General features: G+C 44.0%; 2 protein-coding genes and 1 pseudogene across 2 annotated transcripts in view; 2 read left to right on the forward strand and 1 right to left on the reverse strand.

Moving 5' to 3' along the window:
* The first annotated feature begins 25,732 nt into the window (after nt 1–25,732).
* On the forward strand, nt 25,733–38,020 carry LOC134477555 (uncharacterized). Its single transcript, XM_063255656.1, has 6 exons — nt 25,733–25,840; nt 27,985–28,044; nt 29,826–29,966; nt 30,355–30,861; nt 32,753–32,863; nt 37,328–38,020. Exons 4-6 carry the CDS (start codon nt 30,367–30,369, stop codon nt 37,361–37,363), a joined length of 642 nt encoding a protein of 213 aa, XP_063111726.1. The 5' UTR covers nt 25,733–25,840; nt 27,985–28,044; nt 29,826–29,966; nt 30,355–30,366; the 3' UTR covers nt 37,364–38,020.
* A 2,858-nt stretch (nt 38,021–40,878) lies between these two features.
* LOC100719221 (B1 bradykinin receptor-like) lies at nt 40,879–48,640 on the reverse strand (annotated as a pseudogene).
* Nucleotides 48,641–69,799: 21,159 nt separating this feature from the next.
* LOC100719501 (lysine-specific demethylase 4D-like) overlaps nt 69,800–71,615 on the forward strand; it is a 1,827-nt gene continuing 11 nt past the window's right edge. Inside the window, exon 1 of the mRNA XM_003468554.3 lies at nt 69,800–71,615. This exon is cut by the window's right edge and continues 11 nt beyond it. Within this exon, the coding sequence (XP_003468602.3) occupies nt 69,800–71,615 (1,816 nt within the window).

Genomic DNA, 71,615 nt, shown 5'->3' on the forward strand with positions numbered 1-71,615 from the left:
ATAATTTTCTCCCTTTTATAAGCTTTGGCATTGACTTGCTCTTCTTTGCTTGAGGTACAACATTAGGTTCTTTATTTGCGCTCAATCTGCTCTCCTGATGTGAGAATTTATCCTTGCAAACTTCCATCTGAGGACTGTGTCATTGTGTTCCACAGGTTCTGGCATGGTGCCAGCATTCTCATTTGATTATACCTATTGTTTTAACTTCTTCTCTTGTTTTCTCTGTGACCCATTGGTTGTGCAGGAGAGTGTTACTTAATTTCCATTTGCTTATGGAGTTTTTGCAAATTCTTTTGACATTTATTTCCAATTTCATTGTACTATGATCAGGTAGAATGCATGGCATAATTTCAGTTTCTTTGCAATTTCTTAATCATTTTCTGTGGGGTATTGTTGTTGCTGTAGTTGTTTTAGTAGCAGGAATCATGCTCAGCACCTCATGCTTCCCAGGCCGTTCTGAGGTCCAGTGCATGGTCTATTTTAGAGAGCATTTCCTTTGCAGCAGAGATTGCGTATCCTGATGTTTGTGTGTGGGGAATACTCTGTAAAAATCTTCTAAGTTCATTTGTTCACACCTTTTGCTCTGTTCTGCTATTTCTTTGCTGAGTTTTGTCTAGTTGAGTTTTCTGTTTGTGACAATGGCATCCTGAGGCCCCCCCATTACAACTAGATTTTTCTATTCATGTTTTTCTCATACACTTGAGTGATTCCATATATGGGACATACATACTTATGATTGGTATTGCCTTCTCTTGAGGGTTTCCCTAAGCAGTATGCAGTGAGCTTCTTCATCTCTTTTGATGATTCATGACTTGAAGTTTACACAGTCTGCAACCAGAACAGCTACTCCTGCTTTTTTCTTGGTTCCTGTTGCATTGAGTATTGTTTTCGACTCTTAGACATTCAGTTTATGAGTTTCTTTTTGAGTTAAATATATTTCTTGTAAACAGCATAATATTTAATTTTGTTTCTTGATTCATTCTGCCGGGCTGATTTCTTTTAAATTGGTGAATTGAGGTCATTTATATTGATGTTATAATTGATATGTACTGGCTTGCCTTTGAAATGATATTTTCCTTCTGTTTCTTCCTGTCCTGTTATTGCTATGTTATTTTCTTACTGTTAGCTATTGTTGGGTTCTCTTGACTCTCAGTTTTAAGAGGATGCTGTCAAACATCTGCTCCTTCCAATGTGGGCTGTCACGGCAGAGGGGCTTCACAGAGGAGAAACAGCCCAAGGTGGGCAAAAGACAGCAAAGCATTGAAGCAGCAGCAGCCAGCGACAATACCAAGTCCTGTTTCTGTCCTGTAGAGTCTGTTCTGGCTTCATGCTGTAAGTGTACTTCTCACAACCTGTCTCACCCAGGATGGGGTGCACTCAATCCTGTCATCTCACCATGAATCATCACAGTGTCACATGATTCATCTCAGAATAACAAGTTCTATTATGTGCCATTTCTTAAAAGGCTTGCCTGTGAATTCATGAGGCTTTGGGGTTCATCTAGTTACAAACCATAACAATAAGACAGAGGTAGCGCAAGATCCAGGCCAGCACTTGTCTATCATGTTGGGTGCCTCGGTTCAAATCCAGTGTGCATGAACATCTATGTGGGGACACACACCTACACTCACAAGGAAAAGAGGAAATAAGAAAGCCAAATTTAAGATTTAGAGTATAAATGTGTCAGGTTAGGAGATTTTGGCTCCTTAAAACCATTTCATCAAGACAAATATAGCATAAAAGAAAACTAATGATGCTATTAAAATTTGGTCAATAGTTTCAAACTTCATATAAGCTGCAAAACCACAAAGCAAATGAAAAATTCTTTTCAATACAAGCAGAACACAAAACCTTATCAACACAAGATTACACAACAAATGCTAATTAAAATTTCATAAAATCAATAAACTGAGCACAGTGTTGAACAAAAGATCTCAATGAAAGAAAAATGGATATCAACAATGAAATACATTATCTAACAATATATACTTGAAAATCAATATCCAAAATTTTATAAAAATCTAGTGATTTTAACATTCCAGTCAAGTAGTTGTTTTTTCTAGTGAGTTTGTATTAATGGTATTTTCTGTGTTTTCTTTCACATTAATATTCCTGCATGAGGCAAATGATTCACTGAAGGAAGAATTCTTAGCATCAGATATTCAAAGAAGAATCTGCAGGCAGGGTGTGTTGGCACATGCCTGTAATCCAAGCACATAGGAGGTTGATGCAGAATGATCAGTGTGAGTATGAGGCCAGGCTGAGCTACAAAGTGAGTTCAAGCCCAACCTGACCTGGTTAATGAAACTCAATGAAAAAACGTTCATCATCATTGGTTATTAGGGAAATGCAAATTAAAACCACACTGAGATTCCATCTCACTCCTGAAAGAATGGCTAGGATCAAGAAAACCAACAACAACAAGTGCTGGAAAGGCTTTGGGGAACTCTCCTACACTGTTGGTGGGAGTGTAGACTGGTACAACCTTTGTGGAGGTCAGTCTGGAGATTTCTCAAAAAGCTGGGATTGGAAGTCCCATTTGTTCCAGCTATTCCACTTCTAGGCATATTCCCAGAAGAACTGAAAGCATCATACCACAGTGATATATGTGCACCTATGTTTATAGCAGCACAATTTGTAATTGCCAGATCTTGGACACAACTCAAATGTCCATCAACTGAGGAATGGATGAAAAAGCTGTGGTATTTCTGTACAATGGAGTACTACTCAGCTATAAAGAAGGATTACATTGATGTATTTATCAATAAATGGGTGCAGCTTGAAACCATACTCATAAGTGAACTAAATCAAACTCGCATCTGTGAACACCGAATAGTTTCCCTAGTGTAGGAAATGATTCAAATATATAAAAGTATGTGGTAACCATGATTCCCCATTATGTGGCCTTGAAGCCTTATAAAGTTTTCACTCACTAATTGGAGTGGCTTTATTTTGGGCCATTTGATATTATGGCCTGTGATGCAATGAACAGCTATTTTGAAGAAAACAAGACATCATAATAGCTAGTGCTGATTTAATACCATCTTGTCTTGAAGCTGCACCAAACTATGGCTGTTCTGTCTCCATTGATTTTATCATGTTGTAGCTTGCTGGATTTTATCGTATGTGGTAGTATAAAAAAATTGTTATAGGCAAAGAGACAATATAGAAACCATTGATCATTTTTTCTGTTAGCTGGTTCTAAATACTCTACAATGCTATCATCCACTTGAATAGTGTTACAAAGTCTTGATATGTTTGATACTATAGCATATGAAGTTGTATTCAAATATTTCAAGGAAAAAGACACTATGGTAACTACTATTAAGTCAGGTTATTTGGTGGTGAAGTACTAGGTTGCTGAAAGTGTCATGCTTTAACCTGTATTGTTATGTTGTTATGTCCCCTTTTATCTAAACCTCTCCCTTATTCATTAAAAAATTATTTAATTTTTTAAATTTCTTTTTTAAACTAAGGGGAAATAATAAAAAATCTAGCAGGAAATATTATAGTAACTTTTTTGATTTCCTATCACCTTGAAGTCCTGTAATACCCCCGTTATCTTGTTTTGACTGATTAGACTCTATTCTGCTCTGTAGGAAAGTATCAAGTATCAGAGTATGGGCAACTACTTTGAAGGCAATAAGATTCACTATGATGCCCATTCTGGTTGGACGATTATCCTCTTTTGAGGTTCTGTAAGATTTACAAAGTTTAGGTTTTATTGGTCTTGTTCTCTTCTGTTTTGTTTAACTTTATAATACCTAAAGAGACAGACAATTCTTCTTAAGGAAGCAAGGGGCATTATGGTAACCATTGTTGATGACCTTGTACTCTGTTTTTACATCATGTGCTATGTCTATTCTTGGTTTTGACTGACAGTTTTGTTTTATCATGCTTGATTTTATTCTCTTACAAAAAAGTTAATAAGATCTAAGGGAGCAATAAAACCCAAAATGTGTAAATTTTGTTGTAATAGAGAGAGAGAAAGAAAAGTGCCCTGAAGGATACAACAGCAAGGGTGTTTAGGTGTGTTACATAGAAGACCATGTTAATATTTTTGATTGGATTACTGAACACAACTGTTTGCAGTCTCACTGTTTGGATTTTCGCTTTGTGTGCTTTGATCCTGTGACCTGAAGCACCGTTTCTAAGATGATAGCAAGTAGTCTATTGACTGGTAATAGCTTACTGGTTTTTTTTTTTTTTTTGTAGTTCTGAATTACTTGTACCTTTACACTATTTTGTTTTGTTCTGCTTTTTTTCTCTTTTTCCTTTTAAATAAAAAAAAAGAAACTCAATGACCTCCTGGCACCCCAAAAGAATTGCCAACATAATTCCTTGTCAAGAGGGAAGGGGAAAGGGGAGGAGAAATAAAAGAAAGAACAAAGGTATGTGGCTTTGATATAAGAGATCTGGAGAGGCAAAACTGGCTGGGAAAGGAGTGGGACCTGTCAAGTATGAGATCAAAGAGCAAGGCCAGGACCCATATAGAATCCTCCTGAGCTCCCAGGAGATGTGCATGCATGGAAGAAGCCAGGCCATCACAGGAAGCGGCCATGCTGGTTCCCACACAGCTCTGACAAGGTTCTCAGTTACAGCCTGTACTTTAGCTTTGTTTTTAACCTCCTTTTTCTTTGTTTTTGCTGTTTGCTCGCAGAGCTGAGTTCTCTCATACCCACTCACCCCTAACTTTTCAAATAAACTTTTGGCACCATGATTTGGCTTGTTCCACCCAATTCTTGCTTCAAAGCAAGAAGGACCTGACTTTTTTTTTTTTTGAGACAGGGTTTCACTGTGTGGTGTAGTCTGGTCTTCAAGTCACTTATTTGCCTCAGGCTGGCCTCACACTCATAGCAAGCCTCCTTCCTTAGCCTCTCAAGTGCTGGGATTACAGGCATGGCCACCACACCCTGATGAACTACTTTTGTTGCTGATCCATTTCTTAAACAACTACCTGATGACAACTTCTGCATCAAACATGATACTTGAGCTGAAACTCACAAATCTGTGTCAACAGGATGGAGAGCAGTGTCTTTGTCCGTTTTGTATTGCTGCAGCAAAATTTTTTCAGCTGGGTCCTTCTTAAAGAAAAGATTTATTTAGTTCTGAAATCTGGAGGTTCAAGATCAGAGTTCTGGATATCAAAAGGGCCTCAAGGTGATGGAGCTGCATATTCAAGGGGAGGACAAGACAGGAAGAGGGGACCTGAAAGAAGCCCCTCTGTGTCTTTTCATAAAAATACATTCTACTGTACAACAATGCGTTCCCACCAAATGAGCCCCACTCCTGTGAATAGCAATAGTATCTTCATTAAGGTAGATCTATGTGATCTCATCTCTCCTAGTCATCCCCTTCTCAATGATCCTAATTATCTTTCCCTAATGAGTACCCGCACCACCTTCCAGGTCCTACAGCTCTACATCACCAGTGGGAAGAAGCTTCCAGCACAGAACAGTGTTGGGGACAAATGTTAGTACCTGAGCACAGTACAAGTGTGTGAGGGAACCTGCGTGGATCATGGTCGGCCACCAAATGTGTAGGGGAATGGACTCTCTAGGAGTGAGGTCAGCACTGGGGTGTGCAAGTTTGTGTTTATATTGCTTTATATTTGGGAAGCATAAAGACAACAGTCTTTCTCACACCACTCACATAAGTAAATATGTAAAAAGAATGACTTCAAGACTATTACAGAACACACTGAAGCATGTCTTTTTAAGAATGTGTAGAAAAAAGTCCTAAAACTTTAGAGTTGCCAGGTACTGTGAGTGAAATGTGAGGTGGAGAGAGTAAAAGATCACTTTTTATGAAGACAGCAGTCTCTGGTAAACGTTCTAACCAGTGAATATATGTAGAAAAAGTACAGTTAAACATTTGCTCTGTTAGCCAACAAAATAGAGCCCTTAGACTTAAGAAAAAAATTCAAGCTGTATGGAAAGCAGAGAGACCAGGCTCAACTGGATTCAGGCACTCAGGCACATGCACTGTCGCAGTGGAGCAGTCAGGGAAACCAGCAAGGTGGAGATGTCCCAGAAACCAAAGCCAGCAGTTGGGCTCTGGGGAGCTCCACACATAGAAGACCAGTCCCAGCCCTCATACCCAGAGGCCAGGTGGATTCTATACCCAGCAAAAATCCCATGGCAAACTTGGCTGTAGTACACAGCACATTTCTGGGATCTGGCTTGGCCACGACCAAAACCTGAACACCAGAGATATTTTATTACTTTTTTCACAACAAGCAGCTCTGCCTCTTCTAGGCCTTGTGCATGCAGACAACCCCAACCCAAAATAGCTCACTAAAGGCTTGTGGGCTTTACGTAGCATGAGAGCCATGCACCTTTGGAACAATGGCGACTCCAATTTTGGTGCTGGAAGATGAATGGAAATAAAGCTATTGTAGGAAATTAAACAATGTCCTCCAGGAAAGTCCACTTAGAATTTCAGGCTGTGATTTTACCTTGGATTAGATTTTTTGCAGTAGCATGTAGCTGGAAAAGATTTTTCTTTGTATTAAAATTGGTACTAAACCCAATGAATGATGTCCTTATAAGAAGAGGTTGCAGGGCATGGTGGCACACCCCTGTAATCCCAGCACTTGGGAGGCTGAGGCAGGATGGTCGCTGCAGGTTCAAGACCAGTTTGGGCTACAAAGTGAGCTCAAAGTGAGCCTGAACTGCATAGCTAGACCCTGTCTAAAAGAGACCACCCTTCGCCCCCCCCCCAAAAAAAAAAACAAGAAGGAGCAAAGGAGGACCACTGAGGCACCTGGGGAAGACACAAGGAGGAGGAGACAGACAGCATGATGCTCTGGGGGCCAAAGAAAGAAAAGGAAGCTTGGAGCCACCTGTAGCCATGTGAAGCAAGGGGTGGCACCTCCCTGGAACCTGGGACACCCCAACTCTGGATTTAGGCCTCCTGCATAGCTAGGGAGTGAAGGCTCACAAAAGAGCAGGATGCACCAGCCCTGAAGCAGAGGCTCCCAGGACTACCTCCAAGTCCCGCAGCACACAGGGCTCAGTGCAGACTCAGAGAGTAGACCATAACCCTGCAGAACCTGGAACTGTGTGCCCTGTATCTCTTCTAGGGCCAGCCAGGCTGACTCAGGGTGCCTCAGACCAGGTCAGACAGAGGCCAGGAGTTCAACTCGTGGCTCCCAGATGGCCCAAAGTGTTCTATCTCCCTGGTGGGAGGTTGTTAAGTGCCACCCCTGCAAAGTGGCTAAAGCTGGATTCAGAGCCTGTTGAGTCTCCTCCACAAGTCCCCCTAAGTCACCCTCCAGTCTGCGATTACATCATATCCTGGGTACACCCCTAAGTGGGTAGAGCACAGACACCATCCATCCAAGCATTATACAACGAACCATCACAAATGAACAATGCAAACTGATGAGGCCTGGGGGACACAGACATAAACCATGACACTACAGTACGTATTGCTATCTTTAAATCAGTGCTCACAGTTGAAGATACAGGTATGAAAACCTGATCAAACTGTGTTAGAATAAACTTTTTGAAAAAACAAACTAAGAAATTAGTAGTAGAACTATCTTAACTATCTTGTACATGTGTATAATTTTCTTTTCCCTTTCTTTTTTCTCCCTTTATCCAGTTTCTTTTTCCTTTTGAACAGTGTCCTCCCATTTCACAATATTTATCTTGTATTTTGGATGTTAGTCACACTTTCAGCACCTCACACTATGTAGACAACATGATGTTTGCACAGTGAGTCTGACTTATTTCACTTGTAAGCACACTTTCAAGTTTCCTATAAAAAGGATCAAGTTTACTCCTCTTTGGCTGATTAAACAGATCGCGATCTTTTTTTCTGGTTCTTCAAATTGATGGACATTTGTGTTTCCAAGATCTAGCTATTACAAATTTTGCTGCTATGAACATGTGTGCTCATATATTACAGTAGTATAATGTTTTCAGTTTTCCTGGGAAGAAACCTAGAAGGGGAATACCTGGGTAGAATAAGTCCTCTAATCCTAGCTGTTTGAGGAAACTCTACTCTGATTCCCACAGGGATTGCACCAGTCTGCACTCCCACCAACAGTGAAGAAGCCTTCCTTTTACCTAATACCACCAGCAACATTTGTAGCTGCTTGATTCTTTGAAGATAGTCATTCTTTCTGGAGTGAGATGGAATCTCAGTATTGTTTCAATTTGCATCTCTCCAGTGACCAATGATATTGAACATTCTTTCACATGTTTATTTAACATTCCTGTGCCTTCACCCAAAAATATGTATTTATCTCAGATATTCATTTTTAGATTGGAGTTTTGAATTTGGGGGTAATTTCGTTCAATTCTTTATAAGATTCATAAGTCCTTTTCTGTGGGACAGGTGGCTATAATTTTTCCCACACTGTGGGTTGTCTTTTCACTGTGTCAGTGGTTTTCATTGGTTGTACAAAAAATTTTTTAAGATGAGTTCCTATTTGTTTATTCTTTGTTATATTTTTCGTGAGGTCTGGTGTTGTTCAAAAAGCACCTGCCTCTTCCCATGACTTCAAGACTTCTACCTATTACCTCTTTCAGTAAGTTTAGTGTTTCACTTTTAATATTTAGACCTTAGATCCATTTTTACTTTAGTTTAGTGCATTTGATAGGCGTGGGCTTTGTTTTGGTCTTTGTTGTGTGGAAAACCAGTTTTTTTCAGCATCATTTATTAAAGAGTCTATCTTTCCTTCAGGGAATGTTTTGGGCTCCTTTGTAAAAGATAAGGTGATTAAGTGTGGTTGGGGTTCTTTCTACATCTTCTGTTTTGTTCCACTGTTTATCAGGTCTGTATTTGCCAACACCGTATTATTTTTTATCATAGTAGCTTAGTAGTATAATTTCAAGTCAGGAATTGCGATGTTCCCTGACTCACCGTAGTTAACCAGAATTGCTTTTGCTATTCTAGGACTTTTTTGGTTCCAAATGAATGTTAGGAATTTCTTCTCTACTTCTCAGGTATTTTAGTGGTGTTTTCATTGGGATTGCATGAAATCTGCATAGGGATTTTGGGTGTATATTCATGCTCACTCTGTTGGCTCTTCCTATCTATGAGCAAGGGATATCTTTCCATTTTCTGATATCCTCTTTGATCTCTTCGTTCCATTGATAGTAATTTTCAATGTACAAATCTTCTACTTGCTTTGGTAGATTGATTCTTATGTGTTCCCATGTTTTGGATGCTACTGTGAAAGCATCCAAAGTTGGCTTCTCTAATTTCTCTCTGTGTGCCTTTGGTGTTTGTGTAGAAGAATGCTATGGAGTTTTGAGTATTGGCTTTGTATCCAGCTGCATTACTAAATTTGATAATTAAATCTAGAAATTATTTTGTGGACCTTCATGGTCTTCTATTTAGAATATTATGTCATCTGCAAATAATAATTTAACTTCTTCCTTTCCTGATGAAGTTAAATTTAAGTTAAAAGTTTCCATTTATTTCTCTTTCTTGTCTAATTTCTGTCTAATGTTTCCAGAACCATATTGAATAGGAGTGATGATAGTGAACATCCTTGTCTTCCTCTTCTTGTTCCTCATTTTAGAGTGAATGTTTTCAGTTTGTGACCCCTTAGTGTGATGCTAGCTGTTGGTTTATCACAGATGGCTTTCATCAGACTGAGGTAAAGACCATCTATTCCAGTTTTTCTGTGGGGTTTTCTCTTGAATTGGTGTTATCCTTGGTCAAAAGTTTTTGATTCATCTATTGAGATGACTATGTAATTTTTGTGTCTGGCTCTGTGCATATGATACATTTTATTCTTGGTTTGTGTATGTTGAAACATCTCTGCATCCCTGGATGAATCCTAGTTGGTCATGGTGTATAATCTTCAAAAATTTGCAAAACTCTGTTTGTTAAGAATTTTTGCATGTATGTTCTTTAGGGAGAGTAGCTTGTAGTTTTCTTTGCTGGTTAGGTCTTTGTCCAGTTCAGGTATCTGAATGTTGCTTACTTCCAGGAATCATTTTGTCAGTATTGTTTCCCTTTCAATTTCTTGATAGAACGGGAGATAACAGGGTCTTTTTCTGTTCTAAGCAAATTGGGGTGGGGGGGCAACCCCCTATACAAAGCCTGCATGCTGCCTCAGGCTGGTTCCATGGCATGGGCTGAGTACAAAGACAGAGGCAGAGCGTGTGCTAGGGCCAGGCCAGCGTTGCCCACATGATCCCTCAAACCTCTGCAGGTTGAGGCCAGGGAGCACCAGGACTCCAGAGCTGTTCTTTCCTGTGAGGAAGAGGCACCAGGTAGCCTTACTGCAGTGCTTACTCTGAGGGCCCACTGTGTGCTGTGAGCTGCAGTTAGTCCATTCATCCTCCCTGGCTCTACCCAGAAGAGTGGCCAATACATGCCTTCCCATGTCCAGGTCCTGACTATGCCAAGAAGGACAATTTGCCTCAGTTTCCCTGCGGCAAGAGGGATACTGAGCCAGATGAGAGGGGACACATCATCCCTCCAGCAGCCTAACAGGAGACCTGTGGAGCAGGACTCACTGACCAGGATATGAAGCGCAAGGAGCCTTGGTTGGTCACAGAGCACTGAGTTTCCCTTCCACTCTTTCTTACCTTCTGAACTCACAGGCCACAGGGACACTCAGTTCCTGTGTGATCAGGGACCATCTGTGTGGGAGGGAGGCCAGGGCACCCTGGGTGGAATCTGTGCGATGCCCAAGGCCCTTGTTGTTCTGCCCTGACCTGGCTCTTCGGACAGGTCACCTGTGGATAGCTGGTGCTGGGCCACCTGGAGGGTGGTAATGAGGGACCCCTGGGCCACTGCAGGCTCACCTAGAAGAGCTGCTGGGAGAAGGCAATGAGGAGACCAGCGCTGTCCCTGCCCCATAGTGGCCAGTAAAATTGTCACCTGCCTGCATCAGAAACCTGTTTCTGCCATAAGCCTGCCCTGGGAAGTCTCCTGCCAGGAGCTGCAGAGGATGGCACTGGGTGTCTGGAGCCAGTTTGCACTGATATAGAAGCGAGACACCCGGCATCGGTGTCAGTGACACCTACTAAGTACTTGATCTTCTGGAGAAGGATTAGTAATCCACAGTCCAGGAGGAAGGAACTTTCCTGAAACATGAGCAGAGCCCTGAGCCCTCATCCTTACCACCATCTACACCGTTCCTTTTGCTCAGCCTACATTGCATACTCAGAGGCTCTCAAGAATAATGAGTTAATCTGGGAATGTGTGGGGCTTTGCAGTGGGGAGCCTGTGTTTCCTACAGCCTCGAGCACTGTCTAGGTGTCAGTGAGGGAAGCTGAGGGCTAGAAAGGAGAAATCTGCATCAGCATCTCCCGAACCTCACTGGGGAGGATGACCTTAGTCCCTGGTGGCCAGGGTGTCAGGTGAGCAGCTGCCTCCTGAAAGGGGTTGCTGTTTGTGATCATTCCTCATCATATTTCTTTTCTCCAGGCAGAGCGCCCAAGAGCCCTCCCGACTCGCCCTCCTCAATCTACTTTGTCAGGCTTGTCACAAGGGACTCCTTTATGATCCTAGCCATTTTCCCACTTATGAGACACTCACACATGTACATACACACTTACAGGCACCCAGGCACAGCTTCACAGCTATACAAATACACATACACACATATATAAGTAGTAATGTAGACCCAGAAAACAGGTGATCAATATACATGATGACTGTTTAAATTTTTTTTATTTTAATGGGAAAAGCAATAAATGATACAAATTTTCAAAATAAGATAATAAGAAAGTAATGATGGCTAGTACTTTTTTTAAAGGTAATAATATACAACAGAACAAGACAGAATAAAGCCAACGGAGACCTTGTAGTGAAATTCATACGGAAGTTCACAGCAGGTTACTGGGCTAACAGTAATAGGTATCACAGTATATTTCATTATCTTTACAGTAGTTGTTCTTTCAATCATGTATATCAACATAGAATGAAGTACAGAACATTATGGAACTTATCAAAACAGAATATTGAATAGAGCAGGGCCATTAATCAGAAAAGAAAACAGTAATAAAAATACTTGCCTTTAAAGAGATGGTAGAAGGAAATCCCCCTTATTTGCTATGGTCAACCTCCCAAAAAATGCTCAGATTTCTGGTTCCCATTTGCTAACAGGGGGACAGAGGAGGGGAGTAGGGGAAGTGGGATGTTTGACTCTAGGCCATGCTCCAGCAGGTTCAATTTTGCTTAGCAGGAAGACAGGATGGTTGCTTGATTTCCCAGCATCCTAAGTTCCAATGGCACAGATGGCACAGATCTCAGAAGACACTGATGGTTCTCCCCCTGAAGGGGTCACAGTCTGCCACACCACAGCCATTTACCAAGGAGGCAAGCTGCTTGCTTGGTTTCCCAGGGTCCTCTGATGGCTAATACTTTGCATATTATCTTCAAAGTAATTGCTCTTACTTCAAGATATAGGCATGAGAAATTCATCAAAAAATATAAGCACCAACCTGTCTTTTCAATGAACTAATAGAAATCAGTAGTATAACTATTTTAATGATTTTGTGTTTTTTCCTTTTTGCCTCCTCCTTTTCTCCTTTTGCCTCATCTCAGTCTCTCACTCTTTTGAACACTTTCTTCCCATTTCACAACATCAGTGGTACATTTTGGATCTTATTTACTCTTTGAGTTTCTTACATTAGGGAGACTATATGATATTTATGCATGCAAATCTGATTTATTTCATTTAAGAGGAAGGTGTCAAGAGGCATCCATTGACCTATAACACTCTCAAGTTTATCCTTCTATATAGCTGAATACACTCCAGTGTATAAAAGTACCAAGTGTTTTTAATCCACTTCTTGACTGATGGGCATTTGGCTTATTTCCAAGACTTAGCTATCACAAATTGGATCGCTGTAAACATGAATGCACATGAAGGTATGATGTTTTTGATTTCTGTGGAAATATACCCAGAAGGGGAATACCTAGGACCTCTACTGCTAGTCTGCTGAGGAATCTCCCCAGTGGTTTCCACAGTGGTTGCACCAGTCTACACTTCCACCAACAGCCCCTCCAGCATGTGCATTTGTTCTTCTCCGCAGTGGGCTTGATTACTGCTTTTGTAAGTACTGCTGGGTATGAGGGCACTTTGCACTTTCACCCACAGGGGAAACAGGCTCAGGCCTCAGTTTTCCCATCTTGTAACTTAGTAGGCCACCTCGGGTCACTACGTACCTAGGAGGCAGAGCTGGGTTCCTATATTCTTGCCACTTTGATGTGCTGCTCTTGGAATTTTCATCCTAAAAATTTAATGTCGTTGGTTGCCCTAGGAATAAAGGTAAGCACATTAATAAGTCTTAGCATTTATTCTGAGTGTACTGCGGATGAGATTAATTTGACTTCGCACTCATTTGTCACTGTTTCCTGTGCTCTCAGCTACAGTGGCACAATGGAATATAAACAGTAGAAAGGAGATTATCTCATTATCAGCTTCCGTTATGATAAGAGTTTTGTGTTTGGAAATGCAGCTCTGACACCTAAGGCAGAGAGGCTCCCTGGCAGCTGGTGGTCCAGGCCACATGAACGCAATGGCCCCATGCGGCCCTGCCCTGCTCCCATCCTCTGCAGGTGACTGCACATCCCTGTCCCCGAATTCCCAGCCCTACTTGGCCCCTGTAATGACTTCCCAGGCACCTTGGCTAAGCTCCTCCTAAAAGCTTTCTCTGGGTTCCCTCTGTGGCTCCCTCTCCACTTTCCAGTGCTCTCTAGATCCTGACCAGGTGAGGATGTTTTGAGGGGTTTTCAGGGTCTCTGTGTACCCCGCAGGGAGGGTTGCGTTTTCCACAACCACAAGACCCCAAACCTCAAGGCTTAATGCAGCCAAGGCTGATTTGTGCGGGAGCCCGTGTGGTACAGTCAGAATCTACTGCCAGCCGGGGGACAGAAAAACCCAACGCTAAACTATCTTGAGGTTAAAAGATTCCAGTCTCCCTGATCTGACATAATAAGGCATCTTTTCTCCTATAAGTCATACTGAGACAAACACACCCTGGTTTCTCCTCACCCTTGCATTTGTTTCTTGTTCCTGGAGCATAAAACCCTCTATCTTGGCTTTGCAGAGCAGGAGCTCTTGGTCTGTTTTGTGGGTCGCGGCTCGTCTCACTCACACACATCACAAAGGAAAGCCAAGCTGATCTAGGTCCCATGGGTTGTAGCTTGTCTCTTCACCACATTGAGGGGGTTCCTGGGAGGGAATATGGTGTGTAACCTTTTCTGACTAGGTTTCCATCTCTGTGCCCCAGGTCCTGGCTCGTGTCCTCATTTCACACCCAGGGCTCAGATGATGCTCCTACCAGGTTGGATCAGGTCTCAAGCGACATGATACTAGCTGTGCTGTTTCCCATGCACAAGTGCCAAGGGACGGAAATATTACTCTGTCATCCCTGGCTGATTCAGGGCTGGTTATATGCACTTGTCCAAGAATATATCGTGTACCTGGCTGCAGAGGGAACATGACTGGGAAGACATTACCTCTGCTGTCAGCAGGTGTCTGGGCAGAGCTGGCTGAAGTAACAGGGATTAGCAAGAGGGAAGTGTAAGACACAGGGTCATAGAGCTCAGACAGTGTGTACCCAGGGGACCACGCTGTTGGTGATGATAGACAGGTAGAGCAAGTCAATATTATGGCTTCCAACAAGGGACAGAGCCACCACAACTAGCCTCAGACTCCAAGATCATATATCATGTAATCACCAAACACAAACACTGAGCTCTTTCTATTTTGTAAAACGCACTGAGAGCATCATTGGTATAAAAGCCACCACAGAGCAGACCTCCTATCTCCTGTCTACTGAAAAGATGACTAGAAAGCTTCCAGCCTATGTGTTCTCCATCTGTAAGAGAGGTTGGGACCCCATTCTGTTTGATTCTATAAAGCAAGGCTGCAAAGAAAATCTCAGACAAAATAAAAGTGAAACATGGAACTGGGACTGTCAGTGCTCATTGCTGAGCCAAGACTCTAACATAGACAGGTCCCCAGTATATATTAGCCAAACAATACTGGGGAATGGAGTGAGGCGACCATGTGAGGTTCTGGGAATAAGACACTAATGCGGGACGGGCTGGTAAAGGAGGGAAGAAAACATCTAGCATCTAGGACAGAAGAGCCCAAAACAGGTAATGGTTAATGACTAACTCAGTTTTCCAGTAAAATAAGCTCCAATTCTGGGAAAGGAATTTGGGAAGAGTCACTTGTCCTCAGCTGCCATGTTACATCAGAGCCCACAGCTTCACAGCCTGTATCTGTGGTCCCTGCTGAAGATGTTGGTGAGGAGATGATGGGGATCTGCCTGCCATCCCCAGTGCTCTCATGACCACATGGGCTTCAGCCTGACTCACTACTTGAAACCAGCCGGCTGTGGGTGGACTCTTCACAGTCTGCGCTGCCTACAGCCTGCTCTGGGCATAATTGGAAGGTGTCTGCCACAGCTAGGGCCTCTCTCCTCCACACGCCCTGCTGCTGCCTCTCCTTGCCTCCCTCTTCCAGCGATGGCAAGGCAGGCAAAGCCCTCCTCAGGACTAGCAGAGGGAATCATGCTGGGAGCCCGTGAGCCACAGGAGTGTGCACCCAGGGTCTGCTTTTCCTAGTGGATACATAGACTGGGAGGGAATGAATTGTGAGGACTTCGGGAGAACAGTAGAAACTCTAGAAAATGCCTGCAGATGTATCTTAGTTAATATAGGACAGTGACCCCATCTGGCCACTTTATGAGGTGGCCATATCCAGGCTGGCTTATTCCTAGGGAAATACTACCAAGGTCAAAACTAGAGAAGTCCCTACAGAACCCCACTTGAGCATAGATTAAGAGTTGTACACAGGCTGTGAAATGGCTTGGGAGATACACATCAGCCATTCTTGGTCAGTATTTGTGTCTCCCGTATGTTATAATATATGTTGTTCCAGGGAGAGAAACCACTCCTGGGTGGTGGCAAGGTTCTTTCTTTGTGAAAAGCTGTTGGTCTAGGGAAAAGTGAAAATTTTCCTGTGCGAGAAATCCAGGGAGTAAGCTCTTTCCTAAGGATGGGGAATCTACAGTATCCCCATGGGAGTTGACCAGGGCCCTGGGACATAGGGGAAGGGGAGCTTAGTTGCTCCCCCGCAGCAAGTCTTTTAGTGCCTTCTTGAAGTGAGGAAGGGGTCAGCCACAGCACAGAGAGAAAAGTCCAACCTTTTCTCTCAGCCCTCAATGGAGACTTAAGAGAGGTTGGGACAGGGGTGCCTCAGTCCACCTGGGGAAAGGAAATACCTGGAGCTCTGGGGTAGCTTGCCCATCCCCGAATGGAGGAGTGCAGCTGGGGACAACAGGGAAAGTAGAGATTTCCCTGGGGGTTACCCAGTCAAGGGATCGAGACTCAGCTCCCACTGGTGGAGCCTCAAGTGCCCACCATGGAGTAGTCGGGTCCAGGGCCTCTTAGTTCTGTCTCAGCTGCCACCACCCCTTCGAAGCCAGAGAGCTGTCTCCACACAGGACTGCAGCTCCCTGTGTGGCCAAGGCTCCCTGGAGCTTCAGGAGGGATTGAATGGGACGTGCTGGGCAACCTGCCCTCTGCTTTGAGGGTGGCAGCTGCTCTGAGAGCTCTCCCCTCCTAGCGGAGAAACCACCATTTCTTAGGCTACTATGGGTGGAGAAAGAGTGTGTGCAGAGCAGGCAAGTGCCCCAGCAGAGGTGTGCCAGTTCCCTTGGGGTTTGGTTTTGAGGGGGTGCACAAGGATGTGATGAAACACCAAGGAAATAATGGGGAGTAGCGGGGGCTTTTATTAGAAAGGATAAAAAGAAAACCCCTCACGCTAGAGAAGAGGTTAGACAGGAGGATGTCATGGCTGTTTAGCTCTGGGGACATTTACACAGTGTTTGGTGCAGGTGAAAGTGACAGAACCTGAGGATGTTTGATGCTGTCAGTTCTTCCATGTCCTTCCCCACCCAGCTTCACTTCTTCTGTAGGGAGAAATCTCTTCCTGGCCTTGCTGGGCACAGGGTTTTGAGGATGAAGGCCCCACAGAGGCAAAGGGAGGGAAACCCTGAGCGCATCCCCTTTCCTGCTTTATTCTGAAAGGCACTGACAGCCCAGGACAGGGGAGTGGAGGAGGAAAGAGTGAGCCTGGAGGACAGGAGCAGGGCCCACTGAGAGGACAGGGAGCTGCCCTGTGTCCTGGTCTGTGGGGGCTGTGTCCTCAGAAGTACAAAAGCTCCAGGAGGATGGGGAGCAGTGGGTGATTTGAGGGGTGCTGGAGCCCTCAGCATCCCTGGTCCCCTATTGGGATGAATGTCCCTGGAGGCGGGCCGTGGTGGCCCCAGGCCAGGGTCTTTGTTGCTAGGATTCCTTGTTGTGGTTGGAACCCTGAGAGCGAAGGAGGAGGAGGAGGATTCCGGGGAGCTGGTGAGGTTGTTGGAGTAGTGGTTAGTGCTGGACGCTTCTGTGTGAGCTGAGCGGATCAGGAGTTTAAGGAAACACGCTGGGATGTGGTCCTGGGTCGGGGCCTTGACTTCCGGCCTAGGCCAGTCACTGGGTCAGGTGGGGGGCCGCCTGGCTCCCCTCACTGGCCCGATCACTGAGGAGGAGGTGAAAGGTAACAGCTGGCGAGGAGCTGCTGGGCTCCTGGGACCCTGGGACCCTGGGCTCAGCTTTGGTGCCCCATTTCCATCCCCAGGAACCAGCAGGTGCTCAGACTCACTGGGCCCATTTCTATTCCCTCCTCCTGGGATTTTCTCCCACGAAGCCCAAAGGGCCCCAGTTCCCTCTTTGAAGAATGCTTGGTCTTGTTGCACACTGAAATTGCCAAGTCTCCTCCTTGTCCCTCCGTCTCCACTGCTTATTTTGCCCTCAGATTTGGGCAGATCTCATTTTAATTTTGGCACAGTTAAAAGAGTGATGCTAGATTGACTTTTTAACCCCCTACTCTGTAAGGATGGAAATAGCTCCTAATGAGACAATTCAGTGACTCTTGTCCATGTATTCTTGAAGACATTACATATCAGTGAAGTATAGTTCTATTATTATTTTCAGTCATTATTAGAGTTTCAGGGATCGTATAGATTTTCTGATTGTAATGACACATTTCAGCTTTTCAACTCAAGATGTGTTCTTATGTTTCACGTTTCATTATGTATAATTGTCCACTTCTTCATTATTTCACTAGTACAATCCGGAAGACCTCTATTCCTTGGTATCCTTAGCAACCTTCACATTATTTTTCATACCAGGGCATTAATCTAGTGCCTTGACATTAAGCTATATCCCAGCTCTTTAAACGGTATAACAGATTTTTTTCTGGTCAGGGTCCTGCTAAGCTGCCCAGGCTGGGGTTGACCTTTCCTCAGTCTTGCAAGTTGTGAGATTTTGTGTGTGGGGCCCCACACCCTGCAAGCTCACTCATTCTTACAATTCATGTTGTTTTACTTTTGGATTTTGATCCAGATTCACATGATAATCAATGGTTAAGGTAATTACTGTTCTGATTTCTTTAGATCTCTTCCTTGAGTTGCATAGTTTCAATTTATTTGATTTTATTTTTTTATTTACGTGCACAGCTGTTAATGAGCTCCAGCTGTTCATGAGCTCCAGCAACAGGAACTTAGGTATCCATGCACTCCAGCCACCTGCAGGGGAAGACTTTCCTCTTCTACTTCCTCCTCCCCTGGCTTCCCCTGAGATGACTCTCCTGTACAGCGCTGCTTGTTGGTCAGGAACATCATGAAATGTCTCTGACTGTGACACAGCGGCAAGCATTGCCCGAGACCTGAGCTCCTGGCAGTAGTGTGTGGCTCTCCCCCAGCAGCACTCGCTCTATTCAACTAGAGTTAATCCTCCTCCTGCAGCTCCCAGGGGAGACCCTACAACTTCTCTGGCACTTATGTGGCACATGGATGGTGTCTTCCTTGGCCCACAGTTGGTGCTCAGTAGAATTTGTGTGAATGGGTGCTCAGACATCTGCTGACCTGCCTATTGCTTTTATTCTACTCTTCATATTACAGTACAATTTGCTTAAGAACTATGCTATAAACTATTTAAAAGACAATAGTGTGCATTTATTTGTTTTTCAAAAATGTATTGAGAAGGTGGCTTCTATGGTGCGATTTCAAATTAGCACAGTTGGTACAACAGGAAAATCACCATTATTTATAACATTATTTATAAAGGCGCTATTCTAGCAAACACTGTGTTTTTCATGTAGGCACGGTTAAGAGCTAGGGCTACTCACTTGGATGAACTTGCATGGAAATGCCATTTCTATGCCTTACATGTTGTGGAATCTTTGGCATATTATTAAATAATTAGCTTCCATAAGTTACAGTTTGTTTTTTTTTTAAAGGACACTCAGGTTAGTAATGAGGTTGAGAGCACTGAATGAAATTATGAATGTAAAATGTCCATAATTACTTTGCCTCCCAGAGAGGAAGCACTCAGTAACATTAGGGGATGTTTTCCCTTACTCGGGGTCTGAACATATATGATGAGATAAATGTACATGTACATAACACAGGGAAGGCAGAGGGAAAGGGTTCTGCATAACCTTTCCAATCCCACCTGGAAAACATTGTGGCTTTTAGCCCCAGCTTCCCTAATGAGATTAGGTTTGATTTTGTCCACTTTTGTTTTACTTTTTGGATGCAGGATCTCATTATGTGTTCAGAATGGCCTTCGCTCACTTTTGTAGGCAGGCAGGTCTGGAACTTGCAATGATCCTCCTGCCTCAGCCTCTCAAGTGCTGGCATTACAGGTGTGCACCACCATGCCCAGCACTTGGCCTCTTCACAGCAGCAGTGAGAGCACTTGAAGAGCTGCTAACAAACTGTGTGAATAATCTCTGCAGCAGCCCTACCTGGGGATTTTCAAAATAACAGTGTTTACCATGCTCACTTACAGGACTGCTGCTTGCAGTTTTCAAAAACATAAACATTCCATTTTTATTATGGTAAAGTGGTATGAGAAAGGAAAAATAAATGTATCAGTACCAAAATCCACCTACCTGTGTGGATGGTGAGTTCACCCAGGATCCCTGGGGCCCTCTGGGCTCTGCCCTGCCTGGCTCTGACTGCTTTCCCATGACAATGGGCAAAACCAGACCCAGCATACCCCTGGGTGCAGGGAACTGTGTCCCTGTTACTCCATGTAAGTGTTCTCCTGGTGTTTTCTCGCTTTGCTTATAGTACATTTATTACTGGGTGAGGTGAAATAAATACTGTATAGTACAAGTTAGAAATGAAAAAAAGAAGTGTCCTCTGAAATTGCAGCAGAAGCCAAAAGAGATCTGCAAAACCTACCTCTTTCCTAAGCAGCGATTTCTGTGCACACCACTAAGGTGGGAAGACAGAAGACTCAGCAGATGGAGATCACAAAGGAAGGGCCTCTGAGGCAGTGGTGGCTGTGATGGAGCCCGTGACAGATGTCTGCTGCCTGTGCTTCCTGCCAGCCCACTCTTCCCTCTGACCTGGGGAACTGCACCATAGAAATGCCTGTTCGGGACGGTGACAGAGCTCAGTGGTGGTGTTTGCCTTGCATGTCTCAGGCCTGGCATTAATCCCTGTTCCAGCTAAAAGTGAATAACTAAGCATCCTGCTTATTTCCTCATGGAGCTTTGAATATATGCTGTTCTTGTTTTTTCTATAACAGAGTTAGCTCGTTATTCAGCAAAAGAAATTGCCATCATCCATAGGAAGATTAAAACAGAGGTAAGGAACTATTAAAGTCATATTTTTAAAATGTTGAAACCATGAATGTTATTCAAACTTTCAGTTCTCTGACTCTCTGTCTCTCCCTCTTTTTTCTTTTTGTGCTAATCGGGACTGAACCCAGCCCTTGGTTCTGAGCTACATCCCAGTCAATTTTTTTTTTTTAAATTTTGAGGCAAAGTCTTGCTAAATTATACAGCTCTCCCTGAATGAGTTATCCTTCTACTTCAGCCTTCTGAGCAGTTATTATTACAGGGATGCACCACCATGGCTGTCCAGAAAAATTCGTTCTTATTTCTGGTTTTTGAGACAGTGTCTCTGTGTACAGTTCTGGCTGGCCTTGATCTCACTACTAGCCAGGCTGGTCTTGAACCCACAGAGATCCTCCTACTTAATCCTCCTGAGTGCTGGGGTTACAGGCTCGTACCACAAACCTGCCTTCAGAAAGCTGTTTTAAAATATACTACTAAAAATTCTGAAACATATGTGAGGCTGTGGGAAAAAAGGAACACTTCTCCACTGTGGGTGGGAGTGTAGCCTGGTGCAGCTACTGTGGAAATCAGTATGGAGGTTCCTCAAAATCTAGGAATTGGAAGTTCCATTCAACTCAGCTATTCCCCTCCTGGATATTTTCCCAGAAAAATTGAACAGCCCATGGCACACCAATGGGTGTGTACCCATGTTTACCACAGTGCAATTTGTAATAGCTCAGTCTCAGAAATATCAAAATGTCCATCAACTGCAGAATAAATGAAAGAGATGTATTTTTATGCAATGGAATATTACTCTGTCATAAAAGGATGATGTTGAGGCTTTTATAGGTAAATGGAGGCAATGTCAGGCTAACCTAAATAGTGAAATAAATCAGACTTACTTTACTTGCATATCATTTTCTCTCTCATATAAAAAATAATAATAAACAACTGAAAGAGTAATAAGATCCAAAATGTACACTAGATATTAGAATAATGAAAGGGCAAGAAAGTCTGCTGCAGGGTATATGTGTGTATATGTTTAAGTGTGTAAGACAGATAACCATACTAGTAAGTTTGTGTTGTTGTCAAACAGAATGGTTTGTACAATCACTGTTTGACTTTCCATTTTTATGCTTTGATTTTGTAGCTTGCACAACTAATTCTAAGATAACAACATGTAGTTTATCAACTAGTGCTCTGTTATTGTTAATTTTTTACTAGTTATTTTTAGTGTTTTATTAAAAGCAGCATTATTTCTACTCTTATTTCTGTTTTGCTTTTTTCCTCTAAATAAAAAAAAATTCTACTATATAATGAGAACACAGTGGTCTGAACACACATTCCCTTCCTTCCGTGTCTACACCTTTGCCCCCCACTGGGAATCCAAAGGCTGGAGAAGCTTCATCAGCACCTGCTGCACAGCAGAAAGTCAAGGTGGCCAAAACTGTTTTAACTTTTTGCTTTACAATCCAGCCTGTCTATGACCACATGATTACACTTCCGTATCCTTTTTAGCTTGAAAGTTCCATATATTTGAGAGAACAGAATTTTATTTGAGATATTTTACAAAACTCTTTTTCATGAGAAAGTAGTTTTTTTGGGATAGCATGAACATAACCATTACTCATATGTTGTAGTTGCAGTATTTTTGTTGAAAATGCTTTGTATCTTGTAGAACAAGAGACTGAAAGAATATTGCAGTGAATTGGAAGAGAAACACCAAGCCTCAGAGCTGCAAATAACACAGCTATCAGCCTTCTACAGAAATCAGTTGCAGCAAAAAGAGGTAAAGGTTATTACACCCACTGCATACTGATTTGTATATGACTTTTAGATCCATAAAATTATTGAAATTCATAAAGTCTGTGAGATTTGCTGTTCAGTTTATATGATATAAATCAGTCTTTGGAGAAATTAATTTCTTCATTCAAAAGAAGAATAAATTTATATAAAATATCTGTAAATATGTTGGTGGTGGTGTTTGGTTTGTTTTTGGAGGTCACCTTTACTGAGTGCAATGTGATCGTTGCTCCTGATATTCTCAATTACAAAGTTTTGGTTTTTTTTTTTTGCATACTGCTGATTGAACCCAGGGTGTCACCCTGAGCTACATCTCAAGCCCTTTTTGTTTCTAGCGATGTGAGACTACATCACCCATGCTGGTGCCATCTTGTCTCCTCCTCGCAAGGAGCTGGAATACGGGAAGGCACCACTCTTCCCAGCTCTGAAAGTACCTTGACTGCAAGTGTTGTCATTTGTTGTACTGCCTTGTCATTGATTTTCCGTAAAGTAATATTGTCACCATGATGCAGTTGACCTAATGTTGATAAATGTTTATTTCCTTTGAGTGTCTTTGAAAGTGTTGTTTTGGAGTTGTTTAAAATTTTTTGTTGCTATTTTGAGACAAAGTCTCATTGTGTAGTTCAGGCTGGTCTTGAACTTACAGTGTATCCCTGGACATTGGCAATCCTCCTGTTTCAGCCTCCCAAATGTGGGGGTCACAGGCATGGGCCACCACACCCAGCTCAAGGTTCTGATGCAGGACACTAGGAAGTGGTTCTGGCTGATTTGCAGAAACTCTGTTAGGTGATTGTCATGCTTATCCCAAAGTGGAATCATGGTAGTGAAAACTTTTGGCATTTGATCTTGTACTTAATTCCTCATATAAGAACACTAGAAATATTCAAGTGTAGAAATGCATTTTTTGGTTCTTAGAGCTTGTTTTTCTATAGCTGTATGACTTGATAGAAATGTGTATGGTAAGATAACAGCTTTTCGTATTGCAACCATATCAGAAAAACTATGCATGTCATTCATTTTACAAGGATGAAATATAATCCTTAACATATCTTACAGATCTAATTTTCTGAATCTTATTGCTGCAATTATTTTCATGTTTGTATTCTCTGAGTATGCAATGTGTCTCTCCTAATTTTGGGGAAAATGAATGAAGTCTGAGTAGTATAATAATAATATACAAGAAAGGGCATTAATCAGTGTTAGGGTTTTCCTTGGTACAAGAGACAAGCAAGAGCAGAAAAAGAGACAAAAAGGAATAAGGCCTTTATTGGAAGCATGGGAGAGTCACAATACAGTGCAAGGTCCCCTGAGTGCTGAGGAAGACTCTGGAACCTCTATTCAGGTGGTGGAATTTGCAGAGGTAAGTAGCGTGATATTTCTACAGGAGATTGGGGGAATGCTGGGTCACACCAGAAGCCTGAATTTTGATTCTGAGATTAGAAGAAGCACACAGAAGTTACAATTAAAGGGATTCACTGTGGTGTAGGGTCCTTCCCCATGTTGGAATGGCACCATGCTGAGCCTTGCAGAGATTGACATGGGCAGAACCCATCATTCAGAAAGCCCTGCTCTGACATACAGCATAAATGCATTTGGGTTTGTGTTTGGTAGTCTGAATTCGTAACTGTACAAATGCAGAAATACATTGCTTGTCTCCTGTCGCAGGGAATAAAGGATCCTTTGCTGATGTACAGTGTCTTAAGGATCGGTTGCAGTCCTTTCAGGTCTACCTAAGTCTCTTACTTGTGTGGTCTCAGCGGCTCTCCTGGGAGAATGGACCTTGTCTACTGGTAGCTCCTGTGCTCAGAATTTCTCTCGGATTATGACTTGTTATTGCCCTTGTAAAGCCAAAATTGAGCTGCTCATTGTTTCAGAATTTGTCTGTTGTTCTCTCTGTAGAGAAGGAGGGATTTTCAGTGGGCCATCTCTGCCTGTGTTAAACCAGAGCCTTCTTCCAGATCATCAGAGTGGAATATGAAAGCTTTATATATAAATGCTTCTGTTTGTGAACAATTTGTTGTTTGAACAGAAGTATTTGGCCAAATTTTGTTATTGCCTGTGAACTCTGCTTTGGGTGATGAACAGGATATCAGCCATCTTCCCCTCAGGATCATGAAATTGTCTGTCTATTACCCCTCAGATTCTAGGGATTAAACACAGGGGTTCCTCATGGAGATGCAACCCCAACTCTGATTTTAATTTGCCATTTTCAGAGACGGCCTTATGAACTTGCCCTGGATGAGCTCGATCTTCTTGCCTCAGGCTCCCAGAGTGATGGGTGGCAAGTGTACACCATCATGCCCAGCACTAGTATTTTCTTCTGAGACTCTGCAAAATGAACATCGCCAAACTGCATGATTCTATCTAAAGGGTTTTGGCTTATAAATGCAAATGTCCTTCCATCTGTGCCGTGAAGCTCAGTGCCAAGGTGTCCCGCGTCCTGGTGCATCTTAAGTCTAAGCCCAGTCATCCCTAGTTACAGGGGACTGTCCAGGTTACAGGTGTTCAGAGGAGGCTCCTGAGTACATAGATGGGCACAACAGCACTCACTCCTCAATGGGACTCAGTAACTGCAGCCACAGCCCAAAGAACTTATCTGGACTCCTCCTCCATAGAAGATACCAAACCCGTGTTCCATTGACACATGGATTGCCCCACTTAACATACTTGTGACATTTTTGTCTTCATACTATTTGAAGCATCTGTGCTTTACCTACGGTAGTTATGCTTACTTTCCAAATAAGGTTCTCATGATTAGGATGATTCGGTAGATATGGATTTGCTTAGTGGAGTCCTATTACTGGGTCATATTAGAGAAGTCTTTATGCCTTTTAATGCTATGAATCTGAGAACAGGCCAGATATGGTTGGTAAAGCTGTCGTGTACCATGTGAATTCCATAGGTAGAGATCAGCGTTCTGAAGGCACAGAAGAATATACTGCAGGAGGAGCTGCTGAACCTGCAGCCAGCTGCTCAGGCAGTGCCCCCAGGGGCTGGCAGTGCCCCATCACCCACTGCATCGTCCTCCCTAAGCTCTGCTTTCCATCATGGAGCTTCAGCAATGTGTACAGAGGCCATGGACTTTGGAGACCTGCTTTCCATGCAGCAGGAGTTGAACACCTTCTCCAAGGAGGTCACAAGACTGCTGTCTGAAGTTGGCCATTGGAGACGTGTTGCCCAGGTGGGTCAATTTGGATGCATTTAAAATCCAGAAATGAGTCAAAAGAGTGGTGCTGACCAGGAAGTGATGCATGAAGCAATTTTGGCCAGAGAACCTCTGGGACTAGGAATTGGAAACCATGCTTCTCTAGCTCGGCCATGGACTTTGGAGACCTCCTTTCCATGCAGCAGGAGTTGAACACCTTCTCCAAGGAGGTCACAAGACTTCAGTCTGAAGTTGGCCATTGGAGACGTGTTGCCCAGGTGGGACAATCTGGATGCGTTTAAAAGTCCAGGAGTGAGTCAAAAGAGTGATGCTTACCAGGAAGTGATGCATGAGGCACTCTGGTCAGAGAACCTTCGGGACTAGGAATTAGAAACTATGCATTGCACTTCTGATTCAGCCAGGGGCAAATTGATTTTGGTTGCTTTTCTAGCTTGGCTTCATTTCCTTTTCTGTAAAATATTTGGAGAAAATATTTCAAAAACTGTGAAGCCACAAATCCATTTTGAGGATCTGATTTGAGGGGTCCCTTTCCCCTAGAGATTCCTAAGATTCTCTGGTGGGGGACACCAGGACTCCGAGGCCCTTTGTATGCCTGAAGTTTTCTTAACTCTACAGAGGATAAAATGAAAATCTGGCAAAGGAGATCACAACCATACTAAACTGTTTTGTGTTTTAAGTCTTAGGAATGAAATACTTCCTATTAGATGTCTAAACTTTCTTCCAAGGAATGCCTGTTATCATTCATACCAGATTTATGTACCCTGGAATTGTTAGTAGACAGGAGCCTTGGAATAACCTGGTAGTCCCTTAGGTTGGATTTCCATTCATTGCCACAAGAAAGTAAAACAACCGAAGTATATAAGTCAAGTGATTCATGTCTACCTTTTATAAATGGAATTGAGTTCTGAAGAGGCCAGTCTTACCAACTCCTATCACCTGCTTCTTTCACACCCCAAGGCTTAAATTTCGGAACAGAGTAGGCATCTGTTCCGTTTATCATGAAATAGCTGTGACTCTTGACTTTTGCTGAAAGAATAACTTGGAGAATTTGAAACCATTCTAGATCTCATGTCCAGCCTTAGGAGACTGTGATGGAGGGGCTTAGAAACTATTTTCAAACAAGGAAATATTCCTAGGTGATTCTCAACATCTGAGAACACATTGTAGAAAACATTCCTTAGGGAGAGATTTTCAGGAATACTTCTGTCTGGGCTTTGCTATGTTTGCCTGAAACATCTTGAATGCCTTTGAATGACAGGCATATCTTGCAGTGTAAATTCCAAAAACACGTAGCCTGCAGTTTTTAGCGGGCTTACTATTCTAGGAAATCATCAAAGCAGTCAACATTTGTATTTTCCTAAGAGTTGCCACCTAAACTATCCCTACATATGTTACATTAGATCATTTTAGATAGCTATGTGATGTATTTATTGAGTCTCTATGCAGATTATGAAGCTACAAGTCATTACCCATTGAACCAGTGATTAAGCTCGGATTCAAATTCGCGGCTCTTAACTCCCAACCCTGTGTTCCTCCAAGTGCTCTGGTTAGTTTTTCAGCTCTCTTAAGGGCAGCATTTGTCTCATTAATGTGTTCCCAATTAAAAGTATAGAAAATAGATGAGTGCTTGCTAGAGGCTTGGGTGGGCAGTGGGAAGGGAGAATAGGAGTTTGATCAATGTGTACCAATTTGTAGTCAGTTAGCATCAATTCTAGGGTTCTCTGGTCAAGTGAGAGATTATAGATGCTAATACATTATGTTTGTCTAAGTAGCTTGACCAAAAAACTTTGAGTGTTCTCACCACAAAGATGTGATCAATGCTTGAGATGATAATGTTAATTATCCTGGCTTGAAAATAACACAGTGGCCACGTGAATTGAAAGAGGACTTCATGCTGGGAACCCCTCCCTATACACTTACTAGGTTTCCATTTAGGAGTGTTCAAAGAGAAATTCTAGAATGGCAAGAATAAGGAGGTTGTGTTATTTTCTTGTCCAACCTGGAGTTCTTTTATGCTGAGATACAGGTAGGAAGCTTCTAATCTATATTGTGGAAAGGTTTAGGAATTTTGGAAATTTTGCTTTAGAAAGCAGCTTGTTTATCTTGTTTATAATTTGTTATGCAAAGTAAAATAGTCCGCTTTTTTCTATCCTAACTGGAGCTATTGTGTAAAACAGTTGCTCTCCAGTTAGTGAGCTCCTTCTCTGATGTGGCATCTGTAATTGTTTTCCTATCACTCTGTAGGGCACTGGGTTTCTGTGAAAGGTGCTTGGCATTCATGAATCAGAAAGTGGCAATTGCATCCTTTTCGAAAAGTAGCTATTAATAAAGTCTGTGACCTCTAGTTTTCCAAGACAATTGGTGCAACTCTTTTCTCCTTCTCTGTTTTGGAACTCCTAAGGCCCAGGGAGCACAGAGCTCTGATGGAGGAGAAATCTGCAGGCTGCGGTGCATCATCCAGGTGAGTGGGATGGGTGATCGCCAGTGCTGGCTGCGCCTGTAGCATCTGTACAGTAAAAGGCCTAAATCAGCCCAGGTTTCAGTGATGTAAGGTCTTCTATACCTTAAGACATCCAGGATTTATCAGTTTTGAGTTCTCTTTATTCCTTATGGGGAGTAATTATGTAAAATGATCTTCCCATTTGCTCCCACCCTCAAAAGCAGCTGTTTACGATGCTAAGGTTGGAGAATGGAAATTTAAGGTCATTTTGCGCAACTTCATGAGAACTTGTCTCAAAAAAACCTGAGCATGTGGATCACTGCTGGCAAAACTGATTAGCATAGATGAGGTCTTGGATTCAATCTCCATGATTAAAAAGAGGTAAAATAAATACATTCAAATATCTGCTTCCAAAATAACTAAGTAAACTTCTTTCATGAGTCTATCTTGTAGATCATGAAGTTGCCTTCATTAAAACAGAATTCCAAGTTCAGTGAGGTTACCAGATTTTAGGGTTCATGATAGTGGCAAAATAAACTAGAAATGTAATTCGTAGGAGTAATTGTTCTACTTTAGTGGTAGAATTTTGCTTGTTTCTGTCAGTTATCTCTTTTAAGAAAATCATATATATCACATCTCATGAATGGTTTTTAGTTTTGAAGTTTTGTTCAGCTGTAGCATTTCTGGGTTTTGGGTTTGCTATTATTATAATTCTACTGTGGGTTAAATTCTCCAGTGAGACCTTAGTGAAATCCTGACCTTACTGTTTACTGTTTGCTAGTTTGGGCAAATGACTTCCCCTTTCCTATTCCGTTTGTGGAGGAAACCTCTAAGAGTTACCTTGTAGGACTGCTTTACGGTTTCAGTTGGAAAGGCTGGCACAGGAACGCATAGGATTGCAAATAAGTCTGACTGGTCATCTCAGAGAGGGCAGCTATCTGCAGATTAGGGTTCTTGGTTACAGGGGAAAATGCCATCTCCCACTAAGTAAGGGGAGGTTTACTTGAAGGAGCAGGAGGTCTCCTACAGGACTGAAGGAAGAGTTAAGCATTCTGGTGTCAAGAAGCACAGGTCCAGAAGAAGACCAGGGTCCAAAGGACACAGTGGACAGGGATAGGAGGATGCAGCTTCCATTGCAATTCCTGTCAAGATCCAGGGTCCCAGGGAGGCATGGGTCACCTCCATTTTGGAAGGAAGGCATTGTAGTTCACAGGTTGGAAGTTCCCTTGAGGCCAGCAGCAGAGGCTGAGCAAGTGGATAGTAGAGGCAGCAAGATAGGTACAAATTGCCCCTTGCTGTGCAGAAACATGTTAGTCAGAGAGGAGCGAGGGCATGGTTATAGATGCCTAGGCAAAGATACTTTGGCTCATCTTTTATTATAAGGCTTCTTGTGGAGGTCCCTTCAGAAAAAGCAGAAACGTGATTTTCACATCTGGTACTGAGCATTGGACCTGGAACCTGCACACTGAGCCACACTCCCCGACTTTCTATTTTGAGACAGGGTCTCAGTAAGTTCCCCAGGCTGGGATGGAATTGGTGATCTTCCTGCCTCAGCATTGCAGAGTCCTGCCATTATCTTGTGCAATACCAAACCTAGGCACAACACGTCTTTTGAGGTATAAGAAAGAGGAAGTAAATTCTTTCAGAATTGTGCTTCTCTGTCGACTTTGTGTCAGTGCTTTTCAGAGTTAATAGTATTAGAGAAATAATTTTAAAAATGTAGATTTGGACAACACTAAATTAAAAAGTGCAGGTAAATGCGTGGATCATAAATGTGGTTAATTTTGTGATTAACTCCTAAGAAACTTGAAGAGGCATGAAAAGAAGACCTTGAGCCCCATCAGAAGGACGTTGCAGTTTTACAGAACTTACACCAACAAAATATAGCCAAGCTCTGGAATAAATATCAGGAGGAATTATGTCAACGGAGGGCAATCACAGAGGTAAGGCTGTCTTGAAGATAGCTAGGACTCAGGTAACACATCATGGTCAGTGGATAGCACAATGGGAAGTGGGCAGCTATGAGAGCTGGCATTTCCCTGTGGTTCCCTCAGTAGTGTTGTGGTTGGTGTCCAGGTGCATTGCGCTCCACACACACTCTGCTGCACAGTATGGGATTCTGAGCTGTGCAAGCCTTATCATCTGTGACAGAGAAAAGCTCTTGCGCTGTGAGGTGTGAACCAGAGCACAGGGCTGTGTTTCCATAGAGCTGTATTGAGAGACACAGCCTTGGACCCGCTGTGGCCCTTGGTGACAGTATGTGAATTTCTGCTGCAGGGCTTCAGACTTAAAAGTATATAACCTTGATCACGTAATACTTCTGCCTTACAGCCAGAGGACCATATGGATGAAGAGAGGGAGAGAAGTGTACCAACAGTTCACAAGGGAGAGCAAACAGGCCTGGGAGAAAAAGAGCATCCCTCCTCCACCCAGGATGCCGAGGACTTTGCAAGGCAGCTACAGCACTGCACTGCAGAAAAAGAACGCCTGTTAGCTGACCTGAGCAAAAAGACCAAGGAACACCGCATCCTCACCAAAAAATATAATAAAATCCTGGAAATCATGGCCTCGAAACAAGCAGCCAGGCAGCAAGTGGTGAAGACAGAACCATGCTCTAGAGCTGAAGGTGATGTAAAGAGAGGCGTCAAGCACACTTCAGCTCCCACGATGCCCAGCGTATCTTCTTTGGTTGATACCAAATCAGACCAAGCGAGGAAACTATACCAACTGAATTATTACAGGAGATTTGGCAAAATGCTCCTACAAGAACAACCAGGATGGAATTCACTGAATGAGAGGGGCCTTGGTTTGGAGGATGTAAGGCGCAACAAACAACAGGTAAATTCTGGGTGCAGAATTGTGGTGCAAAGCTGATGGACTGATACATTTTAAATTGATAGTGGCCTGGAAGAGCACAGTCCACGTGTGCATTTAGAGACATTTACTTCATATAAAGCTTTCTATGCGGCATCTCAATGTGTATTCCTCACATTAGGGGATATTTAGAAATATTTTGAGTAGGATAATAAGTTTTTCATCATCCTACTAATTTGAGCAAAGTCATTTAGGAGTAACTCATGATTTAATTATTTTTTCATTTTCTGTTTATTCAAATTCAAATTGCTTCCAAATCTAGAGGCCTGATTTTATAGATTTTTGGATTTTTGGATCAGGAATGCTAACCAGTAAAGTCTACTAAAATACTTCAAAAAATCTAATGTAAAATTGAAAATTTTTTGTCCTAAGTGTTTTGGGTAACAAATAATGAGCTTGTATTTTGACTACCATCAATAATATCTTTTGGAGAAGAAAGTATGTTGTCAAAAAAATCTTCACAACAATTTCACATTTCATATTTGCTCTTTCCAACATGAAAAAATGGAAATGTAAATTCTTTGGAAAATAACTGGGTTCCCTACACAGGAGTGGGCTTTGCAAACAGGCATATATGGTACTGTCCCTTGGTTTCATGGATTGATGTTAGGGGTGCATTCTACATATCATTTCCTCTTTGCCAGGAGATAGGGCCTCTCTGTGTTGCCCAAGATGGCCCTGAACGACTGGGTGCAAGCAATTCCCCTGCCTCAGCCACTGCTGACTGGCTGGGACTCTAGCCTCCTGCTGTCCTGGCCAGTTTCTATGTTCTTAAGAAAATGCAAAGTTACCATGAAATCTTAATGGAATCCTAAACCACATATTCTTTTAAGATGTGGGTTTAAAACACAAAGGAATTCTCTCTAGTCAGCCTCACTGTGTGTAGTGTGCTTCAAATTTCTCAAATGCAGCCTCTGCCTTGAGTACCTGAGTAACTGCTCACCCTCTCTGACCAGCTGGGTGCAGCCTCTGCAAGATCGCACCTCAGAAGAGCCGTGGCGCTGGTGAAATGTAGGCCTGCAAGTGCCTGAGTAAATTCTGCATCATAGCTGAGAAAATGGTATGAGAGGGGCACAGTGAGGAGGGACTTGCAGGCCAGAGAGCAAAGAGAGCTGCAGAGCAGTGCAGTGCTGCTGAGATCAGTGAAGGAGAGGATGGATTCAGAAGACGGGGGCAGGGAACATGCACACATTTCAAATGAACCCCTAAGCAAACTAGTTTCCTTTAATGAGGAAAAGATAGCTGATCTCAGAAATCATATCAGCAAACTGTCCCCATGGAAGAAAATAGAATTGGGCTACACCTTCACCGGGACCAAAATGAATCCCAGCCGAATTAGAGCAGTGATTGCCAACTGGGAGTGGTGTGGGATGTTTTGGCATAGTTTTGGTTATTGGAATGACTGCATGGCTCTTGTAACATTTATTCAGTTTACTGTCCTGAATGTAATGATAGCAAAAATAGTGTCATCATACAAAACTGTTACTTTGTACTATTTGTAACTTTTTTCATATAATTTTCTCAATTGTTTGAAAGTACACTCATTTCACTCTACACTGAAGAAGTCAACTTGTGCAGTTGTAGGATGTTTTAATATTTTAGTGGTTTAAATACTTTGCAGCATGTAAATCAGGTGTCACGTGAGGATACTGACATGTTGAGATATAGCAGTACCTACCATTTTATTGGATTCTGCACTTAGGATGGGTTCTAATTGTTCTAAACAGCTCCTTCCACAGGCAGAAACCTTTAGTAGAAATTGGATGGAAAGCATGGTTTATTAATATCTGAAATCTCAAAGTGAATACATTTCCTTGTATTGACAGTATTTGTTTGGATTTAAATAATCTTTCAGCTGCTCTCTGAAGACCATGGAGGAAACACAGGTCAGGTGCCTGGGTGGCTTTTTGGATGGAAAAGGAAGGACGCCCCCTTTAGACCGGATCAGCACCCTGCATCCCACAGAGTAAGAGCCCGTTTCATTTCTCCTCAGTATGAATGGTGAAGGGAGGCTGGTTTCTCCTGTAGGTTATTTCATAAGACCACTTTGTTATTTTGGAGTTAAGGCAACATTTCCAGGTGACAACCGGTTTTCCTCATCTGTGTGTGTGTTTTACCTGCAACCCTGAATGGGGTACATTTATTCCACAGTCTTAGCTATGGCTTGATAGGAGTTCCATCCTGTTGGCTCAGGCATTCTTGCAGCAAGGTTCCAGCACTGTCACAGAAAAAAAGGCTTCATTTCACTCTCAGATCCCTATTCGGAGTCCCTGAGCCACTGACACCCACTGAGCAGCGGCTGTGTCCCAGAGGCTGTCAGCACCAGGGATGCAGCTGTGATCCAGAAGGGCTGGCTCATGCCCTGAGTCCTGTCAGGAGGGAGGAGGCGTCAGGACATGAAAACACGCGTGCCCAGGGTGCAGTGTGGCCTGGATGACTGTTAATCCAGTACAGCAACCCGGTGACACAGGAGATTCCTCCTCTCTTTTTAAATGAAGGAAGCACGTAGCGTGGGATTAATCCTCATTTTCCATGGATGGCATGAAATGTAACGAAAAGGAAAGACGTGGATTATGATATTCAATCTGACCTTTTGCAAGATCTGTGGAAAACTGATGAATGATCATTTTTCTTTGATAAAATTATTCATGTCAGTGTTGTTAAAATGAAAAGCCTGATGTGCTTAGCACAACTGATGCTAAGAAGTGTGTGTTCTCTGTTGCCTAGTTCTGATTACAAAGTGTTTGAGATGAGTGTTGTCACCACTGATCAGTAAAACGTTAATTTTAGGTTTAACTGAGTAGCCTAAGTGCCTGCCCAGCAAGCACACGGTCACCAGTTTAATCTCTGGTATCAAAAATAAAATAAAATAATTAAGTTTACATAACCAATTATCTAAAGTGCTAGCACTTTTATATCTGAAGCCAATTTGTTTAACAAGAAAGAAAAAAATAAGTGTTAAAATGGCATTATCAGCATTTAACACTGGCGCATTTCTTAATTGCAATGAACATCATTTTATTATTTACTTTAACAGAACCAAAATATTATTGTTAGTCCTTATTTGTAACTTCTTGTGAAATTTCTATAAAAACAAAATCTTATCCAACTGTTTTACCACCCACATTTTCTGTTCCTAGCGTGAAACACCTAGGTTCACCAAGGAGCATAGAACTAAATACAAATATAATTATACCCTAAAGACTATTAAGTAAAAGTAGAGGCTTTTTTTTTCAGTATTCTCACCACATTGTTAAGCTTAAGTTTTTGCTTGACAGTAATGTTAGCTAACATTTTTAAAAATTTGCAGTGTTGATTGTGAAATTCCAAAATAAGGTATGAAATTTTAATAGCATATGTATTATAGCAGTTTGACTTTTAATTGGTTACATGAATTTAAGTTGTATAAGCAATTTTCCATTTTTGTGTCTGATAATTTTGTCTGTGCACAAGCCACCTTAAGCGGTTCTTCTGGATATGGTAGTGAACTGGCTAAACCCTTGCCTGATCACTTGTTTTCTTTTCTGACTCTTGGTGGCGTTTATGATTCAGAGTCAGGGACTGAGTTTATAGTTTGAGAACATTTTTCTTCTTAGAACTCTATGTGTTATATGTAGTAGTGAAACCTAGACCTGAAAAGAATGTTTTCTTGGTTTACTACACTGACGTCGACCTCCAAGAACATTAGGAAACACTTTGACATGTGGAAAGGTCAGCCTGGAAGCAGTGGGTGCTGCATGGTACAGGCATGTCTATGTATTTTCAGTCTACTTTTTAGGTTTCAAGGGTCTTATCTGTTTTTGTATCTCTGGTATTGACCTTTAGTAATATTTACTAAGGTGACACTGAATTATCCACTAGACTATGGTTACGGTTTGTGTCTGCATGACCCCTCCATGTCTCATGTGTTGTGAGGACTGGGCTTTTTGGAGGCAGCTAAATGTACAGTTTCTGACAGGATCACTGTCTAGTGCTGGGGTTGGGGCTGTGCGTGCTGCACCTGCCCTCCGACATGCAGCCTGCAGACAGCATCAGGGAGGAAAAGAGCCTTGCTTCTCCCCTTGTGCTCTTCTTGCTTTTGCTGTTTTCCCTGCTCTGAGCAGATGTTGCCCCTGGGCCAAGTGCCACCCTGATTTGGAGCCTGCAGATTTTGGAGTGAAATCTCTACAAACTGTGAGCTAAATAAAACTTTATCTCCTTAATTTTTGCTGTTGGACATTTTGTCTGACCAACGAGATAACTAACTGAGATAACTATGTACGGTTTTCATTTTCATTTTATTTGTCATTAGTGATGTTTGCAATACATGGCGAATCAGCAGGTATATATCATGTATCTTGATCACTTTCAGTGTTACCCCCCTGACACCTGTTTTCTTAATGCTCTTCCTGTCTACTTGATGTTTGTCTTATTTGACTCTTCAAATCATACATAGTTGGAATTCTTGTGAAAGATAAAGAGACCCGTACTGAATTTTTTGTGTCTATCTTACTTCACATAGCGTTATGGTCTCAAGGTTCCTCCATTTTCCTTTAAATGGGGTGCATTTGTCCAGCTTTAGTACTGAAGAAAACCCACTGTGAATAGACACCACATTATCTTCATCCATTTGTCTGCTGGGGGAATCTCGCATCTTTCCAGTGCCTAGCTGTTGGGAGATCTCTTCTTCTGAAATCTTCACATTTTAATATGCACTATGTGCAGGTACATGCTATTATTTAATCTTTAGTTTATACCACACATACATTGAAGTTTAGTTAACTGTGTTGTGGAATGTTAAAAACTTTCTTATTTAGACAATGATTTTAGTTTTTCTGAAATTTGATGGAAAAATAAAGGAGTAAAATCTAACTATCCTTTACATAATTTCCCCCTAAATTTAGGGAAAAGCTGTAACTTGATCTAGCGGTACAGAAAACTCTAACACATTTTTCCTTGCTATTTAGGAGCAGCACCTTGAGGAGAGTCTCTAATTCTTCTTCTCTTGATCTCATCCTCCTCCTCCTTCCCCTTCTTTGCTCTCCTCTTTTCCTTTCCTTCCCCTTTCTTCTGTTAAGCCCAAGCCCTGCTGGGTTGGCCTGGCTTAGACACACAGAGCAGTGGTGCTTTATGTTGATGGAAGATTTGGAGGACAAAATCAAGCTCAGTCTTCCATCCTGTGCTTGGATGTGTGTCAGAGCTGAGAAGCTGACCCCAGAAGCTGTTCCACTATGCAAAGTTATGGAGCACAGCAGATGAGCTTGGGAATCTGGGCTGCCTCAGTGGCAAGTGGACTGAATGTAAATGCTTCAGTGTTTCCCTGGCCCAAGGCCTCCTTCATTTGTATTTCTTTTGTTGAAGTGAGCAGTATCAGAGGGTTGCTCCTGTCAATGAAGTTGCCAGTGGTCCTGGGTAATAAAGAGAATTGTGGGCACTACGGCTTGGACCATAAGCTGAATACCTCTTCCAGGGCAAATGTATCCCTTGTTTCAGCCCAGCACGGTAGAGAAATAACCTGAGAGTGAGGTTATTAGAGTGCCTTCATGAGGCTCAGGTAAGGGGTGGAAAGAGTGTTTGCTTCTTATGAATACACAGTCATTATCCTGGTTAAGTAGCATTTTCCTGAGTGTTGCAATGCCTGGGACATCTTCAGTTCTCCAGTCCTTTATCTTTTAGATGGGTCAGTACCGCATATGCCCTGTAATGCTGAAAAAGACATTAAAAAAAAGTGGTAACCCAGTAAGGGAAGTTCTGTTCCATACCTACATTGGAAATAGAATTAACATATTTAATAAAGTATTAGTTATACATGGGAACAGCTTCTCTTTGGTTTTCTTTCTGCCAGTCTTTTTTCCTTATTTCTTCTCCCCTCACCATCTGTGGTTTACAGACCTCTGCTCTTGGGATCCAGGCCTAGCAGCGCATGCATTACATTTATTCGGTTGTCAACTCTGGAAATATAAAACATACGTAAAGCATTGCTTTTTTCAGAACATGATTTGAATTACCAAGTGTGAACTATAGTGACATTTTCATAGTAGAAATTCCTATTGATGGTTCAGATTAGGGATCTATTTCTGCTTGGATTTGGATAATTAAAGAACCATATAATAACTGTGCTCAACATGCTCTATTATCAGCAACAGAATTTTCCAATTGATAATAGCTCTGTCTGGAGGCACTTGCCTGCAATCCCTGCACTCAGGAGGCTGAGGCAGGAGGATCACTGACAGTTTAAGGCCAGCGTGAACTAGATAGCAGCATCCTGTCTCAAAAAGACCAAAAAAATAAAATTGACAATAGTGGTGAGAGATTTTATCATCTATCTGTGTGTGAATCAATTTAAGGACTAATGAGTGCTTTTTTATTTTCTTAGTTATAATGAGAGAGGTTTTCAACCTGACTTCTTTGTGAAGGGTAGAGACTAAATAATTCCTATTTTATCCTTTAGGTGCAGCAGAACCACAGAAAGATTCAAGAAATCTGAATGTACTCCAGTTCCCCTTTCTCCAGCACTGCCCCTTTTTTGATCCCCAGGCTTTGTTAGCGTTTTAATGAGTCCCCCATCCTGAGGTTTCCAGCCACCCTGACACAGCCCTCCCCACCCCTTTGCCTTCTCCTCAGCTCTTCTGCTGAGGAATTTGGCAGCAAGATGCCAGGCTGCCTGGGAGCCTTCCCTTCCTGGGAGCTTTGCAGCAGTTGGCAGGCACTGCATCAGTGATGGCAGCTCCTCCAGGCTCCTTGTGGGCAGAATTTACTTGTGTTTGCTCACTGACCAATGTTTGTGGAGTTGGGCAGAAACTCTGGTTTCTCTTCAAGTGGAAATGCCACCCTTCCCACAGGGACCCAGGGGATACTGGTTGAAATTGGTCCTGCAGTGATGCAGCCTCCAGCATTTCCAGGTCTCCTGGTGCTTGCTCCTATGGCTGTGTCTGTGGCTCACGTGGCCTTGATGCTTCCTCGGAATGGATGGCTGTCAGCGGCTGAGACACAAGAGCAGCAGGGCCTGTTACCCACTTGGACTGGCTTCTGAGGGCCTGGCCATCCTTCACGGGCCTGTCATGGGCGCTGTCATGTGTGTCTGGCAAAGGCCTGAGACACCTCCATCAGCACTGACCTTGTGCTGTTGCGTTCAAGGCTTTGAGAGCGCTAGTTGACGTTCTGTTCTAAAGAAACCATCCACAGAAGGAACATGTGCTGTATCGCAGAGCGCCCTTTTGGAAAATGTGCTGTAGTTGTTTGCTGTTGTAATGTTCTTAATTTAATAAAAATATTCTTTGTTCTTTAAGAAACTGCAGGTGTTGGAGAAGTGTTTGTTACAGAATTTACTGCTTTCCCCTTCTCTGATTTCACCTCATTTGATTAATTTTTGTCTTTATGTGCAAAAATAAAGGGGAAACAAATACTAGTCTGTCCATCCATAGCAGGTTTTTATTTTGTTAGCTGATTTTCAAGCTCATTTCAGCTAGAGATGTGGTTTATCTTTTAACAGTAATGAAAGGATTTTAGAATATTGATCCACAGCAAACACAAATGGCCTTTGGGCCAGTAAAATAGCCTAGAGGCCCGTGCCCATGATGAGAATATTCTTCTGGAAACCTAAGCAACTGTGATTCTGCTGCTTCCCAGGCTCATCTTCCTCCCTGCCTCATTTAATTTGTTGTTTTTTGGGGCTTGTGCCAGGAAGATGTCTTAGAAGTTCCTGTTAGAGATGTGACACTGCCTCCTGTCAGTCTGCCCGTTATTATTTCTCTGAGCCCAACAGGTGCTCCCCAACTTATAGAGGGGTCACATAACCTCAACCCAGTGTAAACTGAAAATGTGGTAACTTCATGCCTTACAGACACTTTCCCAAGTCTGCTGGATCACCTGCCGCTTTGCACTGTGGTTTCAGTGCTCAGTGTTCAGGGAGCTGCAGTCCCTGGATGGCTTCCCTCCAGCTCCTCAGCAAGCCTGTGATTCATCTCCAGAGACAGAAGTCCCTGCTTGTGGCTGTTGCCTCATCAGAGAGTTGCCCAGAGCTGGGATCTGGAGGGGCCTGAGCTGCTCATTCTCAGGATGGACAGCGTGGTGGATGGTGGGGCCCAGGGCACAAGACAGGCTGACACCATCCAGCAGGAACCTCAGGAAGGACAGAAAGCCACTGACTATGTGATTTCAATGTTCAGAGCAGGCCCAATGCTGACAGTAGATCAGTGATTATACCGGCACTTGTCTTGGCCCCTACAAAGTGACCTGCCTAGTAAAACCCACCATTATATCTGCTGGATCAGTAAATACAGGTCGAGTTTGCTAGATCTTCCTCATGTCCTGGAGAAGCTGGAATCTGAAATGTTCTGTGGAATCTGTGGCATTTCAGTATTGGGAATGAACTCCAGGGCAGGTTCTCAGCACCATGGGGTCCAGCGTATGCACCGGTGCAGGCTGGTGATGCTGGTGAACCTGAGTGCTGGTTTCAGAAGCATGCTCTCCCCTCCAGGAAATCCCTGGGCCCAGAGCCCTAATTCTGGGTCCCCCCCAGAGGTGTCTGTGGCCCTGCTTCTCAGACTGTCACAGGCTCCAGGAGTCCTGGCTTCCTCTCCCCATCTGGGATGAATCTTGATCTCTGTGGTTCTCCCCTAGGACCCGTCCCTCTGTACAGGTGTGGGGCTCCCTATTTTCCCCAGTAAGTGTCTTGGGCCCTGCTCCTGCAACTCCTAATCCCTGTGCATGAATCTGTCAGTGGCCCTGACCTCCCCACCTCTTCCCAGTGCTCCTGTAGCATCTGGGACTCTGCGGGTATCCAGCCCACCTCCCAGGTGACCAAGCTGTTCCTCGATCTTATCATGTCCCACACTGCTTGGCTTCCCTCTGCATGGACCACCCAGTCCCATGGCTACACTTGACCTTGTCATAATGCAAAGTGGCTCTGCATCTGGCACGTCCCGCTCCAAATCTCTTGCCCTGCAGAAACAAGGTTCTATTCTGCTGGCACACTGCATCCTCCTGACATGCTGCCCTCCAGCCGAAGCTCTCCTTATCCTGTTGGTTCTTCACCTTCCTCCAGCTCCTTTCTCCTGACCTACAAACGCCTTGTGTCAGCTTGACCCTCTCCTAACAATGCTTCCTGTGCCATGAGCTCATGGAAAGCAGATGCTAGGGGTTTCCTGGGGACCTGGAGAGAAGGAGGGAGCCCACCAGCCTGTGTTGAATAAGAACGCTCTCCCCTGCTTTGCTCTGAGCAGTCTGGGGACCTCCAAACTTGGGTTTTGGGTGCCTGCATCCCTTCTTTCCCTTTCCGAAGCCAGGCTTCCACCCTTTGATGTCAGACCCGTCAGGCTGTGCCCTTCATGGTCGTCTGCGCTGAGTGCTTCCTGCTGGGTTTCAGGGTACTTTTGTGGCCTCTCAGTTCTTTCTCATAATTACTTAGAGGCTGGAAGCTCCTTGGACACAGAAGCTCTGCCTACTCCACCTCTCACAGTTGGCAGGCAAACTTGAAATTTCTAGACCAATGGAAATGTAACAGAGGCCCTTCCTGGATGTGGAGAGTAGTTTCCCTCGAAGCTGTAACAAATTACTATGAACTCAGTAACTTAAAGTAACACAAATGTATTCTCTTCAACTGTGAAGATGGGGCTCAAGTCAGGCTGTCAGCAGCTGATTGTTCTTGAGGGGCTGAGAATCAGGTGTGACATGTGTTTCTGCCACTAGAGGGCGCATGAAAACCATGGCTCTTGGCCACTTTCCTGAGTCTCTCAGACCTGTGCTTGTGTCCTACTCTCTGAGTCTGTGCTTCCTGCTACCTTCTTATAAGGATTCTTCTGATTTTATTGTTCCCCAGTTAGCCCAGGGTCATTTCCTCCTCTGGAAGTCCATAAAGTCCTCCTTACCCCATAAGGTACATTCACAGACCACAAGGCCAGGTCCTGGGTATTTTGGTGGCTGTCAGCAGCCTTGTAATCTTTCAATGGCAGAAAAAAGGCAAAAAGTAAGTCAAGCTTCCTGGGTCATTGCTGTTTTAATTCATCCAGAAGAGCTGGTAGCTTTCATTCCAGTGGTCTCAGGACCTGGAGGGAGACATCTAGGAGTGTGCTGCTTATAAAGCTCCGAGTCATAGGTCCTGAAGGGGCGGCCCACAAATACACAGATCAGAGGGTTCATGCAAGGATCACAGGGTTGGTGAAAGCAAAGAAGTTAACCAGCTGCAGGCCCAGGTGGGTGACCTCCTCCCAGAACCCGCCCTGGATGGCCCCTACGTGGAACAGGAACTCCAGGAAGGCAAAGAAGTGGTAGCAGGTCCAGCACACCAAGAAAGCAACCACAAGCATGAAGATCAGCACCGTGGCCCTGCCCCCTAGGAGCCCCATGCCAGCTCCTGTTCACCTCTTCCTACCCACGCAGTGATGCCACGATGTTGTAGCTTAAGAAGAACATGGCAGCCAGAGGGAGGAGGAACCTGAGGACATGTAACTCCACCATCGTCGAAGTGAGCCATGCCTGATGGAGGAACAGCAAGATGCAGGCAGAGACATTTAGATCAAGGAGGGCTTTAACTGAGCACAGCAGGAATGTGGGGTTGCTCAAGAGGGTCCCTGCCACCCAGATGAGCAGGCAGATGTCCTGGGTGTCCCACTGCTGCCTATGCCCTAGCTGACCATGGGATGCACCAGCACCTGTACCTGTCCTGACTGATGGCAGAATGAACACATGGGCCTTGATTACCCCATTGATGACACTGCACAGGAGGGCTCCGAAGGGCCAGCTGAATTTGCTCCAGATGTTCTCTGCTGGGACAGGACCAAGATGTTTCCTAATAGGCCAAAAACACAGATGGTGGTGGCAAGTGTCTGTAACACTGTACAGCCTGTCCCGGGTTTCAGGAGCATCACACGATGTAGTGTTGGGATGGGAACCGTGGTCTTGTTGGACAACAGGAACTCCAGTAGGGTCTGGAATACCAGCTATGGTGACCTGCAGTGACAAGTGTGTAGGGTTACACAGGAGGTGGCAACCTGTGGCTCTGGCTCCAAGTCCAGCCTGTCCTGACCAATTTAGTTTTATTGCCACGCAGCCACGCCCATCAGTTACACACTGACAGTGTTCACCATCTGTTCCTCTAGAGCAGTGACAGCCAACATTTCAGAACTTCAGTGATAAGGAACAGCTGGGTGTAACAGGCCTTAGGTTTGCTGCCACTGCTCTGGAGGGACCCTTCACTGGCCTCTTAGTTAAGTACTAGGGTCTGGGTTCCTGAGTTCCAAAGCAATTGCAGTTTCCCAGTAAACAGAGTCACTGCCTTTTCCTTTTTTTTTTAAAGTTGGAGTTCACGTGTCCCCCATGAGGAATGGCCATTAGAGCTGGCAGTCATATCCATGGCTCCTTAGTGCGGTGCCTGTCATGACCTGGAAGCTCTCAGCAGAAAGACAGGCTTATTAATGACCAGGCTCTTATTGTCATTTGAATTTAAAGAACATTTAATGACAGTATTTTACAAGATAAAACACACAGGATGGCAGTCTCTACTCCTGGCAATCAGTGTCCCAGCTGGCAGCAGACACAGACATGGCTGGGACCTGCAGAGAGAGCTGTCACCCGGGGCTGTGCCAGCAGGGTGTTCAGGGTGGGGGCGTGGGGGTGAGTTTCCAGAACAAGAATATTCTTCTGCTTGGCTTCAAACACTTAAATGCTAGAAGAGCAAGGAGGCCTCATGAAATAGGGTGTGTTGCTTGCACCTTGCTGAGTGATTACATGATTACAATTCATTGTTTTGTCTTCCTAGCAGCCCTAAGCTGGGCACTGACCCATCTACATACTGGGCACTGAGACCCCCATCTCACAGCTGGACAGTTGCAGGGCCTACGTTTCAAATTAGGCACCAGATGTCTGTTCATTCTGCCTGTTAGTGCTTCCATGAGTGGGATGAGGAAGCCATGCTCGGGGAAGTCACCGGAGTGTGAAAGATCCCAGCTAGTGAGTGACAGTGCCTCATGTGACCCGCAATCTGCACTGCCCCAGGCCTCATTCACATGTACACAGTGACCCGCATACTGCCTTCCTCATACTCAGGTTTGTAGCCACAGGTTTTCCATGGAGATAGAGGGGGCAGGAAGAGGCCCCACTTCTTCCTAAGTGTGATCACGCCTCCTGGACTCCCTGACAGCTAAAGGCCAGACATGACTAGGCATGCAAGACCACCAAGAGATGGGACCACACACAATTCAGGAGACCCAGGCATCAGGAGGGGTGACGGCTGCACAATTATGTCCTCAGTTCTGCTGTTAAGGTACCTGATCAGAGATTAGGAGCCATCACTGGAAGTTGTGGTTGATCACATGAGTGACATCTAAGGCCAACGGCTGGAAGCAGTCACCATGGGAGAGGGCAGGCAGGGAAAATGTCGGCCACTGCTGGGCAGGAAACATGGGAAACAACCTGGGCAGTGGAGGGCCCACAGTGGTGACCCTGGGCACAGCGGAGCTCTGCATGCTCTGCTGACAGTAGCTTTGTCCTTTGTGGGTGCTCACAGGTCCACAGCTCTGTTGCAGTGTCTGGCAGGACTTTTAGATTTTGTAAGAACTCTTCCCACAACAAGTGAAAACCAGAGTAAAAACCAGATGTTCAGCAAAAGCTTCTGTTTCTCAAGGAAGTTGATGGTATCTGTGTAGTTTGCACAAAACCTCTGAGCTGCAGACCCCTTAGAGCTTCAGGGAGGTGGAATCAGCAGCATACTGGCCCCCCTAAGGTGTCACATCTAGGATGCTCAAATGGGTTCAATGTCCTCACACAGGTGATTCTGAGGAGGAGACAGTCTTTGCAGTCAGAGAGAAATGGGACAGAGCTACCTTGCTGTCTTGAAGATAAAAGCAGGGACACGAGCTTTGGGTTCTGGTGGCCTCAAGAAGCTGAGAAAGGGAAGAAGCAGCATCTCCCTGGAACTCTCAGAAGGAACCAGACCCAGCAACATCTGATGGTAACCCTGGCCCCTTGACCTGTGCTGTTCAGTGCACCCAAAGTGTGGTAATTCTTTAGAGCCCAGGGGACACTCCCATCTGGACCCAGAACACAGGGACTTCAGATCCACCCCCGCGACTTCAGCAGTCACTGCTCCTGCCCCATCTGCAGGGTACAAGTCTGGCCATGACTTGTGTGACAGGGTAGTCTGCACTAGCTGCTGCCTGTGTGGGAAACTCAGCCAGAAATGGGAACAGCATGATTTTCTCCCAAACCTCGGCCCTCTTCAAATGAAATCCTAGTTCAGCAGTCAGGGATAAGGGGGGCATTTTGAAACACAGACTCAGAGGTTAAGGAAGCAGTGCGGTCTCCGAAGAGGATGCGGCTTCCAGGCCATGCTTCACCCGAACAGTCACAGCCTACAGAACCTTCTGAGGATCCTGGAGGGACTGAGCTGGTGGCTGTAAATGAGCCTTTGTAGATTGTCATGGGTGACCATCCACTCAGAGTCCTGGGGGTTTTAGTCAGAGCTGGTGATGTGATTTGGCTGTGATAGAAAAACAAAAAATCTTCCCGAATGCCTCCAAACACATTTCCCCATCTCCTGTCCTAAAAAACAATTTAAACCCACACTAGGCTTGGAACACGATCTCTTCCGTTGTAAGTACAATTCTCCCCATTCAGCATGAACACTCACAGAATGCGTGTTCTGCCAAAACACAGGTGGGAAAGGAAGCTTTCTGTTGATTTTTCCCTGAGACGCATGAGCTCCTGTTCTATTTCTTTTTCCTGAGAGAAGAAAACGCAGTCATTTACTTATTCAGACACAAGGTGGAAGATCTCAGGCCCTAGGCTGAGATTGGCAAGCCCTGTCCTCCATAGCTTTCTGTTCTGCTTGCTCTGTGGATGGCGGTCGCTTGAAATACCGCACTTCTGTTTCTTGAGGTTGTGTGGCTGCCTTTTGAGACAGAGGAGGCCAGTGATGTGGGGAGGAGGCCAGACTGCCTCTCCCTCTGTGATTAGAGGCAGGCAGAGGTTGCTCAGCGCCTCTCTGCTGGGTGACCACTGGGAGACATGTGATGCTGCCTCCTCGCAGGTGCTGTAACTGGAAGGAGTCTCTTGACTCCCTGACACCCACCAAGCCTCAGCCTGCACTGAGTGATGACTTCCCCACTCACAGCTGGCCCCTTTGTACTGAGAGATTTGGGACACAGCTTGTGCTTGTGCATAGCTACACTTCACACCGCTACTGCATCATGGTCATGCAGGTGCCCGGCCAAGAAGCCAGCCATGAGGCCCCAATGGCTTCACAGTGAGCACAGAGCAAGTCTGCCTCACACAGTGCTCAGGGCTGAGTGGAGTCAGAGGTGCTCCCCGGGAGCTCTGAGAGCCTACTTCCATGAAGGTGGGCTCTATGGTGTTGGACCCCACTGGACCTCACATTTCAGGAACTGAGAAAGTCCTGGCTTTCTTTGGGAGTCAGGCAGCACATCCTGTCAACCAAGCCATGGAGGCTATGACCCTGTGGATTCCTAAAGCACAGCTGTGTCCAGAGCCTGGCATTAGCCAGGACACAGCTGGGCCAGGATTCCAGGCTGTGGTTCCTCCCCTGAGGGGCCGCCCAGCACCCAGGTCTGGAACACAGGGGCACCCCCTCCCCTAAAGAGTCCAGACTTTCTTTACATTTGTGCCTTCTGTGACTGACGCCTCATGGAACTAACTGTCCTTCAACGACTCCAGCAGTTTTCTCCAGTTGCTAGAGATCCAAAAATTATGGAGAAGAAGGAAGAGGAGAAGGTAACGAAGAGGGAGGAGGAAGAGAAGAATAAGAACAATAACAAGAAAAAGAGGAGAAAGAGGAGCAGAGAGAGAGAGAGAGAGAGAGAGAGAGAGAGAGAGAGAGAAGGAGGAGGAGAAGGAGAAGAGGGCATGAAAGGGTCCAGTAATTCGGGCACCAGCAGGAGACCCCAGTCTGGGAAGGGCAGCATCTGATTCCCTGGAATCCCCTTCCTTGGGGCAGCTGCCTCTGTGGTGAGGCAGTTTTAGTCATGCAGAGGCTCTGATCGTTCTGTCTCTCTGGCTGGTTTTAGCCAGAGAAGCGCCCCAGCCCCAGGCTTTCCTATCACCCCGTGATGGGATCAGGTGTGGGTGGTCAGCAGCCCGCTGACCCACCCTCTCCAGATTAAGGTTCTGTCTAGACTTCTACAACAGCGGTGTCCAGTGAAGGTTCTCAGGGAGGACTTTCTGCACAGCTCACAACACTGTGTATTTGCACACATGAATGTCATGACAGCAGGCACACTGTGAAGCCCTTGTGGGTGCCAGGCCCGGTGTGCACCAGGGTATGGGATGAGGAAGGCTCTTCCTGCCCCCGTGGCTGCCTGCTGACAGTAAGTGTGGAATACTGAGAGACCATAGGGACCCGAGGCTGTGTCCGGTACAAAGCTGGAAAGGGTTAATTCTGCTGTGGGCTAAGTGTGCTGGACAGCAGCAGATCATGGGACTTCCTAACCCTGTACCTCCTGAGCTAATTCTCTATCACGCACATCTCCGTTGGTTCTATTTCTCTGGAGAAACCTGCAAAAACTGCCTGGTGGAGTGCATTTTGAGCTGGGTGTCAAGAGTTTAATAGGAATCTGGATGAAAAGCTGAGAAATATGCTGCTGATGGAAGGACCAGCATGTGTCCTAGAAGCACACACAGCCCCACACTCCATCCCTCATTGTTTCTTTGGGGACTTCACCCAACTCCTTGGGCAGCCTACCTGGACTCAGGCTGTGGTGCGAACAAGAGGATTCAGCAGAGGGTGCCCACCCCAGAGTGAACTGTCTTGAGAGATGGAAGCAGGTAGGACCCCAATGCCCTCAAGACTTCCTGGAGCCAGCGGGGTGTCTGGGCTGGCCTAGGACAGTTCAAATCTGCACATCACAGTGGGCCAGCAGGGGGAGACAACACACAGGGATGCCAGTGTGCCCAAATGGGTAGGTGCTAGCTGGCACCTCCCAGGCTTTGGCCCTCTCTCTGTGTAAGCAGGCAGGCAGTGCCCACCGCACAAAGCTCTTGCCTTACTTTCCAGGCTGCCTAGTTCCTGCTAGGCCCGTGCATGGAGCGGAGAATGAGGGCACAGGAGCACCTTAGCTTTTCACGATGATGCTTTTCACAGGGATGAAGCTGGATCCCCAGGTCACAGAGCAGAGGCTGCATGTTGTTATCTCTACCATAAATCAGGGTGCTTCTGCTCCTCCTGACAGGGCCACTCCTGGGAACCCCAGAGCTCTGCATACAGGGGCACCAGGATTGCTGACAACAGCCAGATCTCCTTTTGAAGACTTGGGTTCACTGAATACCATCCCAGACTCTATGAGGGCCACCACCCAAGACAGAGGCAGACAAGGCAGAGCGGCCCCCACATCAGTGTGGCTGCACTCCAGACACTTTCAGTGCTGGGAGGGCTCGACTGGGAAACTGTGCGGAGTCCTGGATGATGAGAAGAACCCAGCTGTAGACTATGAGCAGCAGACAAAGCATAAGCAAAGGTCTTCAGGCTGGGCAACCTGGGAGCTTGGGGAGGGGAAATGTGTAGACAGAGTGTGGTGCCCGAACAGCTGGAGAGGGGTGGAGGGTGGGCAGGGCAGCTCAGCCTTGGCCTGAGGCCTGGGCTGCTAAGCCTTGGGAGAGTTCCCTTGACTGGTGGGGAGGGGGTAGCAAGTGGACCTGAAATGGGCCTTGGAGGTAGAGCTGGCTGCTCGGGGAGGCATGGTGTGTGCAAGAGGGGACAGGGAAGAGATGCTTCTGGGCGTCTGCCTCAGGCCATTGGGGACGATGGAAAGAGAATTTCATTTTCTCCCCTTTCCTCTCTTTCCCTCCCCTTCTCTCCTCTCCCCTCCCCTCATTTCCCCTCCTCTCCTCTCTTTTCTCCCTCGACTTGGAGTTGAACCCAGGGACTTCACATTGAGCTACATCCCCAACTTTTTATTTTCCATTTTGTGATGGAGTCTCCTTTAGTTGTTAAATTCTGCCAGCTGAGCTATCTTTTATCTTTCTGCTGCAGCCTCCCGTGTACCTGGGATTACAGGCAGGAGCCACAACTGTCTAGAGCCTGTGTTTCTTAAAGAGAGGATCAGAAAAGTTTGGACTTCAATTGGAGGTACTCATGAGGCACCAAAATGACTCTCTCCAATGGTGCTGGGGCCAGGGGCTGCTCCGCACAGAGGGCCGTGCATTTGGGAACACACAGTTGGCCAGGGCTCATGGGGCTGCAGGGAGACAGAGCCCATAGGGGTGCTTTGTGTCGCTCTCTCTCTGTCTCTCTGTCTCTCTCTGTTTTGCTGTCCCTCTATCTCTCTCTTGAATATCATTTACCTCTCTGTCCACTACCTCTGTCTTTCTACCTTTATTATCTCTCTGTGCATCTATCATCTATCTTCTGTATATTATCTATCAGTGTATCCTCTATCAATCATCTATCATCCATTATCTACCTATCACTTATATATCCTTCAATCACCTAAGTGCCTATTTATTGTCTATTTGTCTATCATTTTTCCATCATGTATGCATCTATCATCTATTTGCAATTATCCACCTATCATCTATCTATTGTCTATCTATCTATCATCTGTCCCCCATCACCCTCACACTTGGCTGTTAGGTCAAGGCATTGGCTCCTGGGAAGGGGCCGACAAACCTGAAATCTAAATCTGTGGGCAATCCTGGCCGTCAGGTGTGCGGTGATGCAGGTGCTGATCTGCACTCTCAGGTGGAATAGCTGTCCTCTCTGGAAGCCGTGGTTGACCTTGGCTTTTCCTCTGACCCCACTATGGGCATGGGCCATCCTTGTGCCACCCAGGGTGAGCTCTTCCACCTAACATCAGCTGACTGTGGAGCATCGCCACATCCACAAATTGGCCCCTTTCTCTGTTTGACTGAATACCTGAGTGTGAGAGCCCATCCAGGCTCCCAGGTAGGACACACGCATGGTCTCTACAGCTTTCCTCCCGTTGAGATTAGCAGAGGGTCCCCGTAGGAAGAAGAGGAGCATGGGTAGGAGCAAAGCCAAGAGACAGGAAAACTTCAGGGAGAAGCAGGCGCTGCAGGAGCCCAGGTAGGCAGCCAGGGCAGCCCTCTGGGCTCCGTGTTTAGCTCTGGGAGAGCCCCAGGCATACAGGTCCATGGAGAAGTTGCCTTGCAGGACTTCTCAGCCCAGATCTGCAAACCTCCCCCAGGAGGTGGCACTGGTTGCATTTCCCAGACTTTTAACCAAGATCCTTTTCTTTTCCATGAAACTTTGGCCAACTCTGCAAAAGCAAACAAACAGATTAAAATAGGTCAAAAAAATTAGAAGACCCATGCAGCTGGGGAAATGTAGTGCTGGGCCTGTGTTGAGGAGCACAAACCCAGTGCCCTAAGGGGACAGAACACTGAGGACTGTGATGGGCTCTCAGGCTGAGTGACACAGGAGGAGGTACCTGTGTGCTGCCTCTGCAGACCAGGACCACGGCACAGCCCTCTGCGGCCTGATGTCCCGGGGCCTCCTGGAAACATGCACCTCACAGCACCTTCCTCCTGGGGGAGGTGCTCTGCACACAAAGCTGACTCAGAAGTCAGGACAGAGCCTGGTCCTCAAGGACTTATCTGGAATTCAGTATGGGCAGAGGTGGGACTTGGTCCTGGCTGCATCACTGCTGAGCAGATGACATGGAGGTTTCCTATGCTGCCACCTCTGGAGACTCGGTGTCCTCAAATGGTCCCTTTACAGAGTCCCAGAGCCCCAGCAGATCCTGCAGGACAGCCAGCTGGCCTCCCAGTTTCACCACCCTTTTACAGTTGCACAAGAAGCCATCGCCCATGAGGCCACATGGCCATCCTCTGCCTTGGTATGGATGGCAGGGAAGCAGATGGCCACTCCTGGGCATTGTGGGGATGCTGGAGCATGACTCAAGGTGGCTTGTGGAGGAGGCTCAACAGGCTCTGAACCCATCTTTGGCCACTTTTCAGGGGTGACACTAAACAACGTCCCACCAGGTAGGTAGAACACTTTGGGCCATCAGGGAGCCATGAGTTGAGCTCATGGCCTCTGTCTGACCTGGTCTGAGGCACCCTGAGTCAGCCTTGCCGGCCCTAGAAGAGACAAAGGGCACCGAGGTCCAGGCTCTGCAGTCTTATGGTGTACTCTCGAGCCTGCACCAAGCCCTGTGTGCTGCGGGATTCGGAGGCAGACCTGGGAGCCTCTGCTTCAGAGCTGGTGGTGCATCTTGCTCTTTTGCAAACCTTCCCTCCCTAGCTATGCAGGAGGCCTAAATCCAGAGTTGGGGTGTCCCAGGTTCCAGGCGGATGCCACCCCTTGCTTCACATGTCTACAGCTGGCTCCAAGCTTCCTTTTCTTTCCTTGGCCCCCAGAGCATCATGCTGTCTGTCTCCTCCTCCTTGTGTCTTCCCCAAGTGTCTCAGTGGTCCTCCTTTGCTCCTTCTTGGTTTTTTTTTTGGTGGGGGGGCAAGGGAAGATCTTTTTGAGACAGAGTCTTGCTATGCAGTTCAGGCTTGCTTTGAGCTCACTCTGTAGCCCAAACTGGTCTTGAACCTGTAGCAACCCTCCTGCCTCAGCCTCCCAAGTCCTGGGATTACAGGTGTGTGCCACCATGCCTGGCAACCCCTTCTTATAAGGACGTCACTCATTGGGTTTAGTGCTAATTTTAATCCAAAAAAACCTCTTTTCCAGCTACTTGCTACTGCAAAGATCCTATTCCAAGATAAAATCACTGTCTGAAATTCTAAGTGGATTTCCTGGAGGACATTGTTTTTTTTTTTTTTTTATTTAAGAGGAAAAAGAGAAAAACACAAAACAAAGCGGTGTAAGGGTACACGTAATACAGAACTACAAAAAAAAAACCATAACAGTAAGAAATCACCTATTAGTAGATTACATATTATCATCTTGAAAATAGTTGCTCAAATCACAGTATCAAAGAATACAAGGTGAACATTCAAACAGGGAGACTGCAAACAGCTGTGTTCAATGATCCAAAAACATTGATATAGTCAGCTATTTAACACCCCTAAACACACTTGCTGTTATATCCATTAGAGCTCTTTTTCTTTTTTTTTTTTCTTTTTTTTCCCTCTCTTTTTTACAACCAAATTTACACATTTTGGATTTTATTACTCCTTAGTGCTTATTACTTTTTGGGGGGGGGAGAGAATACAGTCAAATATGGCAAAACAAAGCTGTCAGTCAAAACCAAGGATAGACATAGCACATGGTGTAGAACATTGTTTAATTCCCTACAATAGCTTTATCTCCTTTCATCTTGCAGCACCAAAATTGTAGTTGCAGTTGTTCCAAAGTTACATGGCTCTTGTGCTATGGAAAGCCCACAAGCCTTAAGTGAGCTATTTTGAGTTGGAGCTGTCTGCATGCACAAGGCCTAGAAAAGGCAGAGCTGCTTGTTGTGAAAAAAGTAACCAGATATCTCTGGTGTTCAGGTGGGCTAACAGAGCAAATGTTTAACTGTACTTTTTCTACCTATATTCACTGGTTAGAACGTTTACCAGAGACTGCTGTCTTCATAAAAAGTGATCTTTTACTCTCTCCACCTCACATCTCACTCACAGTACCTGGCAACTCTGAAATTTTAGGACTTTTTTCTACACAGCCTTAAAAAGACATGCTTTAGTGTGTTCTGTAATAGTCTTGAAGTCATTCTTTTTACATATTTACTTATGTGAGTGGTGTGAGAAAGACTATTATATTTATGTTTCCCCCAAAAAAGCAATATAAACACAAACTTGAACACCCCAGCGCTGACCTCACTCCTGGAGAGTCCATTCCCCACACATTTGGCTGCAGACCATGATCCACACAGATTCCCTCACACAGCTGTGCTGTGCTCAGGTACTAACATTTGTACACTGTTCTGTGTTGAAAGGTTCTTCCCATTGGTAATGTAGAGCTGTGGGAACTTGAATGTGGGGGAGTCCTCATTAGGGAAAGATAATTAAAATCATTGAGGAGAGGACGACTAGGGGAGATAATGAAGTCCCGCAGATCCATCCTAATGAGGAAATTATTGCTATTCACAGGAGTGGGGCTCATTTGGTGGGAACCCATTTTTGTACAGTAGAATGTATTTTTATGAAAAGACACAGAGGAGCTGTTTCAGGTCCCCTCTTCCTGTCTTGTCCTCCCCTTGAATATGCAGCTTCATTGCCTTGAGGCCCTTTTTATATCCAGAACTCTGATCTTGAACCTCCAGATTTCAGAACTAAGTAAATCTCTTCTTTAAGAAGGACCCCGCTGAAGAAATTTTGCTGCAGCAACATAAAATGGACAAAGACACTGCTCTCTATCCTGTAGACACAGATCTGTGAGTTTCAGCTCAAGTATCAAGTTTAATGCAGAAGTTGTCATCAGGTAGTTGTTTTAGAAATGGCTCAGCAAATAAAGTATTTCATCTGGGCGTGGTGTCCTTGCCTGTAATCCCAGCACTTGAGAGGCTGAGGAAGGAGGCTTGCTATGAGTGTGAGGCCAGCCTGAGGCAAATAAGTGACTTGAAGACCAGACTACACCACACAGTGAGACCCTTTCTCAAAAGAATAAAAAAGTCAGGTTGTTCTTGCTTTGAAGCAAGAATTGGGTGGAACAAGCCAAATCATGGTGCCAAAAGTTTATTTGAAAAGTTAGGGGTGAGTGGGTATGAGAGAACTCAGCTCTGCGAGCAAACAGCAAAAACAAAGAAAAAGGAGGTTAAAAACAAAGCTAAAGTACAGGCTGTAACTGAGAAACTTGACAGAGCTGTGTGGGAACCAGCATGGCCGCTTCCTGTGGTGGCCTGCCTTCTTCCATGCATGCACATCTCCTGGGAGCTCAGGAGGATTCTATATGGGTCCTGGAACCTTTGATCTCTTAATTGACAGGTCCCACTCCTTTCCCAGCCAGTTTTGCCTCTCCAGATCTCTTATATCAAAGCCACATACCTTTGTTCTTTCTTTTCTTTCTCCTCCCCTTCCCCCTTCCTTCTTGACAAGGAATTATGTTGGCAATTCTTTTGGGGGCTCAGGGGGTCATTGGGTTTCATTAACCAGGTCAGGTTGGCCTTGAACTCACTTTGTAGCTCAGCCTGGCCTCATACTCACACTGAGCCTCCTGCATCACCCTCCTGTGTACTAGGATTACAGGCATGTGCCACCGCATCCTGCCTGCAGATTCTTCTTTGAATATCTGACGCTAAGAATTTCTCCTTCAGGGAATCATTTGCCTCATTCAGGAATATTAATGTGAAAGAAAACACAGAAAATATCATTAATACAAAATCATTAGAAAAGACAACTACTTGACTGGAATGTTAAAATCACTAGATTTTTATAAAATGTTGGATGTTGATTTTCAAGTATATATTGTTAGATAATGTATTTCATTGTTGGTTTCCGTTTTTCTTTCATTGTGGTCTTCTGCACAACACTGTGCTCAGTTTATTGGTTTTATGAAATTTTAATTAGTATTTGTTTTGTGAACTTGTATGGATAAGGTTTTGTGTTCTGCTTGTAATGAAAAGCACCTTTTATTTGCCTTGTGGTTATGCAACTTATATGAATTTTGAAACTGTTGCTCAAACTTTAATAGCATCATTAATTTTCTTTTATGCTATGTTTGTCTTGATAAAATGGTTTTGAGGAGCCAAAATCTCCTAACCTGACACATTTATACTACCTCTTAAATTTGGCTTTCTTATTTCCTCTTTTTCTTGTGAGTGTAGGTGTGTGTGTCCCAACATACATGTTCATGCACACTGGGGTGTGAACTTAGGCCCCCAACAGTATAGACAAGTGCTCACCTGGATCTTGTGTTACCTCTGCCTTTTTGTTATGGTTTGTATCTAGATGAACCCCAAAGCCTCATGAATTCACAGCCAAGCCTTTTAAGAGACGGCACATAGTAGAGTATGTAACCCTGAGATGTATCGTGTGACACTGTGATGATTCCTGGTGAGATGACAGGATTAAGTGCACCCCATCCTGTGTTATGTGAGAAGTACGCTTAGAGCACGGAGCCAGAACAGACTCCACAGGACAGAAACAGGACTGGTATTGTCACTGGCTGCTGCTGCTTCAATGCTCTGCTGCCTTTTGCCCACCTTGGACAGTTTCTCCTCTGTGAAGCCCCCCTGCCATGACAGCAGATTTTTTACTGCATCCTCTTAAAAGTGTGACTCAATAGAACCCAACAATAACGAACAGTAAGAAAATAGCATAGCAATAACAGGACAGGAAGAAACAGAAGGAAAATATCATGTCAAAGGCAAGCCAGTACATATGAATTACAACATCAACAAAAATGACCTCAATTCACCAATTTAAAAGAAAGCAGCATGGCAGAATGGATCAAGAAACAAAATCCAATGTTACGCTGTATACAAGAAATATCTTTAACTCAAAAAGAAACTCATAAACTGAAAGTCAAAGAGCTGAAAACAATACTCAATGCAACAGGAACCCAGAAAAAAGCAAGTGTAGCTCTTCTGTCTGCAGACTGTGTAAACTTCAAGTCAAGAATCACCAAAAAAGATGAAGAAGATCACTGCATACTGGTTAAGGAAACCTTCAAGAGAAGGCAATAACAATAACAAGTGTGTATGTACTACATATGGAAGCACTCAAGTGTATGAGAAAACCATGAAAAGACATGAAAAATCTAGTTATAATGGGGGGGGTCTTAATATGCCACTGTGACAAAGAGATAACTCAACTGACAAAAACTCAGCAAAGAAATAGCAGAACAGAGCAAAAGCTGTGAAGAAATGAACTTAGAAAATTTTTACAGAGTATTCCCCACACACAAACATCAGGATACGCGATCTCTGCTGCAAAGGAAATGCTCTCTAAAATAGACCATGCACTGGACCTCAGAACGGCCTGGGAAGCATGAGGTGCTGAGCATGATTCCTGCTACTAAAACAACTACAGCAACAACAATACACCACAGAAAATGATTAAGAAATCACAAAGAAACTGAAATTATGCCATGCATTCTATCTGATCATAGTACAGTGAAATTGGAAATAAATGTCAAAAGAATTTGCAAAAACTCCATAAGCAAATGGAAATTAAATAACACTCTCCTGCACAACCAATGGGTCACAGAGAAAACAAGAGAAGAAGTTAAAACAATAGATACAATCAAATGAGAATGCCGGCACCATGCCAGAACCTGTGGAACACAATGACACAGTCCTCAGATGGAAGTTTGCAAGGATAAATTCTCACATCAGGAAAGCAGATTGAGCACAAATAAAGAACCTAATGTTGTACCTCAAGCAAAGAAGAGCAAGTCAATGCCAAAGGTCATAAAAGGGAGAAAATTATAAAGATCAGAACAAAAGCACGACTGAGACTCAGAAAACTATAAAAAGGCTTAATGAATAATTTTGTTAGGCCCTTGACCAAACTTACCAAGAAAGAGGAAAAAAGACTCAAATTCATGCATTGAAGAATGAAAAAGGTTAGGTTACTGTTATGGTTGATACACTGTGTCAACTTGAAAAGTTAAGAAGTTGAACTGAGAGACTCAGCAGGGAGCCAGGATCCTTCCTCTGTAAATATCCTCATCCTGTGCAAGAGGAGGGCACAGAGATTCTGTGAGCACTACTCCAGGCCTGGAGTGTAGGCGTGGCCTGCGTGTGATACAAGAGCCAAAAAGGAAGCTTGCTCTCCTCCTTGTGCTCTGGCTGCCCTTTTGCTCTGGCTGCTGCCTTGAAGTGCTGCCCCTCTGCCATGCCACAGTGCCTTGGAGCCAGCTGACTATTGGACTGAAACCTCCAAAACCTGTAAGATAAATAAACCTTTTCTTCTTTCATTTGGGTGTCAGATATTTTGTCCCAGCAAGGAGAGAAAAGAAAAAGTTACCAAGACAGTTCTTAAAGATCCTGTGGAAATTCAGATCATCAACACCTACTTCAAAGATCTTTCCTGTCATAGGAAGGAAAACACAGAAGAAATGAGTAGATTCCTAAATTCATTTAGGCTACCAAAGCTGAATCAAGAAGACATAAACTCGTGAATAATCTAACATCAGTTAATGAGACGGAAAATGTAAACTAAATATTTAGTAATAAAGAAAAGCCCAGGTCTTGATGGATTGGCTGCTGAATTTTACAAGAAATTCGTAGATTTAATGTCAATACTCCTTAAACTCTTTAATAAAATTGAAAGGAAAGCAGTGCTCCTTCACTCATTCCTGAAGGGACGTATTCCCTGATAGCAAACCCAGAGAAAGACCCAACAGGAAAAGAGAGCTACAGGTAGTCTCCCCAATGAACATAGATGCAGACATCCCCAGTAAGATACTAGCAAACAGAATACAGCAAATCATCAAGATTATAAATCAGGAACCAGTGGGATTATTCCCAGGAATGCAGGGACTGTTCGACATAGGCAAATCAATAAATAGAATACAATATATTAACAAAGCCAAAACCAAAAATTGCATCTCAATAGATGCAGAAAAAGCTTTTGACAATGTCCAACACTGATTCATGGTAAAATGAAACCCTACACAAAAATGGAATAGATGATCTTGACCTCCACCTGATAAAAGCCATTTATGAAAAAGCAACAGTTAACATCATACAAAATGGACAAAAAGTGAAAGCTTTAACTATAAAAACAGGAACAAGACAAGGGTGTTCACTATCACCACTCAGATCCAACATAGTTCTGGAAATATTTGCCAGGTCAATTAGACAAGAGAGAGAAATAAAAGGAATAAACATCAGAAATAAATAAATTATGTTATCGTTATTCACAGATGGCATGATACTCTACATAAAAAACCCCCAAAAGCAACCAAAAGCTTTCTATTTTTAGTACCAGTGATATAGCACAGTGGTCCAGTGCCTGCCTGGCAAGTACAAGTTCCTGAGTTCGATTCCCAGTATAAAACAAAGCAGAGAGAGACTATTATATATGATAACCAAACACAGCAGCACACCTGGATACAAAATCAGCATTCAAAAATCAAGAGCATTCCTGTACAAAAGCATCCAAAAAAGGAAATGCCTAGGAGTTCCGCTAACAAAGAAGTAAAAGATCTATATATTTAAACGTATATTACTCTGAAAAAGGAGATCAAAGAGGCTATCAGAAAATGGAGAGTTATTCCTTGCTTAGGAAGAGCTAACAGACTGAAAAATCCCATCCTCCCAAAATTGCTATGCACATTTAATGCCATCCCAATCACAGTGCTTTTAATGTGCCTTAAACAACTAAAGAAAACATTCCTAAAATGCATTTGGAACCAGAAGAGACAGAATAGAAGAAACAGTTCTGGGCAACAAGGGCAAGGCAAGAGGCATCATAATACCTGACTCGAAATTACACCATAAATGTACTGTGACAAAATCAGCATGGTCTTGGAAAACATAAACACACCTGGGGATCAGTAAAACAGAATACAAGATGAAGAAAGAATGACAAACACTCTCAGCCACCTTAACTCTGATAAGGACTAAATATGTCCAGAGGAAGAAAGAGAGCCTCTTTAATAAATGGTTCTGTGGCCGAGAATTTAGCTGTGTGGAATAAGTGCCTGCCTGGCAAGTGTGGGGTTGTGAGTCCAATTGCTGGTACCAATAAACAAACAAACAAACAAACAAATATATAAGTAAATAAATGGTTCTGGAAAAACTGCCTCTTTATATGTGGAAGACTAAAACTACACCCATGTCCATCACCAAACACTAAAAAAAAGTCCAAATGGATCCAAATATTACAACAGAGACACTAAATCTACAGGAAGAGAAAGTAGGTAGAAATATTGGAGACATATGTTCAGGAACAGAACCAAAGCTGCGTCGGAAATACTTGAAATAATCAGCAACTGTAATCTTTTCTTATTAAAAAGTTTTGCACATCAAAAGTCATCAACAGAATGCTAAGACAATTCACAGAGTGGCAAAGAATTTTAGCCAATTGTCTCTAAGAAAAATGGTATCTATGTAAAACATGTTAAGAATTGGAAAAATTCAGAACCCACAGATTCAAAGACCCATCCAAAAATGTATATCTGAGATGAATACACACTTCTCAGATGGCAAAGAAACACAGGAAAAAACACTCAACATCATTGGTCACTGGAGAGATGCAAATTAAAGCAAACTGAGATTCCATCTCACTCCAGAAAGAAAGGCCATCAGCAAGAAATCAACCAATAACAAAGGCTAGAGGGGTGTAGGGAATATGGTGGGCTGCTTCATGGCTGCTGGAAGTGCAGGCTGGTGCACACACTGCAAATCAGTCTGCAGATTCCTCAAAGAGCTAGGATTTGAGGTCCCATTTCACCCAGCTGATTCTCTTCTGGGTATTCTCCCCAGAAAATTAAAAATTCACACCAAAATGATATATGTGTACCCATTTGTAGCAGCACAATTTGTAATAGCTGAATCCTGGAAACAACCCAGGTAACCATCAACCAAAAGATGAATGAAAAATATGTGATATTTGTATACAATGGAGGATTAGTCATAAATAAGGATAAAGATACTTTTATACATAGATGGATGCAACTTGATAGTATACTCATAAGTGAAATGAATCAGACTCACATGTGTAAACATCATATTGTCTCCCTGGTGGGAGAAAATAAAAGAGCAAATACAGCCTATCATAGATATCATGATATGAGAAGAAATTGTTTAAAAGAAAAAAAAGAACTAGGGTGGGGGGAAAGGGGGAAGGAAGGAAGGAAGGAAAGAGAGAAAACACGTAAGTTATTGTGCTATTGCTGTCTCTTAGTTCATAGGAAAGGACAGTTTGTGCTAATATTGATTGGAGAATTTTTATGCCCATACATTGTCCTCTGAGTAAGTAAAGCTAATACTATGCAATATATTAACTATCGTTATTGTCCTATTATCTTGTTATGAAATGTTTTGCTTTTTTCAAGAAAATTAATCATTTGTGCCCCTAATGATTCTGTACTAAAATCAGTATTCATGTATCACTACATCAGCTTTCATTGCTTAATATTTGCCTACTTTGCCTTTGTCACCATGTGATATTTACTTCCTTGGATTTATGTGCTTTCGTGGGCTTTGTGAAAGTGGGAGGCATAGAGAAGCCAGCGAGGAATCCCTGAGATCACATTCTGTGCCTCAGGAATTCCAGTTCAGCTTTAAAGAGATTAAGACAAAAGAGGACATAACAAAGCAGATCAGAACAGAACAATGTAAGCAACACAGTATTTCACACACTATTTTGTTAAGTTTGATACTATTGTATATGAAGTTATGCTCAACTATTTCAAAGAAAGTGACATTATGGTAGTTACTGTTAGTTATGGGCTGTCTTGGGCCACAAGCTTTCTCAAAGGGCCCTGAATCACATGGCTAGGCATAGTCAGAGCAAGGACTCCACTTCCCTGCTATCACATTTTCTTTTTGGATTTTTGTTGGAACAGGGCACTGTGGAGTACAGGCCGGATTTTAATTCACTGACTGCAAACTCATGTTTATCCTCCTGCCTCAGCTTTCCAAGTGCTGGGATTATGGGTGTGTGCCCTCAGGCCCAGCTCTAAAACCAGTTTTCTCTTTCCTGAGATAAAATACACAACACCCAAATAAAGTAGAAAAGTATGGTTTGTTTAACTCGTGCTTTGGAGTGGTTTTAGCCCATAGTTGGCTGGCTGAGGGTGACATGGCAGACAGACATCACAGAGGAGAACACAGCTCACAGCAGGCAGAAGGCAGCACAGCAACAAGGAGGTGAGCACCGCGCTCTCTGTCCTTCTATCCTAACCAGGCTCTCTATGTCTAGTGCCCTTGAACCTAGCATTGCACTTTGCACCAGTTCCCTCCTCACATTCCAGATGCAGCCACTCCTCAGAAAGCCCACCTGTGAGGACAAGAGGCTTTGGAGAAACATCTAGACATAAACCATAACTCTTATAACTCTAGCACTTGGGAAGCTGAGGTGGGAGGATTGCAAGTGTGAGGTCCACATACTGAGCTACAGGCTAACAAGAACTGCACAGTGGACACGTGCCTCAGAATGAAAAAAAAAAAAAGGATTGTTTTTATTACTATTATGAAGAATTCTGTTGGTTTTTGGACTGAAATTGGATGAAATCTCCATATAATTTTTGGTATCATGACCATTTGGATGATGTTGGCTCTGCTTATTCAAACCAAGATATATCTTCCCATTTTCTAATGTTACTTTAAACTCTTTTCACAGTACTACAATTTTTGAGATCCAGGTGTTTTGTTAGGGTTGTATCTAGGTTTCCCCCCAAGGCCTCTGCATTCCGAGGTGACTGGATGTAGAGTGTGCCTTGCTGGGATGAAGAGAGTGTTGCTGGGATTAAGGGTGTGGGGTTACTAATTTAGCCTCCTGCCTGGACTGGTTAGCATGAGTCTGGGGGTGGATAACGGGAAGACCCGCCCTCTGCATGAGTGCTATCCACCCTAAGGGTGGGCATCCTGGTACAGCTGTAAAGGACAGAAAGAGGCCTGCAGGATGCATTTGCTGCTTGCTGCTTCACAGTTGCTGCTTCCTGCCCGCCCTACTTTGACTTGGACTAGTCTTCTGATGCCCCTCCGCCCTTCGGCTGACAACAGACTGGGAACTCTACTAAAGGTGAGCAAAATCAATTTCTCCTTTACTTTGGGTGTCAGATATTTTGTCTCTGCCAGGAGGAAAGTAACTAACACATGGAATTTTCCCTCCCGTAGTTATGTTCATTTCTAGGCACTTGTTTATTTCTGTTTTGAAGCTATAGTGAATGAGATTGTGTTCTTCATTTCTTTCTTAGAGAGTTCATGGCTGGCTCTCAGGACAACTATTGGTTGTTTACTTTTCAGGGGTTGTAAGGGGTAGGGAAGAGTCTTCCTGTATAGTTCAGCTTGACCTTGAAGTGACCATGTAGCCCAGGCTGGTCTCAGATTTGCAGCCATTTGCCTGCCTTTGTCTCCTGGGTGCTAGGATTATAGGTGTGTTGCAGCATGCCGAGCCAACAGTATCATTAATTTCTGTTCTCACCTTACAATGTCTTTGTTTCTACTGGATTCTGATTTGAATTGTTCTTGTTTTTCTAGAACCTCAGTATGCATTATTGTATTGTTTGGTATCATTCCCCAACTGGTTTTAGTACATAAATCATATCTGTGATTCCTGGTCATTTTTTCTAAAAGTCAGCTTTTTTTGTCTGTAGTGTGCTAATCCTCATAGTGGGAATGTATGACACTAATTTAATAGACTGGACTAGGCTTTGGTTATAATGCACTAAACAGTTTATCATACAGGGGCCAATAGTAATGGCCAGCAAAAGGAAAATGGGGGGGTTCTGAGAGCTGAGAGTAGGGCGGACAGACATGGGGTGGTAGAGAACAAATTCTCATGTCAACTCTGTTGATGTCTCTCATGTTTCCTATCACCTAGGCGCTTTCTGAACTGATTAAGGCTTTTTATTTTTTAATTTCTTTTTTTAAATTAGTATTGGAGATCCAACTCATGACCATGTGCTGGCAAGGCAGGCGCTTATGCTGCTGAGCTAAATCCCCAGCCCTAGACTGCTTTTTTTTTTTTTTTTTTTTTTTTTAATTTAAAGAAAAGGAAACGAAAAAAAAAATACATGGAGATTAAAAAAAAAGGGTAGAAATAATACTAAATTACAGACAAACAAAAGGTAAGAAATTGCCAGTTGATGAGTTACAAATTGTCTTCTTCGAAATGGCTGTTCAGGTTATAGAATTAAAGTATTTAGAATGACATTCAAAAAAGTGACCCTACAAACCATTCTGCTTTATGGCCGAACAAAAGCTCCGTAATATGATTATCAGTCCCACCTATTTGTTTTACATCTCTAAGAGGATAAGGTTAACCATATCAAAACAGAACAGAACATTTAAAAAAAATAAAAAACAATTTAAAGAAATACAGATTTCAAAGCAAGTCCACTGGAGATCTACCTTATCTAACTGTCTCTAGCTTCTTACAAATAGTTGTCCCTAACTTCACCCACTTTCTATACTTATTGCATATTATAGAACAAATCAAATCATTACAGGATGATGGAGTCTTTTTAGGTCCTCAAGTTCCAGATTAGGGAAGACATTTCCAACTACCATCGCATCTCTCATTCTCTTTGTGATAGCCGTCCCCATCTCTGCATATGCTGAAGTTGAGCTGAAGAAACCAGTCCAGAGTCATTTTAATCAGCAAGCAATAGATTGCTAGAATTTATATTATAATGCTACAAAATAAGCCTCGGGTTTTTCAGGTCTCTTCCTCAGAGTATTTGTTCCTATCCTCTCTGTATTATAGGGAAAACCAAGTCATAACAAGACAGCGAAACAATTTCCTAGATAAACATGCAATGGATAAGACTTATAAAACTATAATATAAATGATCTTCCGTAGCTACTATGTTTTCTCTTGTTATTTTCAATAGATTTGTCGACAACACTGGCTTATTATAGTTAAATATACTATCACCTATTTTTATAAAAACTTATCTTTGACTGCATTGTAGTATTTGAGAGCTGTTACTGATTCATACCAGTATGGATATCCTTTACATCCTGTCATGCTCAGAGTAGTTTCCTCTACTTTTAGGGTTGATTCTAACACGCATACCGATTTCAAATAGGATCAGTCAAGGCCAACCAATAGTCTTATGATTCAGATACAATTAAGATCAGTCATAGTAAGACAATGTAAGTAATACAGGATTTCAGCTTAAGTCAATAGGAAAATAAGGATAGTTACCATGGTATAACCTGCTATTTTTGGTTCTAGAGGTCTGTGTCCTCAAATCTGATATGAGTGGACAGACCAGAACAAATTTAATTCAATCTAAATATGGCACTAGGACTACTGTGTCTTTTAAATCGTTATACACCATTAGCAATGACCTCTGCTTTTTTTTTTTTAAATATAGTTTCAGAGCTGTCTCTACCAAAGACTAGCTTACCGTCTCTGCCTCATGTCTGCTACTCCACTTTTCTGCTATAATTTGTCCACCTTATTCCCTCATTCCATGGTCTGCCCCGTACACTGAGGCCTCTCTGCCACTGTAGCTGTAATCCTGATATCTCTTCCTCTCTTTCTCTGTAATGTCCTTCAGCGCTCTCTGTGGGGTTGGATTGGTGGCCACGAACTCCCACAGTTCCTCCTTGTCTTGAAAGTATCTTATTTCTTCATTAATTTTTAGAGAGAGTTTTGACGGATATATGAACTTAGGTTGCATATTTTTTTCCTTCAGGACTTGGAATATTTCTCCCCACTCCCTTCTTGACTTAAGAGTTTGTGTTGATAAGTCTGCTGTTATTTTGATAGATTTCCCGTTATAGGTAACCTGCATCTTTTCTCTGGCTGCTTTTAATATTCTGTTTTTTTGGTGGATTTCTGGGATCTCGATTATTATATGCCTAGGCGTAGATCTGTTTTGGTTGTAGGTAGCTGGCGTTCTGTATGCTTCTTTTATCTGGATATCATTTCTTTTTGCTATACGTGGGAAATTTTGCTTTAATATCTCTGTGAATATTTTTTGTATTTCATTTTTGGATGTTCCTGCTTCCTCACTCACATTCTTTATTCTTAGGTTATGCATCTTTTTATCATCTTCCAGTTTTAGAATTGCTTCTTTCTGGTTCCTTGTTATTTTTAAGAGGCTTTTTCTTTCACGTTCATAAGCCCTAAATCTCTCTTCAAGTTTCAGAAGGTTGTCTTTAGTTTCTGCCAAGGCATTTTGCCAATATTCAATGGAGTTTTTAGTTTCCTGATATTCTCTTTGGATCTGTTTCATGTATTCTAAGTTATGCTTAAATTCTTCTTCAGATGCTTCTCTTTCTTTTCTGATTTCCTCAGATCTTCCATCTGTGTTCTCTTGGGCGGGGCTTGTCATTTCTTTAATTAATCTCTTTATATCTTGCCTCACTTGGATCAGGAGTACATCTTTAAATTCCTCTATGAGATCATGTAAATACTTTTTAATTTCGGCTGATGCTGTGTCGAGCAATGGATGGTTACTGTGTTTGTTCTCTTCAGTGTTTAGTTCTCTTGGGTTTAATTTCTCCTGTTGAACAGCTGGAGATTTTTTTTTATTTTTATCTCTTGTCATGTTTCTGGTTTCTTTCAGACTGTCCTGGAGTTCTCTGGCCCTCTCCGAATTGCTTAGGGCCTTTCAGAAGCGTGCTGGCTTGAGTTTTTGCTGTCCTCCCCAATTTGCTGTTATCTGGGGTAGGCTGGGATGCAGGGGTGGTACAGTCTAGTCTCTAGCCTCTGTGTCAGTTAGTTCATAAATTAGGCTGTACTTTCTGGTTGTCACTGAGTTGTGACCATTCTTCATCTGCCCATTGGGCCCCAAGCAGAGGCCTGGTCTAGCCCCAGTAGCTCCTGCCAGTTCTCCCTGAATCAGAAGCAGCTGGGTAATGGCACAGGATTCTGCCCAGGTCCCAGCCGTTCTCTTCCAAACCTCTCTGTGATAGGAGCTCTAGAAAAGCAGATCTGCCCAAAACCAAGATGGCTCCCACTAAGTTCTCCATGCGGAGCTGAAGCCAGCAAGCAATCAGACTCTGCCAGGACTCAAGATGTCTTCCACCAGCCCTCCCTACAGGGGGACCTGGTGATGTTACCAAGCTGCGGTTTCTGCCGCCAGGCTAATATGTCTGCACCCGATTCTGTGTTATTGATTGCCCCGTGGTGGCGGGCCAGCTGTTCTCTGGTCAAACCCAGCAGCCGCGGGGTTTTCTGTACTCACCAGAGTCCGGTGCAAGTCCCCACTCCGGGACCGCCGCACACCAAGCCGTCCACTTTTCCCCACCTCGCGGCTCAGCGCTGACCGGTCAGATTTCTGTGCACCGTTTAGATTCGAAACGCCAGAGCTCTGTACATCTGCTCTGGTGCAGCGGTGCAGAACTGGCTGCCACCTGGAGTCTCGATCTGGGTCTCAGTTTCCGCAGTCCCCAAAATCAACTCAGCTTTTCGTGCTGGGTCCACGAGTCTGTTCGTTGATTTAAGGGCGCGGGATTTGCAGCCTCCGGTCTCAGCACGACTTTAAATCCTCCAGCCGTACTGTCTTGGTTAATAAGAATGGCTATCGATTTGTCTGGTCCTCTCCATGCTGTCTTTTTTTTTTAGCTTTGAGTTTGAATTCTCTGGAGAGATTCTTCGCTCGATCCCCTAGCTCGCCGCCATTTTCAGACTCCTAGACTGCTTTTAATAACTAAAAACTACAAGATTTACCAAGGGCTAGACATAGAAACCCTCCTCCCCCATTTTAAGAATAGCAGGTCTAGACCTCAACAGTTGTGAAGGACCCTCTCAGCCACGGAATTTAGAGACTTCTCCAGGTAATAAACATTTTGCTTAAGTGTGCTACATCCCAATCTGTTTCTTGCTTAGTATCTGGTGATTTCATCTCCCATTATGAAGGCTGTGGTTCCCAGTGCTGTGGAACTGGCTACTTTTATACCCAAATGACAGGAATTAGGACTGGGGCCCTCTTTTTTCATGAGTTTGGGAAACCTTGTTTTTCCCAGAATACCAGTACACTTGGGGAAGAACATGAGTTACAGAGTTCAGGGTTTGATCCAATAAAGACAGCCAGGGGAGCGCAAGGGGTGAGATCATTTGTATAGGCAAACCAAGTTTCCAGTGGAAAGACTAAATCTTGGTTGAGAGGGTAAGAGGCATTTTGTACACACTCTAGGATTTAAAATGGGGAGCACTTCATTGGGAAATTTACGGACTGAATACAAAGTCCAGAGCCATAATGTTTCCCAAAATGAGGGACTTAGGGCCCTGTTCTCACCAATAAGAAGATCCAGAATCAAGGTTTGAGGTGTTTACTGTCTGGGTTCCATATTAGCTATACATATAAACAGACTTACATCGCCCAATTTTGGAGTTTGACTTATAGTCCACTTAGATGGAGTCTCTGATTTTGTGGGCTTGAAGTGGGAGTAATGAATTCAAGGGTTCTTTTTGGCAAAGTTGATGGCCATGGAAGGACTCAAGTGACTGTATAGGGTCCTTTCCAGTGGTGCCTAGAGAAGTGTGCTGTCTCCTTCTGGTGTAAATTTAATCACCAATTTGAGCTGCCAGGGTTTCATCAGGTCTCTCAGGAATGGTCTTGTTGCCCCAGAACCAGCAGTGAATAGAGTTCAGAAGGGGCTAGAGAGCCTGTGAGGACTTAAAAAGTTCTCCATTAGTGATAGAAACCAACTTATCATCTTGGACATGGGGAATCAAAGAGGACAGTTGGCATCTAAGGCTCCAAAAGGAGTAATATCCAGGAGGAAGGGGGTACACCTAACATGCAGTAGGGCAAAAGGAAGGAGACACCCAGTTTTTGCCAGTCTCAAGAGCCAGTTTCTAAATAGCAATTTTATTGGTCTTATTTATCATCTCTACATGGCTTCAATTTTGAGGCAAGTAAGAACAATGTAATTTCCAATTGATTTGTAAATGTGCAGCTAAATTTTGAGTGATCTGAGCTATGAAAGCTGGGCCATTGTCAGGCCCAGGGAAGTGGGCAAACAGAATCAAGGCACTATCTCATAGTGGAGTTCCTTAGCTATGACGAGAGATGATTCAGTCTGAGCGGCACAACCTTCAGTCCACTGGTGAATGTGTCTATGAGAACTAAGAGATATGTATGTTCCCCTCTTCCTGGGCCCATTTTGGCAAAGTCTATCTCTCAGTGGTCTCTAGGGTTAAGTCCTCATTGTCTCTTTTGAACATCAGTGGTGGCCAGCTTAGGGTTCACTTGTGGGCATTTTTAGCTGATCTCTATAGTCAGGCAAGATAACTTGTCCAGCTTGGTTCCCTCAAGTTAGTGGCCCAGTGAGTCTCCTGGATGAGCTTGTAGCCCAATGATCTGTCAGTCTTGCAGAGAAAGTTGGGGTTCTAGGCTCTTGGTTGGTCTCACATCTGAATCTGAATGGGATGACTTGAGTAACATGGGTATGGGGAGAGCTGGGAGGAGTGTTATAGGTTTCTCTGATTTTAGTGTCATCTCAAGGAGGGCATTTTCATGAGGTATTTGGGGTCTTCTAACTGGTACCTCAAACAGTGTTTAATGACAACCTTTTGGAACAACCAAATGGCAGCGAGGTCTAAGACCTTGGGGGCATTTTTTTTTTTTTTTTGTCTTTTTGACAGGGTCTCACTATGCAGTTCAGACTGGCCTTGAGCTGACTTTGTAGCCCAGGCTGGTCTTGAAATCCCAATTACCCTCCTGCCTTAGCCTCCCAGGTGCTGGGATTAATGGCATGAGCCACCACACCTGGCTCTTGGGGGCATTCTTGATCTTTGTTCCTGCTGAGGTTAATAGCCCTCTTTCCTCATAAATGGACCCATGCACACGGATGGTGGCAAGGGCAACCCCTTTGTCCTAATCTTAGGGCTTGAGTAAGGGCTATCAGTTTGTCTGCCAAGATGAAGTTCCCAAAGCTAAAGCTTCGGCCCATAGTACCTCAGTCTCTGTAGTCACCACCCCTCCTGCCACTACCTTGGTGGAGGTAACTGCTATCATCTGTGAGAAGGATGGCTTCAGGCTGGACAAGCAGGACCTCAGTTACGTCAATTCACAGGCTTAAAACTGAGTCAATAATGTCCAAACAATTATGTATCCTCATTGGTGATCATTATCTGGCAGGAGAGTCACTGGATTGAGAGCAGAGGTAGACAGGAACTCCATGTAGGGAAAGCTTGTTCCTTTAGCTCAGTCCAGGTCTCCAGTCCTGTGGATCTTCTTGGTAGTTGAAGAACTTTTGGGCTATCTTCACTTACTCTGAGAGTTTTTTACCTTTAAATATTTCTAGTCTTTGAAGCTTTTTTCTGATATCTGGGTGCTACAGGGAGACAAATATGATAATTAGGACACATCTATTCTCAGGTGCCTATAAAGGTCCTTAGGAGGTGCCACAAGAATGTGGATGGAGCATTGTGAGATCCCTAACTTTCCTCTGTTTAGACAGATTAGTTGGATTCTTTGGGGCTACTTTTAAAAGCACCCAAATGAGTCTGCTGAAAACATAGGAGAGCCTCCCTACTTTGGAATAGGAGAAGCTGTTGGAAGCTCTTGGGGGGGGGTGCGGGTTGGGATACAGGATCCCAGAATGGAAGCCCAGAGAAGGGGCGCTGCAGTGGAACAGGCTTGTGCCAGCCAGGGAAGCCATGCTGCTGCCTATTGTTGGCCTTGGCAAGCTGGAAGCCCCCATTGTCCTGGCATGCAGCATGGATTTTAGCTTTGGCTTCAATTGTGACTCTTCTCAGGTCTCCCCTGTCTGGTTGCTGGTGTTGCTGCTGCTGGGCCAGGAGTCCCTGGGCAGGAACCATTTAGGGCATTGTTCTCAGGCTGATTACACACCATTGTTGAAGGACCAAGGGAGCTCTGAAGTGATTTCTGCAGTGGGAGCCTGGAGACATCTGGGACTTGGATTTCAGGGTTCAGGGACACACAGCAAGTGTGGGGCAAGTAAGCCCTTTCCCTGGGGGACCAGCTGGATGGGATGCCCAAGGTGGTGGAGGCAGAGGAACCTGCAGTGGCAGTGCTATTGTTTTTCAGAGATTTGAGATAGACCTGCTAATACAAAGAGAGGTAGATTCCCTTTCTGAGGCCATGAGACCCTGAAAGCAGGCCATTTAAATTCACAAAATGATTGGAGCTTCCCTAGATAAACAGGTTTGCCATAGGAAGAGATTTTTCAACAAAATTCCTGAAAATGGTTAAGAACGCATTGCAGGGGCAAAAGAGAAGCAGAAGCAGACTGACACAGCTGACAATAACAAACACTAAGCCAGTGACAAACAAGATTTACAAAACAAAGACAGAGACCAACAGACTGACACTGAAAACTAGTTAGATCTGATGACCAACAAGTCCCAGCCAACATCTCAGTCTGCATCAGTCTCAGAGACTTGAATGTTGCATCCAGCATCTCCAAAAACTCCCAAGGACACCCAACAAAAATCTAAAACAGCCTTACCTGTAAGGATCTGGACAGCTGGATCCAAATTAGTGTTCAGGGTTTTAATTTGAGTTTCTGTTTGCAATGAAGATTCCTTGGGGGTGAGAAACATCTCCAGGCAGTTCCCTCTTTGAGTAATTCACATCAAAGAAAGGCTTGGAGGCAATAAATCCCTATTGGGGAATCCATCCCAAATGAGCCCCCAAATGAAGTGGGTTTGGTAAACAATATAGGAATCCAACTAGACAAATTGATAAATTTGGAATTTAATTAGGAGAGCTCCTCAGCCACTCACGGTGACTCATTTTAGTATCTTGCTGAATGATCCTGAACTGGAAAATTATACAACTTTTAAACAGATAATCAAAAAAATCATCCTGTTGGAAACAATTTAGCGTGAATCTTACATTCATTTTTGGAAGACACCAGTACCTGCTTCTTGTTAACTTTTTTATCCTTAACTATTTTTTCCTGTGAATACAGCTCATTCTGCTTTACTCATGGACTTACACTGTGAGCAACTTTCCATTTTCCTGGGTCAAAAACAGGGCACTAGTTAATTGCAGATTCATGATGGTGTCAGTTACACCAAGGTACAAAAGATCACATCCTTTAATTTCTGCATTCACTGCTATAAAACTTGCATAGGAGAAATACTCTGAGGTTTGCAAAAGATGATTTTTTCCTATTCAAATTGGAATAAACTGTTATGGTTTTTGTTTCACATGTTAGATTTTAGAACTTAGTTTCTCTCTGTTGTTAATATCTGCAGTTTCTGATGCAAACAATTTTTTTTTCAGACTTATAGACAATAGAGTACTGTGGGTGAATTACCTACATGTAAAATACAATTTCTTTCAATCAAAAGGTCAAATTGAATTCCTGAAAACCAGATATAAGAAAATATTTAGAAGCAGAAGATAAAAAGAAGCAAGGAAAAGAGGCAAGCACTTTCCGTTGTCACTGGAAGTCTGCACCCACCTATGAACTTGGGGACTGTGCCTGGTAGTGCTGCTTATAGTAGAGAGATGGAACCTGAGCAGTTTGGCACCCAGAAGCCAAGGTCCACAGTCATGACCTTCCGGCCAACCATGGAGGAGTTTGCAAATTTCAGCAAATACATTGCCTACATGGAATCCCAGGGTGCTCATAAAGCTGGCCTAGCGAAGATCATTCCTCCCAAGGAATGGAGAGCCAGCGCATCTTATGACAATATCAGTGACCTCTTAATAGCCACTCCTCTGCAGCAGGTGGTCTCTGGGCAGGCAGGGGTGTTCACTCAATTCCATAAAAGGAAGAAAGCCATGACAGTGCAGAAGTTCAAGCACCTGGCCAACAGTGCAAAGTACCAGGATCCTCCGCACCAGAGTTTTAAAGATTTGGAGAGAAAGTACTGGAAGAATCACCTCTGTGGTTCCCCAATTTATGGTGCTGACATCAGTGGCTCTTTGTTTGATGAAAACACAAAGCAGTGGAACCTTGAGCACCTGGGAACCATTCTGGATCTGTTGGAGGAGGAGTGTGGAGTTGTCATCCAGGGTGTCAACACACCCTACCTCTACTTTGGCATGTGGAAGACCACATTTGCGTGGCACACGGAGGACATGGACCTCTACAGCATCAACTACCTGCACTTTGGGGAGCCCAAAACGTGGTATGCAGTGCCCCCAGAGCATGGCAAATGCCTGGAGAGCCTGGCCAGGGAGCTTTTCCCAGGCAGCTCCCGAGTCTGCAGAGCATTCCTGAGGCACAAGGTGGCTCTCATCTCACCCACAGTGCTCAGGAACAATGGGATCCCCTTTAACTGCATGACTCAGGAGGCTGGGGAGTTCATGGTGACATTTCCCTATGGCTATCATGCTGGCTTAAACCACGGCTTCAACTGTGCAGAGGCCATCAATTTTGCCACCCCTCGGTGGATTGATTATGGTAAAGTGGCTTCTCAGTGCAGCTGTGGGGAGGTGAGGGTCAGCTTTTCCATGGATGCATTTGTGTGCATCCTGCAACCTGAACGCTATGAGTTGTGGAAATGTGGACAAGATGTGGTCACTGTGGAACACACTGGATGCAGGGTGCCTGTTAGGCAGGAGCTGATCTCGGGGAGGAAAGTGCGCTTTCATGGGAAGAGATCTAACTCCCAACAGAGGCACCTGCCTAGTGGGGAAGCCTTGAGTCTCAGTGAAGCAGAGGACCCAGGGCACAGGCACAGCACTGTTTTGCCTACTCTGAAGAGACACTGTTCCTCCTCCAACAGTGAATTGCTTATCAACAGCTACCAGAGGCCCAACCAGATCCAATCCTTGACTTCTTCTGATCTGCTCTCCTCAGATTTCCTTCCCTCAATAGGCAGAAGTCACAGAGGTCGTCCTCCTCACAGAGTGAAGGCTCAGGGCTCCACAATGCTGCCTGAGACTCAAGGACTCCCTATGGTGGGCACAGGGCATGCAGTTCCTAGTTCACAGGATCAGCCCTTGCTTGAAGAGGAAGCTTCAGTGGAGGAGCCCATGTCTGTGAGCACTGGGTTGCAGGTTCCAGGGCAGCCTTCTGGCTGTTGTTGTGCCCCTGATCTGCAATTCCTGGGTTCCCCACTAGACCCTCAGAATCCTATGCACCCTGGTTCCTGCTTGCAGTCCCTGGACAGCATTCCAACTGATCTTCCTGAAGTTTCCTTACTGACTGCTCCTAACATAGATATGCCTTTGGGAAAGTTCTCCAGGAAAACTGATGGCAACAGCATCAACCCTGGAAACCTGGGTGAAGTGGAAAGGATGGAGCACTCTTATTCCTCTCCAATCCTGGATTCACCAGATGTTGCCAGAAACCTTTTGCAACTGACTCACTTCC

This window comes from Cavia porcellus, unplaced genomic scaffold (genome assembly GCF_034190915.1).
Source record: "Cavia porcellus strain 051 isolate PalLab524CR breed Dunkin Hartley unplaced genomic scaffold, mCavPor4.1 scaffold_9, whole genome shotgun sequence".
In the NCBI taxonomy this organism is placed as follows: Eukaryota; Metazoa; Chordata; class Mammalia; order Rodentia; family Caviidae; genus Cavia; species Cavia porcellus.

Coding starts and splice junctions, on each gene's coding strand:
- LOC134477555 (XM_063255656.1), top strand. CDS start 30,367: ATGGATGAAGAGAGGGAGAGAAGTGTACCAACAGTTCACAAGGGAGAG. Junction 30,862..32,752: donor TAAGGCGCAACAAACAACAG/GTAAATTCTGGG, acceptor ATAATCTTTCAG/CTGCTCTCTGAAGACCATGG. Junction 32,864..37,327: donor AGCACCCTGCATCCCACAGA/GTAAGAGCCCGT, acceptor TTTATCCTTTAG/GTGCAGCAGAACCACAGAAA.